Raw genomic sequence first — 72089 nt, forward strand, 5'->3', positions numbered from 1 at the left:
TTATAGTAGTTATATTCTTGTACATAGGGGGCAGTATTATAGTACTTATATTCTTGTACATAGGGGAAGTATTATAGTAGTTATATTCTTGTACATAGGGGCAGTATTATAGTAGTTCTATTCTTGTATATAAGGGGCAGTATTATAGTAGTTATCTTCTTGTACATAGGGGGCAGTATTATAGTAGTTATTTTCTTTTTCATAGGGGGCAGTATTATAGTAGTTATATTTTTGTACATAGGGGGCAGTATTATAGTAGTTATATTCCTGTACATAGGGGGCAGTATTATAGTAGTTATATTCCTGTACATAGGAGCAGTATTATAGTAGTTATGTTCTTGTACATAGGGGGCAGTATTATAGTAGTTATATTCTTGTACATAGGGGGCAGTATTATAGTAGTTATATTCTTGTACATAGGAGCAGTATTATAGTAGTTATATTCTTGTACATAGGAGCAGTATTATAGTAGTTATATTCTTGTACATAGGGGCAGTATTATAGTAGTTATATTCTTGTACACAGGGGGCAGTATTATAGTAGTTATATTCTTGTATATAGGAGCAGTATTATAGTAGTTATATTCTTGTACATAGGGGCAGTATTATAGTAGTCATATTCTTGTACATAGGAGCAGTATTATAGTAGTTATGTTCTTGTACATAGGGGGTAGTATTATAGTAGTTATATTCTTGTACATAGGGGCAGTATTATAGTAGTTATATTCTTGTACATAGGGGAAGTATTATCGTAGTTATATTCTTGTACATAGGAGCAGTATTATAGTAGTTATATTCTTGTACACAGGAGCAGTATTATAGTAGTTATATTCTTTTACATAGGAGGCAGTAATATAGTAGTTATATTCTTGTACATAGGAGACAGTATTATAGCAGTTATATTCTTGTACATAGGGGGCAGTATTATAGTAGATATATTCCTGTACATAGGGGCAGTATTATAGTAGTTATATTCTTGTTCATAGGGGCAGTATTATAGTATTATATTCTTGTACATAGGAGCAGTATTATAGTAGTTATATTCTTGTACATAGGGGCAGTATTATAGTAGTTATGTTCTTGTACATAGGAGCAGTATTATAGTAGTTATGTTCTTGTACATAGGGGGCAGTATTATAGTAGTTATATTCTTGTACATAGGGGGCAGTATTATAGTAGTCATATTCTTGTATATAGGGGGCAGTATTATAGTAGTTATATTCCTGTACATAGGGGGCAGTATTATAGTAGTTATATTCTTGTACATAGGGGCAGTATTATAGTAGTTATGTTTTTGCACATAGGGGGCAGTATTATAGTAGTTATATTCTTTTACATAGGAGTAGTATTATAGTAGTTATATTCTTGTACATAGGGGCAGTATTATAGTAGTTATATTCTTGTACATAGGGGGCAGTATTATAGTAGTTATATTCTTGTACATAGGGGCAGTATTATAGTAGTTATGTTCTTGTACATAGGGGCAGTATTATAGTAGTTATATTCTTGTACATAGGGGGCAGTATTATAGTACTTATATTCTTGTACATAGGGGAAGTATTATAGTAGTTATATTCTTGTACATAGGGGGCAGTATTATAGTAGTTATATTCCTGTACATAGGGGGCAGTATTATAGTAGTTATATTCTTGTACATAGGGGCAGTATTATAGTAGTTATGTTTTTGCACATAGGGGGCAGTATTATAGTAGTTATATTCTTGTACATAGGAGTAGTATTATAGTAGTTATATTCTTGTACATAGGGGCAGTATTATAGTAGTTATATTCTTGTACATAGGAGCAGTATTATAGTAGTTATATTCTTGTACATAGTGGGCAGTATTATAGTAGTTATGTTTTTGCACATAGGGGGCAGTATTATAGTACTTATATTCTTGTACATAGGAGTAGTATTATAGTAGTTATATTCTTGTACATAGGGGCAGTATTATAGTAGTTATATTCTTGTACATAGGAGCAGTATTATAGTAGTTATATTCTTGTACATAGGGGCAGTATTATAGTAGTTATGTTTTTGCACATAGGGGGCAGTATTATAGTAGTTATATTCTTGTACATAGGAGTAGTATTATAGTAGTTATATTCTTGTACATAGGAGTAGTATTATAGTAGTTATATTCTTGTACATAGGAGCAGTATTATAGTAGTTATATTCTTGTACATAGTGGGCAGTATTATATTAGTTATATTCTTGTACATAGGGGGCAGTATTATAGTAGTTATATTCTTGTACATAGGGGGCAGTATTATAGTAGTCATATTCTTGTACATAGGGGCAGTATTATATTAGTTATGTTTTTGCACATAGGGGGCAGTATTATAGTAGTTATATTCTTGTACATAGGAGTAGTATTATAGTAGTTATATTCTTGTACATAGGGGCAGTATTATAGTAGTTATATTCTTGTACACAGGGGGCAGTATTATAGTAGTTATATTCTTGTACATAGGGGGCAGTATTATAGTAGCTATATTCTTGTACGTAGGGGCAGTATTATATTAGTTATGTTCTTGTACATAGGGGCAGTATTATAGTAGTTATATTCTTGTACATAGGGGGCAGTATTATAGTACTTATATTCTTGTACATAGGGGAAGTATTATAGTAGTTATATTCTTGTACATAGGGGCAGTATTATAGTAGTTCTATTCTTGTATATAAGGGGCAGTATTATAGTAGTTATCTTCTTGTACATAGGGGGCAGTATTATAGTAGTTATTTTCTTTTTCATAGGGGGCAGTATTATAGTAGTTATATTTTTGTACATAGGGGGCAGTATTATAGTAGTTATATTCCTGTACATAGGGGGCAGTATTATAGTAGTTATATTCCTGTACATAGGAGCAGTATTATAGTAGTTATGTTCTTGTACATAGGGGGCAGTATTATAGTAGTTATATTCTTGTACATAGGGGGCAGTATTATAGTAGTTATATTCTTGTACATAGGAGCAGTATTATAGTAGTTATATTCTTGTACATAGGAGCAGTATTATAGTAGTTATATTCTTGTACATAGGGGCAGTATTATAGTAGTTATATTCTTGTACACAGGGGGCAGTATTATAGTAGTTATATTCTTGTATATAGGAGCAGTATTATAGTAGTTATATTCTTGTACATAGGGGCAGTATTATAGTAGTCATATTCTTGTACATAGGAGCAGTATTATAGTAGTTATGTTCTTGTACATAGGGGGTAGTATTATAGTAGTTATATTCTTGTACATAGGGGCAGTATTATAGTAGTTATATTCTTGTACATAGGGGAAGTATTATCGTAGTTATATTCTTGTACATAGGAGCAGTATTATAGTAGTTATATTCTTGTACACAGGAGCAGTATTATAGTAGTTATATTCTTTTACATAGGAGGCAGTATTATAGTAGTTATATTCTTGTACATAGGAGACAGTATTATAGCAGTTATATTCTTGTACATAGGGGGCAGTATTATAGTAGATATATTCCTGTACATAGGGGCAGTATTATAGTAGTTATATTCTTGTTCATAGGGGCAGTATTATAGTATTATATTCTTGTACATAGGAGCAGTATTATAGTAGTTATATTCTTGTACATAGGGGCAGTATTATAGTAGTTATGTTCTTGTACATAGGGGCAGTATTATAGTAGTTATGTTCTTGTACATAGGGGGCAGTATTATAGTAGTTATATTCTTGTACATAGGGGGCAGTATTATAGTAGTCATATTCTTGTATATAGGGGGCAGTATTATAGTAGTTATATTCCTGTACATAGGGGGCAGTATTATAGTAGTTATATTCTTGTACATAGGGGCAGTATTATAGTAGTTATGTTTTTGCACATAGGGGGCAGTATTATAGTAGTTATATTCTTTTACATAGGAGTAGTATTATAGTAGTTATATTCTTGTACATAGGGGCAGTATTATAGTAGTTATATTCTTGTACATAGGGGGCAGTATTATAGTAGTTATATTCTTGTACATAGGGGGCAGTATTATAGTAGTTATATTCTTGTACATAGGGGCAGTATTATAGTAGTTATGTTCTTGTACATAGGGTCAGTATTATAGTAGTTATATTCTTGTACATAGGGGGCAGTATTATAGTACTTATATTCTTGTACATAGGGGAAGTATTATAGTAGTTATATTCTTGTACATAGGGGGCAGTATTATAGTAGTTATATTCCTGTACATAGGGGGCAGTATTATAGTAGTTATATTCTTGTACATAGGGGCAGTATTATAGTAGTTATGTTTTTGCACATAGGGGGCAGTATTATAGTAGTTATATTCTTGTACATAGGAGTAGTATTATAGTAGTTATATTCTTGTACATAGGGGCAGTATTATAGTAGTTATATTCTTGCACATAGGAGCAGTATTATAGTAGTTATATTCTTGTACATAGTGGGCAGTATTATAGTAGTTATGTTTTTGCACATAGGGGGCAGTATTATAGTAGTTATATTCTTGTACATAGGAGTAGTATTATAGTAGTTATATTCTTGTACATAGGGGCAGTATTATAGTAGTTATATTCTTGTACATAGGAGCAGTATTATAGTAGTTATATTCTTGTACATAGGGGCAGTATTATAGTAGTTATGTTTTTGCACATAGGGGGCAGTATTATAGTAGTTATATTCTTGTACATAGGAGTAGTATTATAGTAGTTATATTCTTGTACATAGGAGTAGTATTATAGTAGTTATATTCTTGTACATAGGAGCAGTATTATAGTAGTTATATTCTTGTACATAGTGGGCAGTATTATAGTAGTTATATTCTTGTACATAGGGGGCAGTATTATAGTAGTTATATTCTTGTACATAGGGGGCAGTATTATAGTAGTTATATTCTTGTACATAGGGGCAGTATTATAGTAGTTATGTTTTTGCACATAGGGGGCAGTATTATAGTAGTTATATTCTTGTACATAGGAGTAGTATTATAGTAGTTATATTCTTGTATATAGGGGCAGTATTATAGTAGTTATATTCTTGTACATAGGGGGCAGTATTATAGTAGTTATATTCTTGTACATAGGGGGCAGTATTATAGTAGTTATATTCTTGTACGTAGGGGCAGTATTATAGTAGTTATGTTCTTGTACATAGGGGCAGTATTATAGTAGTTATATTCTTGTACATAGGGGGCAGTATTATAGTACTTATATTCTTGTACATAGGGGAAGTATTATAGTAGTTATATTCTTGTACATAGGGGGCAGTATTATAGTAGTTATATTCCTATACATAGGGGGCAGTATTATAGTAGTTATATTCTTGTACATAGGGGCAGTATTATAGTAGTTATGTTTTTGCACATAGGGGGCAGTATTATAGTAGTTATATTCTTGTACATAGGAGTAGTATTATAGTAGTTATATTCTTGTACATAGGGGCAGTATTATAGTAGTTATATTCTTGTACATAGTGGGCAGTATTATAGTAGTTATGTTTTTGCACATAGGGGGCAGTATTATAGTAGTTATATTCTTGTACATAGGAGTAGTATTATAGTAGTTATATTCTTGTACATAGGGGCAGTATTATAGTAGTTATATTCTTGTACATAGGAGCAGTATTATAGTAGTTATATTCTTGTACATAGGGGCAGTATTATAGTAGTTATGTTTTTGCACATAGGGGGCATTATTATAGTAGTTATATTCTTGTACATAGGAGTAGTATTATAGTAGTTATATTCTTGTACATAGGAGTAGTATTATAGTAGTTATATTCTTGTACATAGGAGCAGTATTATAGTAGTTATATTCTTGTACATAGTGGGCAGTATTATAGTAGTTATATTCTTGTACATAGGGGGCAGTATTATAGTAGTTATATTCTTGTACATAGGGGGCAGTATTATAGTAGTTATATTCTTGTACACAGGGGCAGTATTATAATAGTTATGTTCTTGTACATAGGGGCAGTATTATAGTAGTTATATTCTTGTACATAGGGGGCAGTATTATAGTACTTATATTCTTGTACATAGGGGAAGTATTATAGTAGTTATATTCTTGTACATAGGAGCAGTATTATAGTAGTTATATTCTTGTACACAGGAGCAGTATTATAGTAGTTATATTCTTGTACATAGGGGGCAGTATTATAGTAGTTATATTCTTGTACATAGGGGCAGTATTATAGTAGTTATGTTCTTGTACATAGGGGCAGTATTATAGTAGTTATATTCTTGTACATAGGGGGCAGTATTATAGTACTTATATTCTTGTATATAGGGGAAGTATTATAGTACTTATATTCTTGTACATAGGAGCAGTATTATAGTAGTTATATTCTTGTACATAGGGGCAGTATTATAGTAGTTATATTCTTGTACATAGGGGCAGTCTTATAGTAGTTATATTCTTGTACATAGGGGCAGTATTATAGTAGTTATATTCTTGTACATAGGAGCAGTATTATAGTAGTTATATTGTTGTACATAGGAGCAGTATTATAGTAGTTATATTCTTGTACATAGGAGCAATAGTATAGTAGTTATATTCTTGTACATAGGGGGCAGTATTATAGTAGTTATATTCTTGTACATAGGGGGCGGTATTATAGTAGTTATATTCTTGTACATAGGAGCAGTATTATAGTAGTTATATTCTTGTACATAGGGGGCAGTATTATAGTAGTTATATTCTTGTACATAGGGGGCAGTATTATAGTAGTTATATTCTTGTATATAGGAGCAGTAGTATAGTAGTTATATTCTTGTACATAGGAGCAGTATTATAGTAGTTATATTCTTGTACATAGGAACAGTATTATAGTAGGTATATTCTTGTACATAGGAGCAGTATTATAGTAGTTATATTCTTGTACATAGGAGCAGTATTATAGTAGTTATATTCTTGTACACAGGAGCAGTATTATAGTAGTTATATTCTTGTACATAGGGGCAGTATTATAGTAGTTATATTCTTGTACATAGGGGCAGTCTTATAGTAGTTATATTCTTGTACATAGGGACAGTATTATAGTAGTTATATTCTTGTACATAGGAGCAGTATTATAGTAGTTATATTCTTGTACATAGGAGCAATAGTATAGTAGTTATATTCTTGTACATAGGGGGCAGTATTATAGTAGTTATGTTCTTGTACATAGGGGGCGGTATTATAGTAGTTATATTCTTGTACATAGGAGCAGTATTATAGTAGTTATATTCTTGTACATAGGAGCAGTATTATAGTAGTTATATTCTTGTACATAGGAGCAGTATTATAGTAGTTATATTCTTGTACATAGGAGCAGTATTATAGTAGTTATATTCTTGTACATAGGAGCAGTATTATAGTAGTTATATTCTTGTACACAGGAGCAGTATTATAGTAGTTATATTCTTGTACATAGGGGCAGTATTATAGTAGTTATATTCCTGTACATAGGGGCATTATTATAGTGGTTATATTCTTGTACATAGAGGGCAGGATTATAGTAGTTATATTCTTGTACATAGGGGCAGTATTATAAGAGTTATATTCTTGTACATAGGGGGCAGTATTATAGTAGTTGTATTCCTGTACATAGGGGGCAGTATTATAGTAGTTATATTCTTGTACATAGGGGCAGTATTATATTAGTTATATGCTTGTACATAGGGGGAAGTATTATAGTAGTTATATTCCTGTACATAGGAGCAGTATTATAGTAGTTATATTCTTGTACATAGGGGGCAGTATTATAGTAGTTATATTCCTGTACATAGGGGGCAGTATTATAGTAGTTATATTCTTGTACATAGGGGGCAGTATTATAGTAGTTATATTCCTGTACATAGAGGGCAGGATTATAGTAGTTATATTCTTGTACATAGGGCAGTATTATAAGAGTTATATTCTTGTACATAGGAGCAGTATTATAGTAGTTATATTCTTGTACACAGGAGCAGTATTATAGTAGTTATATTCTTGTACATAGGGGCAGTATTATAGTAGTTATATTCTTGTACATAGGGGCAGTCTTATAGTAGTTATATTCTTGTACATAGGGGCAGTATTATAGTAGTTATATTCTTGTACATAGGAGCAGTATTATTGTAGTTATATTCTTGTACATAGGAGCAGTATTATAGTAGTTATATTCTTGTACATAGGAGCAATAGTATAGTAGTTATATTCTTGTACATAGGGAGCAGTGTTATAGTAGTTATATTCTTGTACATAGGGGGCGGTATTATAGTAGTTATATTCTTGTACATAGGAGCAGTATTATAGTAGTTATATTCTTGTACATAGGGGGCAGTATTATAGTAGTTATATTCTTGTACATAGGAGCAGTATTATAGTAGTTATATTCTTGTACATAGGAGCAGTATTATAGTAGTTATATTCTTGTACACAGGAGCAGTATTATAGTAGTTATATTCTTGTACATAGGGGCAGTATTATAGTAGTTATATTCCTGTACATAGGGGCATTATTATAGTGGTTATATTCTTGTACATAGAGGGCAGGATTATAGTAGTTATATTCTTGTACATAGGGGCAGTATTGTAAGAGTTATATTCTTGTACATAGGGGGCAGTATTATAGTAGTTGTATTCCTGTACATAGGGGGCAGTATTATAGTAGTTATATTCTTGTACATAGGGGCAGTATTATATTAGTTATATTCTTGTACATAGGGGGAAGTATTATAGTAGTTATATACCTGTACATAGGAGCAGTATTATAGTAGTTATATTCTTGTACATAGGGGGCAGTATTATAGTAGTTATATTCCTGTACATAGGGGGCAGTATTATAGTAGTTATATTCTTGTACACAGGGGGCAGTATTATAGTAGTTATATTCCTGTACATAGAGGGCAGTATTATAGTAGTTATATTCTTGTACATAGGGCAGTATTATAAGAGTTATATTCTTGTACATAGGGGGCAGTATTATAGTAGTTATATTCTTGTACATAGGGGCAGTATTATAGTAGTTATATTCTTGTACATAGGGAGCAGTATTATAGTAGTTATATTCTTGTACATAGGGAGCAGTGTTATAGTAGTTATATTCTTGTTCGTAGGGGGCAGTATTATAGTAGTTATATTCTTGTTCGTTGGGGGCAGTATTATAGTAGTTATATTCTTGTTCGTAGGGGGCAGTATTATAGTGGTTATATTCTTGTACATAGGGGGGCAGTATTATAGTAGTTATATTCTTGTACATAGGGAGCAGTGTTATAGTAGTTATATTCTTGTACATAGGGGGCAGTATTATAGTAGTTATATTCTTGTACATAGGGGGCAGTATTATAGTAGTTATATTCTTGTTCGTAGGGGGCAGTATTATAGTAGTTATATTCTTGTTCGTAGGGGGCAGTATTTTAGTCGTTATAGACTGATTGTATTCCTTTCTAGGGAGTGAATTACATCCTGTGGCTTTTTACAATGTATTTTAAGTGATAATTGCTTAGCATGACTTGATTTATATACTGATCAGATTAAATGTTACGGGGTGATTCTCACCAGTCCATGTAATGTGTATTTTTAAACCTTTTAATGCACCCTCTCTGTTGTGGATTGCTTGCAGTGTCCTCCTGGCCCTGAGCCCTCCATTATCATGACAGTCACACACATCTTGAGTCTCTAATTTGAAATTTGTCCGAGATTAAACATTTGCTGTAATGCGACAGTTCACATCCCTTACGAATATTTCCATGGGATCGATGGTCTTTGCCTCCTGGCTGGCAGCAGTGAGGGTTATCTCACCATGTATAAAAATTAAACTCAGTTACTGGGCTTGTACTGGAGACAAGTGGATTCCCTCCAAGGTGCGATAAGTATTTGGCCTCTACCCCCTGGGAGGAACATGAACCCTGGACTCTGCCTCCCTCCCAGATTACTTTCTTCAGCTACCAGACACAACATTTGCTCAGGCGGCTCGCTGCCTCTTAGAGTATGTAGTACATATAATAAACTGTTGAAAATAGTTAAGAAGACCTCTCGTGACCCTCAGGTGTAGGCCTATATATACTAGTGGCCCTCATGTTTAGGCCTATATATACTAGTGGACCTCATGTTTAGGCCTATATATACTAGTGGCCCTCAGGTGTTGGCCTATATATACTTGTGACCCTCAGGTGTAGGCCTATATATACTAGTGGCCCTCAGGTGTTGGCCTATATATACTTGTGACCCTCATGTGTAGGCCTATATATACTCATTACCATCATATGTAGGCTTATATATACTCGTGGCCTTCAGGACCTTAGGCATAGGCCTATATGTAAACGTGACTTTCAGTTCTAGGCCTATATATACCCATGACCCTCAGGTGTAGGCCTATATATACTTGTGGACCTCATGTTTAGGCCTATATATACGGTACTTGTGACCCTCAGGTGTAGTTCTATATATACTCGTTACCCTCAGGTGTAGGCCTATATATATACTCGTAGCCCTCAGGCCTGCTATGTACTCATGGACCTCAGGCATAGGCCTATATATAAAAGTGACTTTCAGTTCTAGGCCTATATATACACATGACCCTCAAGTGTAGGCCTATATATATTCGTGACCCTTGGGTGTACACCATTAAATACATATATATATATATATACAGTACAGACCAAAAGTTTGGACACACCTCATTTAAAGATTTTTCTGTATTTTCCTGACTTTGAAAATTGTACATTCACACTGAAGGCATCAAAACTATGAATTAACACATGTGGAATTATATACTTAACAAAAAAATGTGAAACAACTGAAAATATGTCTTATATTCTAGGTTCTTCACAGTAGCCACCTTTTGCTTTGATGACTGCTTTGCACACTCTTGGCATTCTCTTGATGAGCTTCAAGAGGTAGTCACCGGAAATGGTTTTCACTTCACAGGTGTGCCCTGTCAGGTTTAATAAGTGGGATTTCTTGCCTTATAAATGGGGTTGGGATGATCAGTTGTGTTGTGCAGAAGTCTGGTGGATACACAGCTTATAGTCCTACTGAATAGACTGTTAGAATTTGTATTATGGCAAGAAAAAAAGCAGCTAAGTAAAGAAAAACGAGTGGCCATCATTACTTTAAGAAATGAAGGTCAGTCAGTCCGAAAAATTGGGAAAACTTTGAAAGTGTCCCCAAGTGCATTTGCAAAAACCATCAAGCGCTACAAAGAAACTGGCTCACATGAGGACCGCCCCAGGAAAGGAAGACCAAGAGTCACCTCTGCTTCTCAGGATAAGTTTATCTGAGTCACCAGCCTCAGAAATCTCAGGTTAACAGCAGCTCAGATTAGAGACCAGGTCAATGCCACACAGAGTTCTAGCAGCAGACACATCTCTACAACAACTGTTAAGAGGAGACTTTGTGCAGCAGGCCTTCATGGTAAAATAGCTGCTAGGAAACCACTGCTAAGGACAGACAACAAGCAGAAGAGACTTGTTTGGGCTAAAGAACACAAGGAATGGACATTAGACCAGTGGAAATCTGTGATTTGGTCTGATGAGTCCAAATTTGAGATCTTTGGTTCCAACGACCATGTCTTTGTGCGACACAGAAAAGGTGAACGGATGGACTCTACATGCCTGGTTCCCACCGTGAAGCATGGAGGAGGAGGTGTGATGGTGTGGGAGTGCTTTGCTGGTGACACTGTTGGGGTTTTATTCAAAATTGAAGGCATACTGACCCAGCATGGCTACCACAGCATCTTGCAGCGGCATGCTATTCCATCCGGTTTGCGTTTAGTTGGACCATCATTTATTTTTCAACAGGACAATGACCACAAACACACCTCCAGGCTGTGTAAGGGCTATCTGACCAAGAAGGAGAGTGATGGGGGGCTACGCCAGATGACCTGGCCTCCACAGTCACCAGACCTGAACCCAATCGAGATGGTTTGGGGTGAGCTGGACCGCAGAGTGAAGGCAAAAGGGCCAACAAGTGCTAAGCATCTCTGGTAACTCCTTCAAGATTGTTGGAAGACCATTTCCGGTGACGACCTCTTGAAGCTCATCAAGAGAATGCCAAGAGTGTGCAAAGCAGTCATCAAAGCAAAAGGTGGCTACTGTGAAGAACCTAGAATATAAGACATATTTTCAGTTGTTTCACACTTTTTTGTTAACTATATAATTCCACATGTGTTAATTCATAGTTTTGATGCCTTCAGTGTGAATTTACAATTTTCATAGTCATGAAAATACAGAAAAATCTTTAAATGAGAAGGTGTGTCCAAACTTTTGGTCTGTACTGTATATACAGTCATGGCCAAAAGTATTGAGAATTAGACAAATAGTAATTTTTCAAAAGTTTACTGCTTCATTTTTTGTAATGGCAATTTGCATATACTCCTGAATGTCAAAGAGTGATCAGCTTAACAGCAATTACTGTACTTGCAAAGTCAATATTTGCCCAGAAAATGAACTTTAACCCCCAAAACACATTTCAACATCATTGCAGTCCTGCCTTAAAAGGAGCAGCTAACATCGTTTTAGTGATTGATCCATTAACACGGGTGTGGGTGTTGATGAGGACAGGGCTGGCGATCAATCAGTCATGATTAAGTAAGAATGACATCACTGGACACTTTAAAAGGAGGCTGGTTCTTGGTATCATTGTTTCTCTTCAGTTAACCATGGTTATCTCTAAAGAAACACGTGCAGCCATCATTGCACTGCACAAAAATGGCCTAACAGGGAAGAGTATCGCAGCTACAAAGATTGCACATCAGTCAACAATCTATCGCATCATCAAGAACTTCAAGGAGAGAGCTTCCATTGTTGTCAAAAAGGCTCCAGGGCGCCCAAGAAAGACCAGCAAGCGCCAGGACCGTATCTTAAACCTGTTTCAGCTGCGGGATGGGACTACCAGCAGTGCCGAGCTTGCTCAGGAATGGCAGCAGGCTGGTGTGAGTGCTTCTGCACGCGCTGTGAGGAGGAGACTCTTTGAGCAAGGGCTGGTTTCAAGGAGGGCAGCAAAGAAGCCACTTCTCTCCAGAAAAAACATCAGGGACCGACTGATATTCTGCAAAAGGTACAGGGAGTGGACTGCTGAGGACTGGGGCAAAGTCATTTTCTCTGATGAATCCCCTTTTCGATTGTTTGGGACATCTGGAAAACAGCTTATTCGGAGAAGAAGAGGTGAGCGCTACCACCAGTCTTGTCTCATGCCAACTGTAAAGCATCCTGAAACCATTCATGTGTGGGGTTGCGTCTCAGCCAAGGGAATCGGCTCACTCACAGTCATGCCTAAAAACACAGCCATGAATAAAGAATGGTACCAGAATGTCCTCCAAGAGCAACTTCTCCCAACCGTCCAAGAGCAGTTTGGCGCCCAACATTGCCTTTTCCAGCATGATGGAGCACCTTGCCATAAAGCAAAGGTGATAACTAAATGGCTCATGGAACAAAACATAGAGATTTTGGGTCCATGGCCTGGAAACTCCCCAGATCTTAATCCCATTGAGAACTTGTGGTCAATCATCAAGAGACGGGTGGACAAACAAAAACCCACAAATTCTGGCAAAATGCAAGCATTGATTATGCAAGAATGGACTGCTATCAGTCAGGATTTGGTCCAAAAGTTGATTGAGAGCATGCCGGGGAGAATTACAGAGGTCTTGAAGAAGAAGGGGCAACACTGCAAATATTGACTTGCTGCATTAACTCATTCTAACTGTCAATATAACCTATTGGTCCTCATAATATGATTGCAATTATATTTCTGTATGTGATATAAACATCAGACAAACACTAATAAAAACCAGAGGCCAGCAGATCATGGGAAAATATAATTTTGGTGTCATTCTCAAAACTTTTGGCCATGACTGTATATATATATATATATATATATATATATATATATACGCATCTGTGTTCCCGAACCTTCTATTCATGAATGTTCTATTATGATCTAGAGTCGGCGACTCTATACAAGTCAATGACGGTGACCTGCAGTACCAGGAACAGTCATATCTATGTGCACAGCAATGCATCTACACAATCAGGGAGGGTGTAAGGCTTGAACGCCCACCGATCGAACATTTAATGCCTATTATGAAGATAGATCATCAGAGATGAGGTCCAACAGCCATGTCAGAAGTCCTCGGCCACCAGAGAGGAGTTCTGAGTAATGGCTTCCTAAGTCTAGTTGCGATGAGTCATATAATGTTGGGTCAGGTCAGCTAAAAGAAGACCTGAGGTTGGCAGCAGGTAGGAGTTTGTTCACAGGACTTTCATCCTAGGGGTACGGATTACTGACATGGCTGCTGGGCCAGGATCCTGCAATTTAATTCACTCCTCTCTATCATCAATATATTATAGCAAGAGAAAAACCTTCAAATGAGGGATTCCTGAAGATGGCACAGTTATACTCATTAAGCCATCCTTGTTCAGGGGCTGAAGAACTCACTCTTCCCTGGAGGTCCCTCTGAGATGGTTTGTGTCAGAGTGACTATTAGCTTCAGTCCTATCATGGTGCGTATTCATCTCAGGAGGCGCCACTACACTACTATCCTTCACAGATCATGACTACCATCGTCTACAGAATGCAGAGTTACAGGAGGAGGCGATCGAGTCTACGTGTTACCATAGGTCGTTACAAAACCACCCCTTGTCCCCACCAGTGGAATTACTTTCTGCGTTGAGAATTGGGCCCTTTAATCTTCAAGTCAACCAATCTGTTACTACTCGCTTCTTTTGGATCCATTGCCAAGTGTGCTGTCCTTCCTCTATAGGTATGACAACCCAGCGCGCTCCTGTGACATTATTCACATGGGCCATTTAGCCGAGTTCAGGAGGCAAAGTGTCATCTGAGAATACAAGTAGTTGGTGACCTTCACAATTCTGACTCCACTGTTACAAATTGATAAACTGTACCTTCTAACATCTCAAGTTCTGCTGGGCTCTTCTACATACTGTAGTCATCCCATACCTCTGGACACATCCAGCTCTGGTATGAAGCTTCACTCTGCTACATAGTTACTCTGTGCCACTTAACATAACAGCTCTGCTACGGTGCTTGTGTAGCACCCTGAGGACTCGGCTGCTACAGGGGTATTACACCTCAAGCCAGAGGTGTGGTATTCCACTCCTGGGTAAGGATGGAGTGTGGGACTGAGCTCAGATAGCTGCATACACTACATACATCCCATTTCCGGGGGACAGACCGACGGTACTCCCACCAGTATATGTGCAGGTACGACAGTGTCTGTCCCTGGCTGGAGTGGGAGGGGGGTGGAACATCCCAGTAGTGTAGGGGCAGATAGGGGGAGCAGTCTGGGTAAGGCTAGGAGCTCATTGGGTGCTGGTCACCTGAGCTCACACATAGAGGGAGTATATAAGGTGGGCACCATCTTAGATCAGGGTCAGTCTTCTGTAGAGGGTCAGTCAGTCCTGGGAGAGGTCCAGGAGCACCTGCAGAGAGAAGAGAGAGAGGAGAAGAGAAGGACCCAGAGGGGGAGAAGAAGGAACCCCAAGAACCCAGTATACAACCAGAAGGGTGAAGGGTTGGCACGCAAGGGAACCGGATCCCAAATTAGTGGAGGAGAGAAACTGCCCTCAACTAAGAACCGGAGGCTGCGACATTACATGTGGAGCAGCCCCTCGCCAAGTCCACTAAGAAGGCACACCGAGCATAGGGTCAGGGAAGCCAAAGAAGGTTCACCCAACAGGAGACCCGAGGGAGCCGGACATAGGTGGACCCCTGGTGGGAACGGCCAGTAGAGAGGACAGTCAGAAGGGGAGCTCGGGACCACGCTCCAGAGTTGCTTGGGGGTTGGCCGAGTCCGGGGCCTGGTGGACGCAGCATGGCTCGGGCGGTCACTCAAGGCCAGAGTGACCAACAGAACAGCAGTAAGTAAAAACCCTGAACTGCACAGCCCGACTCTGAGTCTTCTTACCATCCACACTGCACCACCACTACCACCATCCTCTACACCTGACCCCCTGGGGCTATACCCCTCCCGTTGGGGGTTATACTACCACAGCTGCACATATACCACCAGCCTCAGCGGACCCTGCTGCAGCGGCGGCCTTTTGACCGCAAATCAACGGGTGGCGTAGTTGACACTAAGAACAACTAATAACATCTGTAAAGACTGCCACACACTGAGTTTGACACCCTGGGCACGGACCGGGTCGCCGCCACTCGGAGACTGCAACCCCCATCTGATCCGGCTCCGGGTAATCCCCAAACAGCACTGGCCCAGGGGGCGCGTCAACTTTGGCGTAGTCAGCAGGATTTCGTGCCCGCAACCACCGGGTACTGCGTGCCTGAAGAAAAGTTCAAATTTACCTCAAGAAGAAGTCTCCCGCCGGTTCCAGAGGGTCCCCGCCATGGGACGCCATCACGGATCGTTTCCCGCCGGTTGCCCGCCATCTGCAGCTTTTTCCCGCCATCCACGGAGTTTCCCGCCACTGGGAGACGATTCCCGCCATTTCCAGAAGATTTCCCGCCTTGGAAGAGCAGACGCCATTATGGGCGTGCCAGAGGGTGGCAAGAGGTCACCTCCCATCGTGGGCCAGGTCAAGGAATGGCGCCAAAAGCGGAAACCGCCACCACCAACGGAGACTGTGATGCTAGAGATGTCCGTCAGCGTGAGAGAACTGCCCCTGGAACTGACAATCACAAAGTTGCCCCGGAACCACCTTCAATGTGGGCGGAGACAGAACAAGGGAGCGAAGATGGGTGCAGCCTGGAGGAGTCTGGAGAGAGCGCACCCGGAGACAAGAAGTCTGGAGAGGACTCCGGAGAAGTCGTACCCGGAGATGGAAGGAGAGTCAGGCAGCACCGACCCTGTGGTCAGGAGCCTGCTGCAAGCAACAACCCCACTAGGCTTAGTGGAGATCCTGGCACAGCTCCCCCGAGACCGGGAGTGTGCGCAGACCGCGCTGGAGCGCCTCGCATGGAGGATGGCCCAGGTGCAGCGAGAGACGCTGACGGAGTGGAGCCGAGAGATGGCCCTGCAGCCAAGAACCCGCCAGCGAAGCACGCCACCCGAGACGAGGAGACAGACCGCCTCTGAGGATGGTGCAGGAGGAGTGAAGGCCGGAGACGGCGCCGAGAAGGGAGCTGGACAGGTGGAGGCAGGTAAAGGGGACGTCACAACCCCGAGCCGAGAAACCGCGTGCCTGCCCCAGCTCCCCGTCGCAGAGCCCGAAATTCCCCCTGCCGTGCCCGTCGCTGCATCGTCACCGCTCCAGACAAGGCCTCAAGCAGAAGCCGCGGCCGCGACCCCTGTGACGTCACGCGCCTCAACCCTGAGCGCGGCAAAGCAGGAAACACCACCGGCCTGGTCGCAAGGTCTAGTACCCCCGGGCGCCGCAGTACCAACAGCGCCCTCTACCTCCACTGAGCCACCGGCCTGGTCGCTGGGCCAAGTAACCCCGGGCGCCGCCGTCTTCACGGTGCCCTTTACGTTCAGGGTACCCCAGGCCTGGTCGCAAGGCCTGGCGAACCCGGGCGCCGCTACCACCACCGCGCCCTCAACATCCACAGCGCCACACCTGGGTGAAGACCTATTTGCCCAGCATACGTGCCCGGATGGGCAGCCCTTTAGATGGCCACCGGAGTACTACCAACTGGAACTCCAAAAAGCAAGGCCCCTGTGCGAGCCCCTGATTCCGGCTCCGAAGCCCGTTAAGAGGACCCCGCTCCCGTTGGAAGAAGCGCAGTTCGAGTGGGACCCCACCGGAGGAGACCTCATGGGGTTCACTCAGGAAACTCGGGCAGCCGCAGCGGAGCGTGTGGAGTGCTGCCGCCAGCAGTTGGCAGTCTTCGAGCAAGAATGGAGAGAGAGGCGGGTCCGTGAGCAGCGGCTGCAGGAACAGAGCGCAGGGCAGAAGAGCAGGACCAGGAGAGACCCCCGTGCAGCTCATGGTCCCCGTACCACCGGGACTGTGATTAAGTTTCAATTGCAGCACGGGTGGGGCTTCATCAGGGATCACCACACCCCCGGCGACGTCTTTGTGACCAGAAGAGACGTGGAGTCCCATCTGCCGGAGGGACACAGAGGTCGTGACCTTTACCTGGGTGATGAGGTCACCTTTACCCGGCACAAGTGTGCCAAAGGACCCTACGCCCTCCATGTACACCGGCTGACGGAGGAGGAGCTACGGTGTGAAGAGGAGCAAGAGGACCCGGACGGGTCTGAAGGAGGAGCAGGAGTACGCCGTCATTAAAGTACGGTAAAGAGACTGTACATAGTTACCCGTCAGGGTATAAGAACTGTTACTACTGCTAGTTAAAATATAGTCCCCGTTGGGACCAGCAAATTGAACTGAAACCCGTGTGTCCCTATTCCCACTGACCGAGGACTGAGAGCGGTCATTCCTTTCCTAATACCTGGCCGAGGACTGAGAGCGGCCATATTTCCCCTTGTATATAGTTGCGCTTTTTAAGGCGCCCCCTACTGGTTTTATAGGAAAGCTGTGTTATTCTACAAGAGACTGTCGCACTTTACCCGGTCACAAGTTGCACCGTGGCCGGAGGAACAAGAAAGTTTACAAGAATGTTTATTATGAAAAAGTTTTATGCTGCAGAAATATATATATAATGTTTTATATGTTTATGTTGTTATGAAAAAAAAAAAATTGTATGTTTATGGATGTTTTATTCTCTTACAGCCCGAGGACGTGCTGTGATTTACCAGGGGGGAATGTAGCACCCTGAGGCTGAGGACTCGGCTGCTACAGGGGTATTACACCTCAAGCCAGAGGTGTGGTATTCCACTCCCGGTTAAGGATGGAGTGTGGGACTGAGCTCAGATAGCTGCATACACTACATACATCCCATTTCCGGGGGACAGACCGACGGTACTCCCACCAGTATATGTGCAGGTACGACAGTGTCTGTCCCTGGCTGGAGTGGGAGGGGGGTGGAACATCCCAGTAGTGTAGGGGCAGATAGGGGGAGCAGTCTGGGTAAGGCTAGGAGCTCATTGGGTGCTGGTCACCTGAGCTCACACATAGAGGGAGTATATAAGGTGGGCACCATCTTAGATCAGGGTCAGTCTTCTGTAGAGGGTCAGTCAGTCCTGAGAGAGGTCCAGGAGCGCCTGCAGAGAGAAGAGAGAGAGGAGAAGAGAAGGACCCAGAGGGGGAGAAGAAGGAACCCCAAGAACCCAGTATACAACCAGAAGGGTGAAGGGTTGGCACGCAAGGGAACCGGATCCCAAATTAGTGGAGGAGAGAAACTGCCCTCAACTAAGAACCGGAGGCTGCGACATTACATGTGGAGCAGCCCCTCGCCAAGTACACTAAGAAGGCACACCGAGCATAGGGTCAGGGAAGCCAAAGAAGGTTCACCCAACAGGAGACCCGAGGGAGCCGGACATAGGTGGACCCCTGGTGGGAACGGCCAGTAGAGAGGACAGTCAGAAGGGGAGCTCGGGACCACGCTCCAGAGTTGCTTGGGGGTTGGCCGAGTCCGGGGCCTGGTGGACGCAGCACGGCTCGGGCGGTCACTCAAGGCCAGAGTGACCAACAGAACAGCAGTAAGTAAAAACCCTGAACTGCACAGCCCGACTCTGAGTCTTCTTACCATCCACCCTGCACCACCACTACCACCATCCTCTACACCTGACCCCCTGGGGCTATACCCCTCCCGTTGGGGGTTATACTACCACAGCTGCACATATACCACCAGCCTCAGCGGACCCTGCTGCAGCGGCGGCCTTTTGACCGCAAATCAACGGGTGGCGTAGTCGACACTAAGAACAACTAATAACATCTGTAAAGACTGCCACACACTGAGTTTGACACCCTGGGCACGGACCGGGTCGCCGCCACTCGGAGACTGCAACCCCCATCTGATCCGGCTCCGGGTAATCCCCAAACAGCACTGGCCCAGGGGGCGCGTCACTTGTCTCTGCTACTCTCACTTCATGCTTCCTGAGATATCTCTGGTATATAACCACCCCTACTGACATAACCAGTTCTGTTATGCCAATGTGCTCTGCTATATTGTTACTGAGTTTTTCCTGATTACCTAGCTCTGCACATCACAGTGCTCAGCTACCTTGCCATAGATGCCTACTGACACACTTGACCCTGCTACTTCACTGGACTCTGCTACATTAATACAGTGAAATTCTGGACCTATTCAACTCAGCTACATCACTGGACTCAACGTCATCAGTCCGTGCTGCACGCCATTTGCTTACTTCCGTAACAAGGACTTTAAGAAACCATCCTTTCAGGTGAGACATGACACAATTTTTTGGTTCATCTCGGCTCTAGGCACGTCCACTATGAGCCTGCGAGTAGCAGGAAACCATTTTTCCCAGGGGCTTAACACATTTCATGGCGGTCAATACAGATAAGAGGTAACAAAACATCACATCATGATTCATTTAGAAAAACAGTGAATTATACAAAAAAATTGACGAAAAGTCACTGTAGGTTCTTGTTTGTTCATTGACCCTGTATCACCATAGTCGGCCACCATTTTTGTCCATTCCCACGGCACAATCTTCTAATTCTCTTGTCTTTAGACCAGAGCTGCATTCTCCATACTAGCATTGCCCTTTAAGGAACGATCAATAAAACATTGAAGAAGGAGGGAGACAAACTGCTCAGAATTCAGGAAAAGTCAAATAAGCAACACTTAATCGATCACAACAAAGCCAATTACTTTTCATTTACAAGATGTCACCCCAGGCCTAGAGCAATTTCTTTTAGAGATAAAGTGTCTTGTTTTATTTGTCCATTAGCGGAGAATGGTGTCAGCTCCCCCTTCCCCCTCCATTTGCAGGATATAGTGCCCTAATAGGTTGATGAGCGTGGCGTATCCACCTTCCCAAGGATGCTACTTCTGGGACTTTCTTGTATAGCGTCCACATCCTCTTAAAAAGGCCACAGGGACATAGAGGTTGCTCGTCATGACATCAATATCACGTTGGTGGTGGTCCAACACTTGGGAAAGGACACAAAGTGAGCATTGTATAGAGCCTTTTCTTACGATAGTCATCAATATCAATTCATTGGGTGTCTGACTAGAAAAGAACAAACTGGTTCGAGGTTAAGCCAATTTGCCTTGAAATTCACAAAAAAATTAGAATTTGCCAATAGTGTCTGGGTAGCTGTCATTTTGCTGAATTATAAAGAGCCTGGAAGAGGTTAAAAAAATGTAAAAATTTTCTTAAACGGCCCTCACCAGTTGCAAAGTGCTGCCATGCTCAAGTCCGGTGATCTTCTTAGGTCCATAGTGGCCTCTTCTTCTGCCAGGTACGCTGTTGACCCTGGCTTTTGGCATCTTTGCCAAGCCCCGAGTCATTGTGACATTTCCTGTAAGTTTCACACGACAATGTGATGGCAATTGGCATCTTCACGCTGCTGCCTTGGCCAAAGATTGTCTTCTAGTCATGATATGGTTTTTAGTTATCAAAATGTGCCTAGTAGGCCTCACATGAGTCCAGGACGACATGATGTGATATAGTAATAGGTATATGGCACTCCTGTAGTGAGGATTGGATATTCAAGAAGGGTTCCACTCCATTAGACTAGAAATCCAAAAAGAATTGGCACTCCAGACTCTAGATAGATGAGATTTTTAGTTTGACAATTCAACATGTCTGATGAAGGTCCATACTCTGTGACCGAAACGTAATACGACTATTTTTTGTTGGATTGCCAAAATGAAAAATTGAATCTATCTTTTGTTTGAAGTGCCAAGTATTTTTATATTTCAGACAAGATGTGATAGTCAGCAGCTAGAGTAAGACACCGCACCAAACAGAAGAAGAGGCGGCAAAGACAACAAAGAAGACACTGGGCTCTGCCGCGGGACAGATGGGGATCGAGTGAGTATATTTTTTTAATGTTATTTTTTTTCATGTTTATTATGTTCTGTGGTCTGGATGGATCTCAGGACATAATAACGCACATTCAATTCTAAATAAATTTTATGCAAATCAAATTTCCTGACCTAATTCGAACAAATTTGCTTAAGTCCAATTTGGTAGAGGTCAGATTCACTCACTCTTATTTCTGACAGCCCAATCGTTCAACTGATGCCAGGAGCTGTGACTTCTGGAATATCAACTCCGTACTCTGTGTAATGACCGTTCTCAGGTTCCACAGCGCAGAGCACATTGACTTCAATAAGAGACGTGCTACAGAACCCAAGAAAGACCACTATAAACTGTAAGGAATTTTGGTCTTTCTTCTCCGCACAATAGGAATTTCCGGTGGTCGCTACTCCAAGTATCAGCTGATCAAGAACAGTGCCAGAAGTTGAACCCCCACATTTCCTTATGGATGACCCATCTGAGGAAAAGGTAATCGATATTTAGCTGTGGCGCCCCTGAGGGTTCAGTCGCCACAGAGATAATGTACCTCACCCAGAGGTGTGGTGTCTCCTTCTCTCAGGTAAGGAGGGAGTGCTGCCCGGAACCCCAACACCCGCATTCAACACTACACTACTCCAGGCCGGCTGGAAAGGCAAGATGCACTGTGTTTCTGCTGAGCCCTGTCCCTGGATGGAGTGGGCGGAACCAAAGAGAGGAGGAGCCAGTAGTGGGTGTGGGTGGAGGAAGTAGAGTAGGGGAGCACCATTGTAGGAGGTATAAAAAGGGAAGCCATCTTAGTTAGTGAGTTCAGTGCTGTACTGTGCAGTGAAGTGAGGAGTGGAGGGGAGCAGAGTCTCTTCCGGAGCTCTGCTCCATGTGTGGGGCCTAGTAATAGAGGTCCAGGAGGGGAGCAGAGGAGAAAGGCTCCGTTTTACACAAGGGATCCCAGGGGGTACGGTGAGTGCAGGACGGCACCCGTACGCCCCGAATCTGCCAGGTGTCAGAGGGATCAGGCCGCAGGAAGGGAACCGGTCCCTAGACAAGCCGTGTTACTCCAGGTCTTGGCTGGAAAAAACGGAGGCTTCTGCACTTCCATGTTGCAGTTGCCACAGTCTCATCCAGCCATGTACCCAGCCATGTACACCCCATACCCAGCCATGTACCCAGCCATGTACAGCTATGCTAAGCCCGGAACTTCCACCCCCAGGCGCTGACTCCGAGGACCTCCTGCTCAGCCCTCTACCCGAACCTCCACCCCCGGGCGATGACTCCGCGGACCTCTTGCTCGGTTCCCTTCCGGAACCGCCACCTCCGGCACCCGAGTGGGTGTACGGAGTGCCCTCCTTCGACTGGTCCGCCAGGTTTGAGGACCAGCAACAGTACCCTCTACTCCCGACACCAGCGCCCCCGTTGCCTGCCCCGGAGGAGAAGAGTTTAGTTGGGACAACCAGGGGGGGGGACTGATGGGGTTCCCGCAGGAGACCCAAGCCCAGGCGCTGGCAAGAAAGGAGTTCTGCAAATAGGAGCTCCTACAACTAGAGAAGGAGCGGCGCACCCAGTGGGCACGCTGCGAGCGGTTGGAGGACCGGAACAAGGCCGCAAAAGCCCAGGTCCGGCAAGCGGAATCTGCCCATCCTAGTCCCCGGTAGCTCCTAAACAAGGCAAAAGGCCTGGGTACCGAGTCCCCTATATTCCCCCTGGGTGTCACATAGCCATCTGTCCATATTGTGCCTAAATATTACTGTCGGCTTCGTCTTAAAATTTAGAAACTAATTAAGGCTTGGTCCCTCATTGACCCAATGTTCCATGTGTAGACGTTTCGCACCATTCTGAGATTAAAGATGGAATCTAAGTCTGACAGTTTTTGAAGGACATCAGTCCTCAGGGAAATTGAACTCACATGGTTCCCATAAAAGTCATTTTTCTTTATCAACTTGACTGTAGTGTTTATAAATCAGCGCTCATCCTCTTCTCGCTGGTGGCTTCTGCCATAACATTTCATCCTTTTATCTCCGACACGACAGGGCTTACTTTTTTTTCTTTTTACTCTTCAAAGTTCTCCTGCTGTTAAACCTCGGGTGAACCTTCGCTTCTACCTTCCATGCAATTATTCATTGATACCTTCTTCTTCTTTGGGCTATTTTTCTATCACAGAATCCAAAACTTTATTTTAACTCAGAACTTAAAAAAAAAGGTCACATTAGGGCGTTAAGATAAAAACATTGAGGAAAACCAGAATGAATAAGGAAGTGTCTAAAAATACATGAGTAACAGAAACCAGAAAAATTTAGTCAAAGACAATTTGAAAAACATTAAAAAATGTCACCAATCTATAACAAATACTAAGAAGGGTCAGCTCTAAGGCTATGTTCACACTGAGTTTTTTCAAAAGTATTTTTAATAAGAAACTGCTTCAGGAAATGAAACTTTCCTTTTTGAGGAGTTTTTTGGAGGAGTTTTTCTCTTTGTGACATGGTTCTGAAGAGTTTTTTTCCTTGGAGGGTTCTTTGCAGTGTTTTCATTGGAGAGTGCCTAGTTTGGAGAAGTTTCCTTCACGATCTGTGTCAAAGAAGTGACATGCACTTTCTTTTTTCCACCATGCATTTTTCAAAGCTTTTTCGAAAAAAAAATAATTCAGAAACTCCTCATATGAACAGCAAAGTGTATTTACCTAAGAAATGAAATGGAAAACTTTTAGGGCTAAAATTATGACAGACCAGAAGCATAAATTAACATCTCTCACCAGATCCTACAATTGTCCCCTTTTATGCCCATAGCAGCTAGAGATGCAGATATGTTATGTGCAGCATGAGATGGGGCATTATCATGCATGAAATGATCTCGATGGTCCAGATGGATGGAGTGGAGGATGGCTGGTTGATGGACACCTGATGCAAACACGGCTACGGCGCTAACAAGGAGGAGGTGGAGTAATGTTTTGGGCTGGAATCATGGGGAGAGAGATTGTCGGCCCTTTTAGGATCCCTGAAGGGGTAAAGATGAACTCCATAATGTATGTTGAGTTTATCAAACAGCACTTCCTGCCATGGTTCACGAAGAAGAACCGTGTATTCCGCAGCAAGATCATTTTCATGCATGATAATGCCCCGTCTCATGCTGCACATAACACATCTGCATCTCTGGCTGCTATGGGCATAAAAGAGGACAAACTTATGGTGTGGCACCCATGCTCCCCTGACCTCAACCCCATTGAGAACCTCTGGAGCATCATCAAAAGGACTGTCTATGATGGCGGGAGGCAGTTCACATCTAAGCAACAGCTCTGGGAGGGTATTCTGTCCTCATGCAAAACAATTGAAGCAGAAACCATCCAAAACCTGACAAATTCAATGGACGAGAGAGTTCAGAAGCTCCTTTCGAACAAGGGGTCCTATGTGCAAATGTAACATCACCTAGAATAAAGTTTTGAGTTGAAAACTGTTTGATTTCAGTTTGTAATAACCTGCTAATGCTTATAATTTCACAAATGACCATTTTTTTGTTCTTTATTAAAATGAAAAGGTTGAAAACTCTGCTGTGCATAATAATTTGGAACATGCATTTTGAGTGCAGTTTGAGTTTTTTATTTTTTTAAATATCCTGTTATCATAGGCAGTTTGTACAAAAACCTTTCAATTGTACTCTAATAGTTATTTGACTGGAAAATTACAATGACTGCAATTCATATAGGTAATTTGGGAAAATCTGAGAAAATATTATTTGCATAATAATTTGGAACACAGTGTATGTACTGTTGGTAGTTCAGGTGATGTATTTGTAATGCACGCGCCCGGACTGACTGGCGTGTGCGTGTATATGTAGTGATTGCACTGGACCGTACCGGAGAGTGAATGTCTGGAGGGGCGTAACTAAGTATCCACCCGATCCGACCAAGGTCGCATGACGGCATACGACGCCAGTGCACCAAGGAGGAACCGAGCAGAGGGACCAGCTTCTACTCCAGGTCAGACCCCGGACACGGCTGTTGACCCACACTGGGGAATACAGGAACAGGCAGGTTAGGCTGGCACACAGACTGGTGGGTATAGGCAGACACGGCTGGTATGCAGACGGGTGGATGCTGGCGAGCACGACTGGTATGCAGGCAGGGAGATACTGGCTGGTACGACAGGTTGGAGCACAGAGTGGATAGGACCCAGTACAGACTGGGACTCAGGAACAGAACCGCAGATGCGGTGGACAAACACAGCAGAATGAGGCCACCCGGAGCGGCGAGCAAGAGCAGAGTAAGACGAGACCGCCAAGAGCGGTGAGCGAGAGTAGAGCAGGACGAGACTGCCAGAGCAGTGAGCAAAGGGTCAGAGCAGAGCGAGACTGCCGGAGCAGTGAGCAAAGGGTCAGAGCAGAGCAAGACTGCCGGAGAAGTGAGCAAAGGGTCAGAGCAGAGCGAGACTGCTGGAGCAGTGAGAAAAGGGTCAGAGCAGAGTGAGACTGCCGGAGCAGTGAGCAAAGGGTCAGAGCAGAGCGAGACTGCTGGAGCAGTGAGCAAAGGAGCAGAGCGAGACTGCTGGAGCAGTGAGCAAGGCAGAGCAGGCAAGAACCGCCGGAGCGGAGAGCAAGGCAGAGCAGGCAAGAACCGCCGGAGCGGAGAGCAAGGCAGAGCAGGCAAGAACCGCCGGAGCGGTGAGCAAGGCAGAGCAGGCAAGAACCGCCGGAGCGGCGAACAAGCAGAAACCGCCGGAGCGGCGAACAAGGCAGAGCAGGCAGAAACCGCCGGAGCAGAGCAGAGGGGACAGGGCTCTGTTCACACGGAACAGACTGGAAGGGAAAGGCAGAACCAGATACACACAAGATACTTGCAATGAAGTAGCGAGTGGACTCTAAACTCACAAACGGAAGTACAGTGACAATGAGTAGGAGTTAGGTGCAGGTTCATACTCTGCAGAAAAAGGGAAGGTACGGACATAGAGAAAAACAGGAGACAGGTTAGGAGACAGTTCAGACAGGAACTGTTACTGCAACAAATACAGGAACGAGCCAAGGTAAAGCCAACTGCTGGTTCAGACAATGCAGGAGAAAGGGAAGGTACGGACATAGAGAAAAACAGGAAGCAGGTTAGGAGACAGTTCAGACAGGAACTGTTACTGTAGTGAGATACAGGAGCGAGTCTGGGTATGCGGCCCCCAGAGGGCGGGACGAACAGGCAAAGAGCGTGTTCACACGGGCCTGGAATTCCAGCCTCCAGGAAAGGCAGAAAGACAGCTGGCTAGAGTGCACAGACAGGACACAGTTCAGACATGGGAACTGATACCGCAAGGCAGGAAACATAGACAGGACCTGGCACATCAGTGACTAGAAGCCAACTGACAGAACAAGATGCTCAGGCCAGGATTCCAAGGAGGAGCTGGTTTAAATACCAGGTGACAGACAGCAATAGGCTGAGGACGCATTAGGGGTGTGTCTGCAGCAGCTACAAGAAACAGGAAGTTCGGCGGGCGTCGCCCTAAGCAGCCAGAGCAGAGCAAAGCAGACAGTATGGAAAAAAGCCAGAGTGGCAGTCTGGACTGGAAATCAAGTGCACGCTCTTGCACAGTGGGAGATGAACCACTCTGCAAGGACGCCGCCAGGTATGTTACAGTATTCATGTATTGATGATGAATCTGGTGATGTATTCATGTAATGTTTATGGTTCTGGTGCTATATTCGAGTATTAATGGTGGTTTTGGTGATGTATTCCATTACTGATTATGGTTTTGGTGTCCTATTTATGTACTGATGATGGTTCTAGTGCTGTATTCATGTACTGATAGTGCTTCTAGTGATGTATTCCGGTACTGCTGGTGGCTCTAGCGATACATTGACTTACTGATGGGGATTCTGATGATTTAATTACATTCAGGTTTATGGAAAGCAGGCTTAACTAGAGTGTTTCCACAGATATTATCACATGGTAAGCTTAGGCAAGATTCACACATGTGCTTGAGGAACTTTTTCACAAGTTTTAGTTGTCCCATTACAGATGTGAACACTGTCAGATTATCCCTTAAACTATAATTGGGTCCATTTGGCTTCCATTAATGTATCTGTCTAATTCTTGACACTTTAATTGAAACCAAACATCATCCATTATAATTAAGCTATATTAGTTTTCATGTCTATCCTTGGTTTAGACATTAAAAATTAAAGGATGTCAGGGAGGAAGCTATTTGTTCCTGGCATTGTGTGAACAGTCTCCAAACAATGAGTGGTTCCCTACTGTATATCTAACCTTGAAGTTGGACTCCTTTTTAAGTCTCACCCCTAAAGTACACCACTTTTGTACTTTTGCTGGTAAATTTTAACAATATTATGGGAATTGGTTATCAGATCTTGTTACCTGGCCCATTTGGGGGGGGGGATTCATGAGGGGTTTTGTTACCTTACTCTCTGACTCATTCCTTTGCTGGTGTAGAGGAAGTGCCATTGGCCTCATCTGCCTAATGCATCAAAATACCTTGTCCCAACCCTGTCTAGATTCATACCCTGACCAAGATAAACTAGCACCTCAATGGCACCCGATACCTGAGGCACAGGCTACGCCTCTGATAGCAACCGCTTCCCAACATTTGAAGTCCGCAGGAATGGTACGTGCAATGGAGATATTTTTTTTATATTCTCACTTCTACAGTAGTTCCTTCTTAATTACATTTCCATATATTTTTGGACTGACTATTTTTTTTCCACTTTTTATAAAATCATCTGTATTGTGGGGCAAAGACATGAATAGTTAAACATGTAATAGCCAGATAATTGTACATTCAGATATTCTTAGTAATGCTGGATATGAAAAAAAAGAATTGCAGATATGAAAGAGATCTGATCTGGAATAAAATATTATACAAAGTGAAGAAGGAGCTGTGCTCAAAAGTTTTAACCATTGTTTTGAGAACTTTCTGGAAGTTTGACTTTATTCCCTGGAGAAATCTAGATGTGTATCCTGCATTTTGCTTGAGATCAGATGGAAGTGTACAGTGAAAAGATGTCTTCGTATCTCCTCAATCATTCCTTATCTTTAAGTCCCGCCAAGGCGGCTTTCCGTGAAGCTTTGTTCTGTACATTAAAGGATTACTGCGAGCCATAGCAGGGATTTCCTACAGTTTGCTTTTCTAGCTGTGTATCTTAAAGGGGGTTGCCCAATACAAAAAAAACATGGCTGCTTTCTTTCAAAATCAAATCCATGAGTTGTGTGCACTATGAAAGGATCATTCCCATCTTTAGACCTTTAGTTTACGAAAGGTGATAACTTGATTAGTGAGAGTCTGACCACTGGGAACCTCAATCAATCCCCTAGAATGGAATTCCTCAGCGCCCTGTCTGCATGGACGCTAGAATGGTCAGTTCTTCTGGAAGTTTTCTCATTCTTTGGGCAAGTTTGCAAGCCTTGGAGACCCACCTCTAGGATACAGATTTTGTCTCACACCCTATTGGAGCCATATTGTATAGGCGGTCATTTATGATTATTACCTGTTCCACTGACCTCTACGTAAGTTATAAAAAAAAAATACGAGATGATGTTTCCCTTAAACTTTAGTGACCTGATGACCTACTCTATAAGGTCATCAGATGGTCAACGGGGAGGAAATGTGGTGGAGGCTTTCTAGTTCCCCAGTGCAGGTGCTCTATGTGACCTTTTGGTCAAAAACTAAATAGGCACTTTCTTAGAGATTTCTGCCCTTACACAATTGAAGCTTCCCTGTATGGAAACATGGAAATTAGATTGCATGATACCATAGAGGAGAATAAAATCAAGTGATCAATTTTCTGTATATCAGAATCATATTGGAATAGAAAATTCTAGTAATTCGAGACCTTTCGAACAAGACCTGGTCATCAGTGCTAGACTAGTTGGGGCCAGGATTTTGTAAAACTGCCAACAACTTCGATGGATTTTCTCAGGCAGCAGTATTGATAGTGTGCTGAGAATTGCGTGAAAGAGGAAAATCATTCATTGAAAGAGGATCATCCATCGAAAGTGGACGTAAGCAACACGTCAATGAAACAAATCTCAGGATGTGAAGAAACGTTCTCATGAACCGGTGGTGCACTGTCAAGAAAACCATTGTCGAATACAAAATTGATGTTCAACAGATATGTCTGACCAGACAGCCCACCATTACTCAGCATGCATGGGCTATAACAGCAGACGATGACTCCTGGTGGTGCCAATGTTGTCTAAGGGAAACAGAGAAGCGACTCCAGGAAGAAAAAGATGTTAAAAAGGTATGACTGAGCAGCAAAAAAAAATGTATAGGCTGATAGAGGTTAAGTAATGGAGGTGGGGGAATCTTTATTGGTGCATTCTGGCTCCTTTGATATCTGTGGTGCAGTAATGGTGAGGGAAGGTTTTCTAGGTGCACCCTGGCTCCTGTGATACCTCTCGATGGACGACCCCATTCCTATCAGGCTGGTGGACATGGAAAATTGATATGGGAAATTTTTTCTTGGCTTGCCCTCATTCTTCTGATACTTGTAGATAGATGTCACCTTTCTTTCAGTAAGGTGGAGTATTGGTGAGAGAAAGTTTTCTCAGGACATGCTTCCTCTTTTGATACCTGTGAATGGAAGTTTGGACAGTGGGGCTTAGTCAGGCATTGTGGCTCATTCATTGCTTCATGGCAGCTGTTATACCTATGGCAGAAGAACCACGCTCAATGCCATAAGTGTTGGCAAGTCATGTATGGCTTCCAAGAACATGACCACGAGTTTTCTTACTTTCGCTTCAAAGTCCTCAGATCTTTGGCTACATTCCTGCTCACATCCTATTGCTGTCCATTTTTTTTTTTTGGACAGCACACTGACCCATAGAGTTTAATTGATCCATGTACGCATCAATTTTAAAATGAGTCCGTGTCTTCTTCGGTGGAGACTCAGAGCAGGTCCTATTCTCATCAGTTTTGTGGATCAAACGTGTGGTCAATAAAGTCCATGTAAAATGGTTGCTCCACTGACGACAGACTTTGTACCTTCGGTGTCTATCCAAGTTTATGCATTAACTGATCCATTGGTGAGTCCATAGATTAAAAAAGTCCCAAGAGTTTATACCTGCATCAGTGAGAAATGAGGGATGAGAAAAAAAACTGTTGAAATTAGGAGGACACCTGAGAAAAGAATGTGTAAGTTTCTCTTGGATGGATCGAGATAGAAAGGGAAGTATGAGCATGTCCATACCTCCATCTACTGTACTTATTCTGTCCTTAAAGGCCATCAATCCCACAGATCTATCTCATCACCATGTGGAACTGAAGACCAATGGAGGTCCCACGCTCTTCTAGATGAGTGTCTAGCAGATCATATTTGCAGGAGTGGATTAAGAGTAGCCAGGGCCCCGGGCAGTATAGAAGGCGTGGGCCCCCACCAGTACCTGATGAATCACGTGACATGTCACACGATCCCCTTTGATAAATCATGTGATAGGTCATGTGAGCAATACATATCTATGGACAGAAAAAGACAGAAAGCCCCCATAGCTTGGGGGTCATTTGGATGTTTTGGTTGTCATTAAGTTTTAAAAAGAGAAAACACAGTAGTTTGACATTAAATGGCTTCACCCAACCAATAACCATGAGTAGAGAAAACGTTTTTTTGTTATCATTCATATTCTCTGAAACAAGGCCAAGAAAGGAAAAATTCTGCCGGGGTATGTAAACTTTTGAGCACAACTGTACAGTATAAGCCCCACATAGCTCCCTAGATGCAGTACGGGGCGGCACGTAGCTCCCTGGGTGCAGTAAGGGGCCGCACGTAGCTACCTGGGTACAGTACAGGGCCGCATGTAGCTCCCTGGGTGCAGTAAAGGGCCGTATTTAGCTAACTGCGTGCAGTAAGGGGCCACACGTAGCTCCCTGGGTGCATTAAGGGGCCGCACATGGCTCCCTGGGTGCAGTACAGGGCCATATTTAGCTAACTGCGTGCAGTAAGGGGCCACACGTAGCTCCCTGGGTGCAGTACAGGGCCGCACGTAGCTCCCTGGGTGCAGTACAGGGCCGCACGTGGCTCCCTGGGTGCAGTAAGGGGCCGCACGTAGCTCCCTGGGTGCAGTACAGGGCCGCACGTGGCTCCCTGGGTGCAGTAAGGGGCCGCACGTAGCTCCCTGGGTGCAGTACAGGGCCGCACGTAGCTCCCTGGGTGCAGTACAGGGCCGCACGTGGCTCCCTGGGTGCAGTACAGGGCCGTATTTAGCCAAAATTTTTCAAACATTTAATGGAACAGAATTTTGGTGAAGATTTTCTGAATAGCTGTGGGTCACAGATTTCCTATGTCCACCACAAGAAACATGAGCATCAGACATTGACTTAAGACATCATTTACTTCCACCTGCAGAAAACATAATTAAGATCTTTAGTGGCACTTCAGTTTATATTTGCCGTCGTAACCTGTGACAGGTAATCACCCAAGCTGTGAATCAAAAGGGATAATCTGACATGGAAAAGCTCGCCGACACAAAGCTCCGTACATTACTCTTACCGATGTCTGAAATTAAATTGGAAGAAAGAAGCTGATTTATGTTCACCTGAGCGCGGCAGAAGCCCAGAGCAATTTTGATTCCTTGTCTTCTATTAATCATTTGTGTTTCACGGCTCGGTCGGGACGGCGCACAACCGGAGCAGCGACTTTCATCCGATAAATCACAGCCGGCAATAATTTATCTATTGCTTTTTTAATCATCTGTTTTTATGCAGAGAGCAAACAAGAAGGTGAAAAAACGGAGATGGAGATTCTAGGAGTTTCTCGTTTGACACTTGAACACCTTCTTTACTCACAGTAATCGATGGCGTCATCTTCTTGTAAATTGTTATTTTTACCATCGCTACCGGTGACATCTAATCGCCAAAGCTGTGAATCAAATGTTCTTGTAGAACATGATGGCATCAGGTTCTTCTGTAACTCAGTCCAGTACTGAACCCAATGTCCTCCAAAATCTGACCCGTACTGTCCATTAGGTGAGACTACGAGGGTCCCAGTTACTACAGTTACTCTTCCGGTGATTTATCTTCCTCCTCTGGGTTCTCTTCATCTTCAGGCACTCGAAATAAATTCTAATCTTGGCTCTAGATTCATTTCATTTTGTCTGGGGGATTGAATTTACTTTGTTGCCTGCTGTCTAAATGTTTCCAGGGTTTTGCTCTGTAGTCTGAATTTAGTTGCAAATTGCCTAAAGTTCTGTTTAGAGCAGGGATGTCAAACTCAAATACACAAAGGGCCAAAATTAAAAGCTTGGAGAAAGTCCTGGGCCAACCTTGATATTTATTAAAAAAAAAATTTATAATTGAGAAAGTTTTTCCTTATCAAATATAATGCTGAAACTTTCCATATGGAAACAAATTTAGAGGGCTTGTCCCATGAATAAAGTACATTTTATTAACAGATCATAGAATAAAATTAGCAATTAATCACAAAAGGGGCATACTGGAATAATATAATATGTTATGTAAGAGCAGTACAAAGCAAATGGCCCAATAGTTTAATTTATATATGTAATAACAAAGGATAAAAAATCTTGAAATGATAAATACAGATAATGGAGTATGATGCCAACAAAAGCGCCCCACAAACACAGTATGATACCCCCACAGTGAATTCCTCCACACCCACTGTATGATGACCCAACTGTACCCCCCTAGCAAAGTATGGTGGCCCATCACAGTATGATGCCCCAACTATGAACCCACATAGCACTCCACACAGTATAATGGGCCCAACATAGTCCTCCTTACAGTATAATGGGCCCACATAGTCCTCCATACAGTATAATGGCCGCACATAGTCCTCCATACAGTATAATGGGCCCCACATAGTCCTCCATACAGTATAATGGCCCCACATAGTCCTCCATACAGTATAATGGCCGCACATAGTCTTCCATACAGTATAATGGGCCCCACATAGTCCTCCATACAGTATAATGGGCCCCACATAGTCCTCCATACAGAATAATGGACCCCACATAGTCCTCCATACAGTATAATGGCCCCACATAGTCTTCCATACAGTATAATGGCCCCACATAGTCCTCCTTACAGTATAATGGGCCCACATAGTCTTCCATACAGTATAATGGCCGCACATAGTCCTCCATACAGTATAATGGGCTCCACATAGTCCTCCATACAGTATAATGAACCCCACATAGTCCTCCATACAGTATGATGGCCCCACATAGTCCTCCATACAGTGTAATGACCCCACATAGTCCTCCATACAGTATAATGGGCCCCACATAGTCCTCCATACAGTATAATGGCCCCACATAGTCCTCCATACGGTGTAATGGCCCCACATAGTCCTCCATACAGAATAATGGGCCCCACATAGTCCTCCATACATAATAATGGACCCCACATAGCCATCCATACAGTATAATGGGCCCCACATAGTCTTCCATACAGTATAATGGGCCCCACGTAGTCCTCCATACAGTATAATGGCCCCACATAGTCCTCCATACAGTATAATGGCTCCACATAGTCCTCCATACAGTATAATGGCCCCACATAGTCCTCCATACAGTATAATGGCCCCACATAGTCCTCCATACAGTATAATGGCCCCACATAGTCCTCCATACAGTATAATGGCCCCACATAGTCCTCCATACAGTATAATGGGCCCCACATAGTCCTCCATACAGTATAATGGCCCCACATAGTCCTCCATAGAGAATAATAGGCCCCACATAGTCCTCCATACAGAATAATGGACCCCACATAGCCCTCCATACAGTATAATGACCCTCACATAGTCTTCCATATAGTATAATGTCCCCCACTGTTAGAACCCTCCTGATTGTTTTTTCCATCTTGTGCTTTATGGTCACGTGACCATCTGCCTTTTTTATTCCAGCTCCGCCCTTCTGGCTGTGCTGGACGTCAGTGTATGACTGTTTCTCCAGCCTGGTGCTTCTGTGCCTTTCTCTGTTAAGTTCGCTTTGTTCTTCTGGGACCTCTAGTAGCTTTTGTCAGTTTGTCTTTTTGTGTTCTGCAACAACTTCTCTGTTTAGGAGGTGTCCCATTTTTGTCCCAGTCCTGAGTTCTTTTAGGGATCCCTCCCTTAATGCTATAGGTCTTCGTTCAGACTAGCCGAGGACTAAGGCGGGTCTGTTCACTTGGAACAGGCAGCCCGCTACATCGTAGGGATTCAGCTTAGTCTTACTGTAGGGACAGCTTTCCCCTATCTTTCCTTAGCTAATGTTGCAGATCATAACAGTAAGTCCAGCCCAAAAGACTAAAAGGAAAGAAATTCGCGGATCAGTATGGTTTCCATCCAGGTTTTGGCTCAACTTCTGCAGGGATTGTCTCTGTAGGTGGCCGAGCTTCAGCAATAGGTGAGTAGCTGTTCTGGAGCGCATTTTGTGGAACCCAAGGTAGGACTGCCTGATGTTTTTTATGGTAAACAGCAAGATTTTTTTTCCTTTAAAATGCTTTTTTGTTATATTTTCGTTTGAGACCAAGGTCCTCTGGGAATGAATCACAGCGCATTGGTTTTATTATGTCACTTTTTCACAATGAACCACAGGGGTGGGCCTTTTCTCTTCAACCTAATGATCCGTGTTTAAGGTCTGTTGAAGAATTTTTTTCTGCTATGGGGCTATTATATGACGATCCTGATCGAATCTCATCTGCTGAAGCAGAACTCAGGCGTTTGAATCAGGGGTCAGGTGATGTTGAAAATTATTGCACACTCTTCAGGAGATGGGCCTCAGAAGTTAAATGGAATGATCCTGCGCTGAAATGTTTATTTCTTGCTGGTCTGAGTGAAAGGGTTAAGGATCTGCTAATTGCATTCCCTGCACCTGAGACTCTGCAGGATGCCATGCGATTAGCTGTTCATGTGGACAGGAGGCTGAGGTGCAGGCAGAATGAGGTAAAGACTCCTGTAATGTCAGGTCCTAATCCCCAGAAAATCTGCTTAGACGGCGGAGAATCGATGGAGGTTGGGGAGCTGTCACTCCGCTCTCAGGAAAGAGACCGGATGTTCACCAAGGGATTGTGTGTTTATTGTGGTAAAGCTGACCATTTGATTAAGTATTGTGAGCGTCGTTTAAGTAAAGAAAGCAAAAAGGTCAGTTACGCCCGTATAGCTTGTTTACGCTCTACAGGAGTATTTCTTTCAGGGAGTACTACTCTGCAGGGAGATTTGATTGAATTTCAGGTGTTTGCAGATTGTGATTCAACACTTAATGTGATTGATAAAGGGTTTTTGGAAAACCTTAAATTGAAATCCAAACCTTTGTCAACACCTATTTCTGTGATTGCAATTGATAACACTCCTTTGAAATGTATTACTCACAAGACTGCTGCATTTCCCCTCACTATCAATTGTCTTCACCAAGAAATTTGGACTTGGTTGTAGTGGATGATTTACCCTCTCCGGTTGTTCTAGGATTGCCTTGGTTAAAACTGCACAATCCTTTGTTGGACTGGTCTACTAATGAGATTAAGTCTTGGAGTCCTAAGTGCTATGATAAATGTTGTAATGGTCGCATTGCGGCTGTGGAAAAAGGAGAATTACCGGTACCTATTCAGGATTTTTGGAGGGCTTTTTCGGAGGAGGAGTCGCAAGTTTTACCTCCTCATAGGGATTATGATTGCACCATTGAGTTTGTTCCGGGAGCTACTCTTCCCAAGAGTCGCTTGTTTAATCTGACTATCCCTGAAAGAAAGGCCTTGGAGGAGTACATACAGACGAGCCTGGCTGCTGGTCACATTAGACCTTCTAAGTCGCCTGTGGCAGTTGGATTTTTCTTTGTTAAAAAAAAGGACGGGGGTTTACGTCCATGTCTGGACTTTCGTGAAATTAATAAGATTACCGTACGCAATTCCTACCCATTGCCGTTAATTCCTGACTTGTTTAACCAGTTAGTGGGGGCCAAGTGGTTCTCTAAAATTGATCTCCGGGGGGCATACAATTTGTTACGAGTGAAGGAGGGTGATGAATGGAAAACTGCTGTTAACACTCCGGTAGGTCATTTTGAGAATCTGGTTATGCCTTTTGGTCTTACCAATGCACCTGCATTTTTTCAGAACCTTATTAATGACATCCTGAGACCTTTGATTGGTAAGAATGTGGTTGTGTATTAGGATGACACTTTGATTTATTCATCAGATCTAGAGTCCCATTGGCAGAGCGTACGTGAAGTTTTGCAGTTATTGAGTGATAATTCACTTTTTGCTAAGCTGGAGAAATGTGAGTTCGCTGTGCAGAGAATTAGTTTTTTGGGCTACATTGTCTCCAGCGAGGGCTTTGAGATGGACCCGGTGAAGGTTCAGGCTGTGCAGGAATGGCCTAGGCCTATTGGTTTGAAATCTATACAGAGATTTTTGGGTTTTGCCAATTATTACAGGAAATTCATTAAGAATTTTTCTGTAATTGTTAAACCTCTAACCGATCTCACCAGGAAAGGTGCAAATACGGTCCAGTGGACTACTGAGGCCATTGAAGCGTTTGAGTATCTCAAAGAGAGGTTCAGTTCTGCCCCTATCCTTATGCAGCCTGATGAGACTAAGCCTTTTTTGGTCGAGGTCAATGCTTCATCGGTGGGGGTCAGAGCAGTTTTGTCTCAGGAGAACAAGGGTGGAGTTGGAAACCGAATTGAATTATGATGTTGGAAATTGGGAGTTGCTGGCTATTAAACTCGCGTTTGAACATTGGCGTCATTTTTTGGAAGGCGCTAGATTTCCTATTCAGGTTTTCACAGATCATAAGAATTTGATCTATCTGGGTGCTGCCAAGCGCTTGAATGCCCGTCAAGCTAGGTGGGCAGTTTTTTTTCTCGGTTTCATTTTTCTGTTACCTATGCTATCTCGCAGCTTCTCTCCTACGGTCGGTGCCGAGGAGGAGGAGAGCATTTTACAGAAAGGAGTTGTGGTGGCGGCATTGGACTCCGTTTTGGAGAATGGGATTCTGAAAGCTCAAGATGATGCTCCATCTAACACTCCCCATGGGAGGTTGTTCGTGCCTAGAGCCTTTAGGAGAGATTTGTTTGTGGAGTGTCATTAGTCTCGGTTGGCAGGTCATCCAGGAATTTCGGAGACTAAGAGACTTATCAGTCACAGTTTTTGGTGGCCTGGATGGCAGAAGATAGTCATCAAGTGGATGTGACTCGGAGGGCACTCGGATCCGGGCAATAGAGAAATGGTGGGAGTAGTAGTGGCAACCCAGTTCCGTAGCTCAGGGTGGTCAGGCCAGTGGTAGTCCGTTATGTGCTGATGATTATGTCCGACTACGCCACCCGTGGATTTGCGGTCATTAGGAACCGCCGCTGCAAGGCAGACCGCTGGGGCTGATGATGTGTGCAGCTGGGATGGTGTGACTCCCCACGGGAAGAGTGCGGCCCCAGGGCAGTATAATGGATGGTGGGAGTGATGGTGGTGAGAGTCCCAGTGCCGTTAGTGCTGGAGGAGCAAGGAGCACACAGACAACAGGTTGCAGTCCAGGGTCTTTACTAGAACAGGTAAACTGACCCACAAACAGTCCTGGCTAGGAGGGGACCTGGATGTCTGAGAGCAATGGGGAAATTGGCCCTGATCAGGGTGAGGGTGTAGGCCTACCGTGCTTTCTGCGCTCCTTCTGGCTATCCCCTCCTTATAGAGTAACAGCCCACGTTTCCGAGCTCTCCGTGTATTCTCGCATGTATGGCCTGCGACGTGGGTTCCTTTCTGCTACTAGCCTTGTACGGCTTTACTGGTCCCTTCGGTTGTGGCAGGGCCTCCAGGCTTCTTAGGCCAAGGAATATACAGTCCCCTGCGGACTGGTTATCTGCTGGAGGATGTGGAATCCTCCCAGCCTCAGGCACCAAAGTCTGGTAAATTGTGTTCTCTGTCTGCCAAGACAGGCGTACTTTGCCTCTTGTCTCTGGCTTGTGGCTCTCCTTCTGCCACACTTCCTCTTAGGTGCAATACAGCTGTCCCTCTCTGCTCTGGGACCTCTCAGTGCTGAGACAGGTCGTCCAGATCTCCCCAACCCTGCCCCCAGCACCAGCTTTTATAGGGGCAGCCTGCTCCCCCTACTGGCCTGAGACAGGAGGTATTGCATGCAAATGTTCCCCTGACTAGAGAACCTCCCCCTTGCTCTCAGACACAGCTTTAATTACACTTGTGGCATCCAGGCCAGGGTGACACAGATGCGTCAGTGTACTGTGTGTGCTAGGTCAAAGGCTTCACATACTCCTGCTGCGGGGTTGCTTTGCCCTCTGGAGGTTCCTAGTGCGCCTTGGACGCATCTCACAATGGATTTTATTACTGATCTTCCTGTGTCCGAGGGTTTTACTGTCATCTGGGTGGTCGTGGACCCTTTTAGTAAGATGTGTCATTTGGTTCCATTCATTAAGTTGCCCTGCGCCAAGACACTCGCTAAGGCGTTTGTTAAGGAGATTGTCAAGCTCCATGGCGTTCCCACGGATATTGTTTCTGATAGAGGACCTCAGTTCGTGGCTCGTTTTTGGCGTGCTTTTTGTGACAGGTTGGGAGTCCATTTGTCATTTTCGTCTGGTTATCATCCTGAGTCTAATGGACAGACTGAAAGAAAGAACCAGGATGTTGAGCAGTTCTTGCGTTATTTTGTGGCGGACAATCAAGAGGTGTGGTCTGAGTTTCTGCCTCTCGCTGAATTTTCTCTTAACAATCATACATCCTCCTCTGCTGGGTGTTCTCCTTTTTTTTGTTGTACTGGGAGACATCTGTCTTTTGGTTCGTTCTCCAAGTTGGGGTCGGTGGTGCCAGAGGAGGAGAATTTTTCCGGTGATTTGGAGAGAGTTTGGACTGATGTACGTTGTAACCTGCAAGAGGCTAACAAGAAGTCCAAGAAGTATTTTGACAGGAAACGTAAGGAGGTTTTATTTACTGTGGGTGACATGGTTTGGTTGTCCTCGAAGAACCTGCGGTTGAGGATTCCCTCTTAAAAACTAGGTCCTAAGTTTGTGGGTCCATTTAAGGTGCTTCAGGTTGTTAACCCGTCTGCTGTTAGGTTGGATGTCCCTACTTCCTTGAAGATTAATCCTGTGTTTCATGTTTCCTTGTTGAAAAAGGCTGACGTATTTAATAGGGACGCCACTGTCACAGTTCCTCCTGTGGTGGAAGATGGCGAATATGAAATTTCTCGTATCTTGAATTCTAGATGGCATAGATGGAAATTACAGTATCTCGTCTCCTGGAAGGGTTTCGGTCCCGAAGATAACTCCTGGGTAAGGACGGATGATGTCTCTGCTCCTAGGCTTGTTAAAGCTTTCCACAAGAGGTTTCCAGATAGGCCTGGGCCTGGAGGATCCGGAGGATCCTCATAGAAGAGGGGGTACTGTTAGAACCCTCCTGTTTGTTTTTTCCATCTTGTGTTTTGCGGTCATGTGACCATCTGCCTTTATATTCCAGCTCCGCCCTTTTGGCTTTGGTGGACTTCAGTGTTTGACTGTTTCTCTAGCCTGGTGCTTTGGTGCCTTTCTCTGTCAGTTCGCTTGGTCCTTCTGGGACCTCTAGTACCTTTTGTCAGTTTGTCTTTTTGTGTTCTGCAACAACTTCTCTGTTTAGGAGGTGTCCCATTTTTGTCCCAGTCCTTAGTTCTTTTAGGGACCCCTCCCTTAATTCTATAGGTCTTTGTTCAGACTAGCCGAGGACTAAGGCGGGTCTGTTCACAAGGAACAGGCAGCCCTCTACATTGTAGGGATTCAGCTTAGTCTTACTGTAGGGACAGCTTTCCCCTATCTTTCCTTAGCACATGTTGCAGATCATAACACCCACATAGTCTTCCATGCAGTATAATGGGCCCCACATAGTCCTCTATGCAGTATAATGGCCCCATATAATCCCCCATACAGTATAATGGCCCCACATAGTCCTCCATACAGTATAATGGGCCCCACATAGTCCTCCATACAGTATAATGGCCCCACATAGCCCTCCATACAGTATAATGGGCCCACATAGTCCTCCGTACAGTATAATGGCCCCACATAGCCCTCCATACAGTATAATGGGCCCACATAGTCCTCCATGCAGTATAATGGCCCCACATAATCCCCCATACAGTATAATGGCTCCACATAGTTCTCCATATGGTGTAATGGTCCCACATAGTCCTCCATACAGTATAATGGGCCCACATAGTCCTCCATGCAGTATAATGGCCCCACATAATCCCCCATACAGTATAATGGCTCCACATAGTTCTCCATATGGTGTAATGGTCCCACGTAGTCCTCCATACAGTATAATGGGCCCCACATAGTCTTCCATACAGTATAATGGGCCCCACATAGTCTTCCATACAGTATAATGGGCCCCACATAGTCCTCCATACAGTATAATGGGCCCCACATAGTCCTCAATACAGTATAATGGCCCCACATAGTCCTTTATACAGTATAATGGCCCCACATAGTCCTCCATAGAGAATAATGGGCCCCACATAGTCCTCCGTACAGTATAATGGGCCCCACATAGTCCTCCATACAGTATAATAGGCCCACATAGTCCTCAATACAGTATAATGGCCCCACATAGTCCTCCATACAGTGTAATGGGCCCCACATAGTCATTCATACAGTTTAATGAGTCCTACATAGTCCTCCATACAGAATAGTGGCCCCACATAGAGGTGTTATCAGTCATTGTACAGGAGGAGGAGGAGGAGGTGAGCTGTGACATCACCTATTGCTAATTTTTAGATTCTGTGTGATCTACTGAACAAAAATGTTTTATTAGTTATGGATTGAGCCAACATAATTTTAGGGTCTAGTCCATGGTTAGAATTAGTTTGGGCTTGCGTGAGATCTGAATTTATTTGGAATCAGGAGTATTTTCATGGGCTAAATACAAACTTTTTCCAAAGGAGACTTTGCCGATAAGATTTCTTACATCAGCTGGATCTGGATGCAAAGAATTGTTGTTTTGTCATAAAGCAGAGAAGGGTCTTTTTTCCTTGTTTTTTCCCCATTATAGGCAGAAAAAGAACGAATACAGAAGTAACACTTGGTCTTAGATTTATTTTGGCTTACCGGCGGTCTTTGTTAGGCAGATTCACCATTTTCCATCTTGGTCTGTTTTTAGGGACTTTATGTGACAATATTATTTAGATGTGTTGAAGAACAGCAATCTCTGTCATCCCCCCGTGTCCACTTCCATGATCGGCTTGTGTTCTCAATGAGGGGAAGGGAATCCTTCGCGGCCAGACAGCCCTGTCCCTTTCATCCAGTTCTGTTGGTGGCTTATCCACTATAGAAACAAAGGATCGGGAATAATGAAATCCAACATGTCTGATCTTTCTTTCCTTTGATATCTGCAGATGAGAAGATTGAGGCCACTTCCATACATATCAGAGAGGTGGCCGGTCTCATTGAGATCGGGGGGCTTTTGCTGACATTCTTCTGATGAGTTTTGCCGGTATTGCTCTTGACGCACTTTACAACGCGACTCCATGATAATCTCACCTCCTTCCTACAACAGAACAGACTGGATTTAAGTTGCGGTTAATGGAATCCAATACCATTTGGTCCGTTGATCGGTTGAGTAAGTAAAGGGCAGTTACTTCTTCATCTATATTCTGTGAATGTCTGTCGTTGTGTTGACGTGTCCATCAACGGCAATGACGGAATAATGGAGGTGTCACCGACGGTGATGGGTTAATTCTTAATTGTGCAGACAGTCATGAGAGCAAGGTCATCAAGTCTTCTCCCAACAGCAAAACTCTTTTCTTCTTTCCAGGCTGTCGCTTACTAAAAAATCAATGCAGGTCTCCCCTCCGGTGTAATTACGGCAGTAGATACAGTACTTTCCACTTTTTTAGTTAACGTAACTCATTACATAAAATCATCACCAATGAGGCCATGAAGTTATCAATGACTATTCTATATCCAGAATCTGTCATTTTGACAGTGTTTTCTTTAAAAAATATATTTAAAAAAAAAAAATATTCTAAAGCCAAGAACATGAGAGCTGGTTCCAGTGGATCCAGGCTATGACACAGCAATGGAAACATCGACACCAAGCTAACACTTCAGTCTCTCTACTGGATGTCTCCTCCAATGTCACAGATATAACAAGAGCAAGATGACGTCCATAGCTGAGATGAGGGAATCTTCTAACATTCAAATTCAGCAAATTCCTTAAAAATTTCTCAGGGAAATTCGATTTCCGTCAAATTTTTTCCAATTGCTGTTAAAAAAAAAAAAAAAAAGCAATTTATTATGTTGTGAGGTCTCCCGATCCTGAAACATAACATACATATGGCTCAAGACGGAGTTAAAAGTAAAATATTCAATTCATCTCCCCCACTTGCACCCTGAGATCTGGTCTTCTCACTTTCCACCGCTGCTTACTTTTATGGTTCGGTCACCCCTTCACTCTCCACCAGTGTGTACTGTACCGACTAAGCCTTGAAGTATGTCATGGCATTATACATGTGCGCCAAGTTGGTGTAGGAAGTGCCAGCAAAGAGCTAGGAAAATACAAGGTTTTTGGGTTGGACAGAGGAGTCTGGAAGAGACAGAAGAATCTTTAGGGGACAGAGGAATCTGGAGGAAAAGGTCAAATGAGTGAAGAGGAGGCAGAAGAATCTGGAAGGGACAGAGGAGTTTTGAAGGGGTATAAGGGTCTGGAGGAGGACAAAGGAGTCTGGATGAGGATAAGGAGTCAGGAGACAAAGGACAAAGGGGTATGGAGTGGACAGAAGAGTCTGGAGTACAAAAGAGTCTGGAAGAGAACAAAAGGAGTCAGCAGGAGTAAGGAGGAGTTTAAAGAAGTACAGAGGAGTTTGGAGAAGAATAAAGGGGTCTAGAAGGGAACAGAGGAGTCTGGAGGAGGAGAGAAGGGTAAAAAGAAGTCTGGAGGGGGACAGAAGGGATCTGGAGGGGGATAGGGGAGTCTGGAGGAGTACAGCATAATCTGGAGGAGAATATAGTAGTCTAGAGGGGAATAGTGTAGTCTGGAGGAGGAAAGAAGAGTACTGAGAAGTCTGGAGGAGGATAGAAGGGTCTTCGGAGAACAAACGTATCTGTAAGGAACAGAGGGGTCTGGAGGAGACAGAGAGGCCCAAGACTACAGCTAAGTCATTCCCATTGGTTCTATCCCCATCGCATAAGAGGAGAAGTTAGCTACTTTCTCTTTCAATGAGCAAAGAGTGATGTGTCAGACATTGACAAGTTTCTCCGTCTGTCACAAGTGCCAGGGAGCCGGGCTGCCAGGAGATCGCCAGTGCTTTAGTCGCTGATCGGCGATCCTTTCACCACCACGTCCACATCACTCAGCCGCATAGAGACATTTGTCTCCTAGTGAACTCCCCCTCAGAGGCGTCCTGATCGCCTAACTATCAGCATCCACGTTCTCTCCCATAGCATGCCTGTATTGCTCAAATATCCACTGTCAATCAAGTTTTTTATTTAATTTACATCAATTAATTAAACATCTTTTTAATTATTTAGATACTTGCATTAGCGATTTTTCCCTTTGGGTGTAAAGTGTTATTATTAACCCTCCGTTTACATGTCTTTCTTCTTCTTTTTAAATAAGCGTTACAGTGTATTTCTCTGTCAGGGACGAACCTCAATGTTTGAATCCGCTTCTTTTTAGACTTCCTCCAATTGTCACTGTTTCACTGATTCTGGAACAGTTTTTCTTTTTCTTCTATGCTCCTGCGTTCCAAAGTTATACCCCCTAGAAATAATTTAGCATATTTTCCCGTCAACTAACTGGGCGTGTGCCAAAGAACTTCTCAGTAGGTGTGGCCTTGTTTTGATTGGCCACTATCGAAGGAAAAGTTCTGTTGTACACGCCCAGTTAGTAGAAGGGAAAATTTGGATTTTTATTTCAGGGGACATAACTTTGGAATAGAGGGACATAAAAAAAAAAAAAAAAACTAGTCCAGAACTAGTGAAACAGTGGCAACTAGAGGCGGGACTCAGTGTGAATTAAAATATACAGTGAAAGTTCTCCTTTAACTTAAATAGAGTTTTGACTTTCTAATATATAACAGGGGACAAAGATGCAATTTTGAACATTTCCGATAGACAAGTGAACTTTTGGATTCTCACTCACTAAGATATCATAAATCCATGAGAATCAATATGGCTGACAGGAAGTACTTATCAAACGACTTCCGGTCCTGGAAATGAAAGTGAAGAATCTTGAGCATAAATTATGGAAGAGAGCACATTATTGTGCCTAAGGGGTCAGGAGTAGTTACTCGACATTTACGAGCATGCTATGGTGTTTTCCGAGTATCTTCAGCGGTGCTCGGTGTTATGTTTTAGTCACTCAGTGCTCATGATTTGCGACTGTTTGACAGCTTTAATACATGTAAGGAATGCCTGTTTCTTAGGCATTCCTCATATGCCATCAGTTCCTTCTCTAACATAGATGTTAATATATCAAATGATTTCCAGGAAAATCTGAGACTTCACATCTGGAAAGATCAATAATCCGAGAAGTGATCTCTGTGTGCTGGTGTATTATATGGAGGGAGACGCAAAGGATTGATGTACAGACCATAATGGAGAGCTTCTGCTGCTTATCTGGGGTTATGGAGGACACTTGTGCGCTTACAGATTAAAGATAAAGCTTTAACCCCTGATCTGATTATTTCTTCCTTCCCATGGTCTGAAGCCGAGAGTGTTGGCCACCAATAGTACATTTTCTTAATGACCATTCCTTTAAAGATTAATGAAATGTGTGAAAATTTGACATAAACCTAAGTAAAAAATATAGGATGAGGTTCACTGGAAGCAATAAAATGAGTTTAGATCCCAAACCAGAACCTTAAATTAACAGACTTGATTAAAATATTGCTTCAAAACCGCTGACCAGACCCATAAAGTCATAGAGACCCCAGACCGGACCTCCAAATGAATAGAGACCTTCAAACTATACTGTAATGTTGCTTAAAACCCCAGATAAAACCCCTAAGTTTTTAGAGACCCCAGACTAAACTTTAATATTGTTTCAGACCCATAAATTAATAGACACCAGAATTAGACTCCACCCAAAGAAGACCCCAGTATTGATAGAGACCTGAGACTATAAACGCTAATATTGTTTTAGACCCTAAAATTAATATAGACACCCTGACTAGACCTAAGGATGGTTTTAGACAAAGTGGGGCCCTGGGCAAAAGTTTGAAGTGGGGCCCCCAATGCTGATGACTCGCCCCCTGGGCGTGGGGCACTCAGGACCGGGCTTCAAGGCAATGCTGGGAGTAGTAGTGGCGACCCGGTCCCGTGGCTCAGGGTGGTCAGACCAGTGGTAGTCAATGATGTGTTTTAGGTAATGTCTGACTACGCCACCCGTGGATTGCAGTCAGGGAGGACCGCCGCTGCAAGGCAGACCGCTGAGGCTGGTGTTGGGGATGCAGCAGGGAATAGTACAATAGGATGTTGGAGGTGATGGTGCAGGCGCCGCAGTAATCACACAGAGTCCAATAATGCAGTCCAGGGTCTTTTACTGCAGAATTTATCACAGACCCACCAGGAGTACAGGGTAGGAATGGACCTGGGTGTCTGAGGGCATTCGGGCGAGCTCCGCTGGTCAGGGTGAGTGGGTAGGCCTACCGTTCCCTCTCTGCCCTTGCTGACTATCCCCCTTTTCGTGGTGTAATAGCCCACGTCCCTGAGCTTGCCGTGTAATACGCCTGTATGGCTTGCGACTCGGGCCTTAGGTACCTGTAGCTTCTCCGTGCTGTACCGGTCCCTCTGTGTGGCGGAGCCTCCAGGCTTCTTAGGCCAAGGGACCTGAAATCCCTTGCGGGTTGGTTATCTGCTGCAGGACCTGCAACCCTGACAGCCTCGGACCCCAGTGTCCGGTTGTGTAGTCTCTCTCTGCCAGGACCGGCTCTCGTCACCTCTGTCCCTGGCTTTATGTTCCTCCTTTGCCTCCTGGACTCCTCAGCTGCGGCTGACCTGTCCCTCTCTTCTGGGAACCCTTCTGGATGCTTCAGAAGTGGGTCCTGGTCTCTCTAACCCTGCCCTCAGTACCAGTTTTTATAAGGGCAGCCTGCTCCCCCTACTGGCCTGGGACAGGAGGTGCTGCATGCAAATGGTCCATGACCAGAGAACCTCCCTCCTGCTCTCAGACACAGCCTTACAAGTTTGTGGCATCCAGGCCTGGGGTGACACATTCCCCCCTAGGAAAGCTTAGTACTCCGGGACTAAACAAGAAACACGATACAGGGTATAAATTATAACATAAACATAACAAAGAAGAAAACAATAAACAACACCACATATTGAGTTCTTTAGGTCACAGTATGGCCTGTGACTGGGTGTCCATTTCACCCAATAAGGCGAAGTCTCAACCGGTGAGGGGACCTGTCCAAAGCAAACCCCAAACGTTGGCCCTAGGCGTGGCTGCAAGGCGAAGGAAACTACTTTGGACCACTCGGGACCACGCCAGACAGGTTTTTCTTCCGTGGCCGTCTTCGCAAGAGGCACCAAGTGCAACTATTTACAAGGTAGTTCCGGTTATCCAAAGTTCATAACCTGTCAGTCCATATATCTAGACAAACTGGAGAAAACACTATTAGTTACAGGTAACAAACATATTAAATATATACATGGTACATTTAGATCTTGTAACTATATCCTCCAGCGAGCTGGTGTTTGACCCCTAGTGGTCCTGGTTGACCTCCTTAACCACTGTCTGGTGGTGGACCAACCTGGCTTTCCCCACTATCATTGAGGGTACAGCTACTAGCTGGGTGTACAGGCAGGGCAGGCAGCTGTCTGCGGGTCCTTTGGCTTACCGCAGGCATGGCAGGCTCACTGTCAGCAGAGGGCTGACTCTCCTGGGCTGCTGGCGTGGGTTCTTCCACCTCTGGGGCCGCTTGCTCTTCTTGTTTCTCCTGTCCTCCTGTAGGCTCCTGCTGGGTAGGCTGAAGGAAGTGTAGGATGGGTACCACTATTGCGCCATTTATCTGAGTCACTTGGACTCTGTAGTTGCTCGGGGCACCGTTTTAGGTGGTCTCTGGAGACGGTGCTAGTGGTTTCTCCTCCATCCTTGGTAATCACACATACCTTCGGGTTGTCGTGGTCAGACTGCAGTACTATGTACGGGTCTCTCTCCCACTGGTCATCCAGCTTGTGTAACCTTCTCTTCCGCTTCAGGACCTGCTCACCAGGTTCCAGGGGACCAGCAGGGGCGTGTTGGTTGAAGAGCCTCTCTTGCTTTTCTCTCACTTGAGCCAGACTCCTCTCCACACTCCCCTGTACCTTCTTGTACTGTAGCCGCCGTTCCGTATCCCAGTCCGCGTCTGGGGAGGTGTCCTCAGGTGTCAGGACTCCCATTTCCAGGTCGATCGGCAGCTTACCTGGTCTTGCTCGCATCAGGTAAGCCGGGGTGCAATTTGTAGCATTCACCGGGATATGGTTGTACAAGTCAATCAGGTCTGGCAGCTTCGCCGGCCACAGGCTGCGTTCTTCCAGGGGTAACGTCTTGAGGAGATCAATGACGATATTGTTCATCTTCTCACACAGCCCGTTGGTTTGCGGGTGGTAAGGCGTTGTCCAAATCTTCCTACAGCCGTAGAGGTTGCAGAACTCCTGGAATACTTCAGCCTCAAACGCTGGACCTTGATCTGTCAAGTCCTGTTCTGGATACCCATGTGGACGGCAGAAGTGTTGCTGGAAGGCTCTGGCCGCTGTTTGGGCTGTCAGGTCTTTAACAGGAACAACTACCAGGAACCGGGAGTAATGGTCCACAATTGTCAGGGCATAGACGTAGCCCGACCGGCTTGGAGCCAATTTCACATGGTCCAGAGCTACCAGCTCAAGAGGCTGCCTGGTGACGATGGGCCTCAAGGGTGTCTGCTGGCTCGTACGGTCCTTCCTTCTGAGGTGACATGGGCCGCAGTCCCTACTCCACTTCTCGAGCCGACCCAGTAGAACCGCTCTCTCAGTAGGAACTCCAGTTTCTTCCACCCGAAGTGTCCCGCTCTGTCAGGGTAGGCCTCCAGGACCATTGCTGCATCTCACCTTGGGACCACTATCTGCCAGGTCAGCTCGTGCGTCCGGTGGTTGACAAGCCTTCTGCACAGCTTACCCTCATAGAGGAATAGCCTGCTTTTCTCCTTCCATATCTGCTTGGCTTCCTCTGGAGCGTCCGGGCCAGGGCTAGCGTCTTCCTGGGTTAACATGTCTTTCACCAGGCGTATTGCAGGGTCGCTATCTTGCGTTTCAGCCCAGCCGTGGTGGGGTAAGGGATTGAACATGACGGTGGTTAAGTCTTTGTCTCTTACCCGGTGAGAATGCTGAGTGGCCCCATACCGGTGGAACGCAGGGAGCTCTATTTCCTTCAGCTCTTCCGAGTCGTCTTCTCCTTCAGGTAGGTGGGGCATTCTTGATAGGGCGTCTGCGTTGGCGTTGGTTCTGCCCGCCCGGTATTTGATTGTGAAGTCATAATTGGATAGCCGTGCCATCCACCGCTGTTCTAGGGCACCTAGTCTTGCATTGTCCAGATGTGTCAACGGGTTGTTGTCCGTGTACATGGTGAACTTTGCGGAGGCCAGGTAATGCTTAAACCATTCTGTGACGGCCCATACCACTGCCAAGAATTCTAGTTTGAAGGAGCTGTAGTTTTCCGGGTTTCTTTCAGGGGGCCTCAGCTTCTGGCTGGCATACGTGATCACCCTTTCTCTGCCCTGTTGGTTCTGTGACAGTACGGCTCCCAGCCCCACATTACTGGCATCTGTGTGGAGGATAAAAGGCTGGCCATGATCGGGGTAGGCCAGGATCTCATCCCCCGTGAGGGCCATCTTCAACTGGCGGAAGGACTCCTCTTCCGGCTTGTCCCACTGGAAGGGTGGCTTGTTACTTCTGGATTTAGATTGCCCTATCAGGAGGTCCTACATAGGGGCTGCCATCTTAGTGAACCCGGAGATGAACCTTCGGTAGTAGCCTACCAACCCGAGGAATTGCCTCATTTCCTTGATGTTAGAGGGGCTTGGCCAGCTCTTGATGGCTGTAACTTTGTCGGGGTCGGGGCTACTCCCTCTGCACTCACCACGTGTCCTAGGTATTGGACCTTCAGTTTTAACAGGTGGCACTTTGAAGGCTTCACTTTTAGGCCGTAGCCTGCCAGGGCTTCGAACACCTCGGCCAGGTGCTTTAGATGGTCCTCGTAAGTCTTCGAATAGATGATCACATCGTCCAGGTAAAGGAGGACCGTCTCGAAGTTTTGGTGCCCTAGACAGCATTCCATCTGCCTCTGGAAGGTCCCTGGTGCGTTGCAGAGCCCGAAGGGCATACAGTTGAACTCGCTCAGTCCCATCGGGGTGGTGAAGGCGGTCTTCTCCTTGTCAGCCTCTGCCACAGGGACCTGCCAGTACCCGCTAGTAAGGTCCAAAGTAGAGAAGAAATTAGCTGATTTTAGAGCTGCTAAAGACTCCTCTATCCTAGGTAACGGGTACGCATCTTTATGGGTGATACGATTGATTTGTCTATAGTCCACGCACATTCTCATGGTACCGTCTTTCTTTTTTACCAAAACCAAGGGAGCTGCCCAGGGGCTACAACTATCTCTAATGACCCCGGCTTCTTTAATTTCTCTCAGCATACCTTTGGCTGTAATGCACACGCCCGGGCTGAGTGGCGTGTGCGTGTATATGTAGTGATTCCACTGAACCGTGCCGGAGAGTGAATGCCTGGAGGGGCGTAACTAAGTATCCACCCGATCCGACCAGGGTCGCACGACGGCATACGACGCCAGTGCACCAAGGAGGAACCGAGCAGAGGGACCAGGTGCTACTCCAGGACAGACCCCGGACACGGCTGTTGACCCACACAGGGGAATACAGGAACAGGCAGGTTAGGCTGGCACACAGACTGCTGGGTATAGGCAGACACGGCAGGTATGCAGACTGGCGGATGCTGGTAAGCACGACTGGTATGCAGGCAGGGAGGTACTGGCAGGTGCGACAGGTTGGAGCACCGATTGGATAGGACCCAGAACAGAATCGCAGATGCGGTGGACAAACAGCAGAGTGAGGCCGCCCAGAGCGGCGAGCAAGAGAAGGGCAAGACGAGGCCGCCTGGAGCGGTGAGCGAGAGAGGAGCAGGACGAGACTGCCGAAGCAGCGAGCAAAGGATCAGAGCAGGACGAGACTGCCGAAGCAGCGAGCAAAGGGTCAGAGCAGAGCGAGACTGCCGGAGCAGCGAGCAAAGGGTCAGAGCAGAGCGAGACTGCCGGAGCAGCGAGCAAAGGGTCAGAGCAGAGCGAGACTGCCGGAGCAGCGAGCAAAGGGTCAGAGCAGAGCGAGACTGCCGGAGCAGCGAGCAAAGGGTCAGAGCAGAGAGAGACTACCGGAGCAGCGAGCAAAGGGTCAGAGCAGAGCGAGACTGCCGAAGCAGCGAGCAAAGGGTCAGAGCAGAGCGAGACTGCCGGAGCAGCGAGCAAAGGGTCAGAGCAGAGAGAGACTGCCGGAGCAGCGAGCAAAGGGTCAGAGCAGAGCGAGACTGCCGAAGCAGCGAGCAAAGGGTCAGAGCAGAGCGAAACTGCCGGAGCAGCGAGCAAAGGGTCAGAGCAGAGCGAGACTGCCGGAGCAGCGAGCAAAGGGTCAGAGCAGAGCGAGACTGCCGGAGCAGCGAGCAAAGGGTCAGAGCAGAGCGAGACTGCCAGAGCAGCGAGCAAAGGGTCAGAGCAGAGCGAGACTGCCGAATCAGCGAGCAAAGGGTCAGAGCAGAGCGAGACTGCCGGAGCAGCGAGCAAAGGGTCAGAGCAGAGCGAGACTGCCGGAGCAGCGAGCAAAGGGTCAGAGCAGAGCGAGACTGCCGTAGCAGCGATCAAAGGGTCAGAGCAGAGCGAGACTGCCGGAGCAGTGAGCAAAGGGTCAGAGCAGAGCGAGACTGCCGGAGCAGCGAGCAAGGCAGAGCAGAGGGGACAGGGCTCTGTTCACACGGAACAGACATGAAGGGAAAGGCAGAACCAGGTACACACAGGATACTTGCAATGAAGTAGCGAGTGGACTCTAAACTCACAAACGGGAGTACAGGGACAACGAGTAGGAGTAGGTATGGGATCAGATTCTGCAGGAAAAGGGAAGGTACGGACATAGAGAAAAACAGGTAACAGGCTAGGAGAGTATTCAGACAAGAACAGACACAGCAGCAAGATACAGGAGCTGGTCTAGGTATGCGGCCCCTAGAAGGCGGAACGAAAAGGCTAGGAGTGTGTTCAGACAGGAACAGGCAAGATACAGGAACGGGTCTAGGTATGCGGCCCCTAGAAGGCGGAAAGAACAGGCTAGGAGCGTGTTCACACTGGCCTGGAAATGCAGCCTCCAGGATAGGCAGAAGACAACAGGCTAGAAGATAGTTCAGACAGGACACAGTTCAGCCACGGGAACTGATACCGCAAGGCAGAAAGCATAGACAGGACCTGGCACATCAGTGACAAGAAGCCAACTGACAGAACACAATGCTCAGGCATGGATTCCAGGGAGGAGCTGGGTTAAATACCACGTGACAGACAGCAATAGGCTGAGGACGCACAAGGAGTGTGCCTGCAGCAGCTACAAGAAACAGGAAGTGATCGGGCGCCGCCCTTAAGCAGCAGAAACAGAGGCAAGCAGACAGCATGGAAGGAAGCCAGGCTAGCAGACTGGACTGGAGATCAAGTGCGCGCTCTTGCACAGTGGGAGATGGACCACTATGCAAGGACGCCGCCAGGTATGTTACATTGGCGTTCTGATAATGTGCAGGGGGTACAGGCCTGTGTCTCTCTTTTATTGGTGGGTGGCTCCCCGTGGGGATATGGTGTTCTATCCCTTTTACTCTGCCGAAGTCTAGCGGGTGCTTACTAAAATTTCTCTCGTACTCCTGAACCACCCGGTAGACTCCTTGTTTTTGGTGCAGGGGAGTGGAGTCAGCACCCACATGGAGTTTCTGGCACCAGTCCTCCTTTTGTTTCTGGGAGCCATTACCCTCCGCCTGTGGGGATGGAGGCAACGGTTCCACGGCCCTGATAGCTTTGTGCTCAACAGCAAACAGTTTGGCAAGTGTAGCGTACCTGGGTAGATGTACCTCCCTCTCCCCAATGTTGAGAATGCGAATGGGCACCCTCCCATGACGGACATCAACCACCCCCCGGGCTGTCAAAATGGTGGGCCTGCTGTCTGAGTACACGGGTTCTACCACGGCTTGGTAGTCTCTGCCTCTCAACCCGATTGCAGTCCGACACCAGATCATCATTTCACTTTTGGGAGGCATGGAAATGGGGAATGGGTCACTCATTCTTACGCTACCGATCTCACCACCAGACAGTTCTACCTGTTGCCATCTCATCAGGGCTCTTATCTCTTTCTGGAGGACCCTCTGTTGGCTGGAGCTCGCATTGATCGCCACCTGCTGTAAAATCACAATTACTTCTGAAAGACAGTTTTCAATTACATTAGTACCCACAGTTATTTTAGGGTGCCTTTCACGACGGTCAATGTCCACAATGATCACTCCCTGTGCCGGCAGTTCCACCTTACCAATCTTGATGGTCATCTCTCTGAACCCCACCTGCGGCACGGGTTGGCCATTGCTGGCAATGATGCTTAAGTCATCGTCTGGGTAGCGGGTTATGTCAGCGTCACTCCAGTACCGCTTGAAAAGTACGTAGGGGATGGTAGTCACTTGAGACCCGGTGTGCAGCAGTGCACTGATGGGGATACCGTCCAGCACTACGGGTAAGGCCGGGCGTCCCCCCACGTACTTATCACGCCAATTAGACGGGCCTGATGACCTTATGCCTGGGGGTTGGCCCTCTGCCCCAGGTCGGACCCATTTAAAGTACAGTACCTTGCTATGTGTCCTGGCTGACTGCAACGGCGGCAAATCGGCTGTCCATCCTCAGTGTAGCGGTCGGCGGGCCTCCCTCTGAACGGCGGGATCCTCCTCTGTCGACGCTACGGGACATCCTCTGGACTGGAAGCCAGCTCGATTGGTCTTGATGGTTCCACCTGCAACGACTGTACGGTCCTGGTTAATGCAGCCACACTCTTTGTTAGCTCCTGGACCTGATGGTGCAGGTCTGCAGGCTGGGATGGATTTAGGGCCTGTGCATCAGCCCCCACAAGGTCTGCGGGGTAGGGCGCTGCCCCCTGGTGGTAAGTGATGGCAGGGCGCCGGGAAGCTACAGCGCCACCTGCTGCGGGTTCTCTGAGCTCCCGGATGGCCCTATCCTTGAACTGCGCAAAAGTCAAATCGGGGTTCTGTAGGGCCATGAGGCGCAGCTGGGTTCTGTGGGCGCTGGACAGCAGACCTTCTATGAACTGGTCAGTCAACAGTTTATCAGAGTCCTGCACGCTACCAGGGTCAGCTTTTCTGATAGCTCTCAGGGCTTCTTGCAGGTTCAAGGCATAGTCTCTGATACTATCCTGGGCCCGCTGCATAAAGCCATAGAACCGCATTTTGATTTCCGCTGAGGTACGGGTATCAAAGGTACTCCGCAGCCGGGTCAGAATGTCCTTTACTGTCCTTTTCTCCTCATCTGACCATGATTTCACTTCCCGCTGGGTTGCACAGGTGAGCTGCCCCGTCAGAATGCTCACTTTCTGTTCTTCTGTCAGGGGATAAACTTTGAATAAACTGTGCAGTCTTTCCCTAAAGTCAGTTAAGGTATGGGGGTCCCCTGAGTATTGGGGTAGCCAGGCTGCTCCGGGGATGTAGGGCATAGAGAACGGCATCACCGCCGCTGCAGCCCCGCCGGTTGTAGAGGGCCCCTCCGCGTCCGTCATCTTCCTCCCCCCTAGTTAAGCGTGGCCCTCCTTCCGACAATCCTCTTCTGTAGGCCGCGGCTCCGCTGGTGCTGCTCCGTGTGAGGACCTTGCGTCGCGTCCTGGTGACGTCAGCGTCGCTCTCTCTCCCTTCCAGGACCTTGCGCAGCGTCGGTGCGTAGGGCGGGGCTTCAAGTCTCACGCGCTTTGGACGTCCACGCCCCTCTTCTTCCCGCGCGGCGTCCTGAAGATGGCATCCGATGGCGGGAAAACGGCTGAAGATGGCGGGAAACTGCTGAAGATGGCGGGAGACGGCTGAAAACGGCGGGAAACGGCTCCGGATGGCGGGAAACTTCTTTTTAAGGTACGTGTACAGTCTTTTTCAGGCACGCGATACCCGTTAGTGGAGGGTTGGTCACAATCCTGCCGACTACGCCAAAGCTGACTCGCCCCCTGGGCGTGGGGCACTCGGGACCGGGCTTCAGGGCAATGCTGGGAGTAGTAGTGGCGACCCGGTCCCGTGGCTCAGGGTGGTCAGACCAGTGGCAGCCTTTTATATGTTTTAGGTAATGTCCGACTGCGCCACCCGTGGATTGCGGTCAGGGAGGACCGCCGCTGCCAGGCAGACCGCTGAGGCTGGTGTTGGGGATGCAGCAGGGAATAGTACAACTCCCCACGGGAGGAGTGTAGCCTCAGGGCAGTGTAATAGGATGTTGGAGGTGATGGTGCAGGCGCCACAGTAATCACACAGAGTCCAATAATGCAGTCCAGGGTCTTTTACTGCAGAACTTATCACAGACCCACCAGGAGTACAGGGTAGGAATGGACCTGGGTGTCTGAGAGCATTCGGGCGAGCTCCACTCTGCCCTTGCTATCTCCCCCTTTAGTGGTATGATAGCCCACGTCCCTGAGCTTGCCGTGTAATACGCCTGTATGGCTTGCGACTCGGGCCTTAGGTACCTGTAGCTTCTCCGTGCTGTACCGGTCCCTCTGTGTGGCGGAGCCTCCAGGCTTCTTAGGCCAAGGGACCTGAAATCCCTTGCGGGTTGGTTATCTGCTGCAGGACCTGCAACCCTGACAGCCTCGGACCCCAGTGTCCGGTTGTGTAGTCTCTCTCTGCCAGGACCGGCTCTCGTCGCCTCTGTCCCTGGTTTTCTGTTCCTCCTTTGCCTCCTGGACTCCTCAGCGGCGGCTGACCTGTCCCTCTCTTCTGGGAACCCTTCTGGATGCTTCAGAAGTGGGTCCTGGTCTCCCTAACCCTGCCCTCAGTACCAGTTTTTATAGGGGCAGCCTGCTCCCCCTACTGGCCTGGGACAGGAGGTGCTGCATGCAAATGGTCCATGACCAGAGAACCTCCCTCCTGCTCTCAGACACAGCCTTACAAGTTTGTGGCATCCAGGCCTGGGGTGACACACTGACATATTGCCCCATCACACAGAAACATTTTGGTTGTATTTTCATGCGCTGAGGTCAGGCCGTTAAACGAGCGCGATTGACAATATTGATGTGGTTCGGGGCTTGTTTCCTGGCCTCTTTACACCGATGACGAAGAATGATGGGCACAGAACGATCACTAATAGATCCTTCTGTCCCCGTACACATCATGTTATCAACAGAATATCTGCAGTTTACACCGGGCGATGTGCTGCTGAGAACACCGGGCGATGTGCTGCTGAGAACAATAATTATTTTGTTCTGCCATAAAAAATCCAATCACCTAATGAATGAGGTGATTCATCAGGTGATTGCCAATGTTTACACCTATGAATTCTCATCTGTGTCACCGGTATTTGTAAATGTGGATGCTACATACACACACCATATGTGACACAAATACAGAGCACATACACACACCATATGTGACACAAATACAGAGCACATACACACACCATATGTGACACAAATAAAAAGCACATACATACACCATATGTGACACAAATACAGAGCTCATACATACCCCTTATGTGACACAAATACAGAGCACATACATACACCATATGTGACACAAATACAGAGCACATACACACACCATATGTGACACAAATAAAAAGCACATACATACACCATATGTGACACAAATAAAAAGCACATACATACACCATATGTGACACAAATACAGAGCTCATACATACCCCTTATGTGACACAAATACAGAGCACATACATACACCATATGTAACACAAATACAGAGCACATACATACACCATATGTGACACAAATACAGAGCACATACATACACCATATGTAACACAAATACAGAGCACATACATAAAACATATGTCTTTGTATATATATATATATATATATATATATATATATATATATATATATATACCACCCAATAGCAGGCTCAGGCTGTTCCACAGGAGAACAGGAGAATCCTATACAAGAGTAAGCCACTTACCCCCAACATGAGCAATAGTTGGCCAAGACATTAATTCACAATATGTACAGACAAAAGCAAGATCTCATCATTCATTCAGCAAACTACCTAGTTTATTTTTATATAGAAGCAGAAGGAAATTTGTGAACGTGGGTAATATAATATTTGCATGAAGCGGAGCAGTGGACCCCAAGTCAAGGTTACTGGTGGGCTCTTGCCACCCCAGTCTTACACTGCATTCTAGGCTCAACCACACACATCCATTCACATCATTGAGCTGTCTGTGTCATACAGGACGGGTCCTCCAGAGAGAGACTCTCTTTGTAACCACTTACTTATACTCTGACCAAGAGATGAGGACTCTGAACACAGGACTCCTTATATTAATTAAGAATTACCAAAAAATGTTTCATAAAATAGGTTTTACAAACTGGAGAGGCAGTAAGAAGAATGTTTTCATAGGATCATCTAGGTCAATCTATTTTTAACAAAGAGCTCCTATACATTTGAATTATTAAGCATCATCCTGGTGTTCCAAAATCCCTATGACAATACTTCCTGTCTTGTGTTGTTATGGGCGTCACTAGGGTGGTTTCTAGTTGAAATGTTGAACTTAATGCCTTGTACGTTCTGTCTGATAACTGTCTACACAATTAGGAATTGAGAAGGTACCCTGACCCTTTTTAGGTCTTAGAAATATGATTATTTTTTTAGTTTGTCAGTAAACCCATCATAAATATCCAAAGAATGAAGCCTGCCGGGGGATGTTCGTTCTGCTATCATATGTCCAGTACAAGGATTTTTACCCCTTCACTCCCGACTTGATTTTCCGTTTTTTCGTTTTTGCTTTTTTCCTCCTTCTGACGATACAGCAAATATTCTTTATTATGCCCGATTTATTTTTCAGTAGTTTAAGAGACATAAGTCATTGTTCATATGAGCCTGAATGTTGACTCTTCAATTAATGTTTGTTAATTTGTTGAATTGTTTGTTCACTACCTATTGAATCAGCCCCTACAGCTTATTGTTCTGATATCCTTGAGGGTCAAAAGGTGCAGGTTAATTGAAGTTTGTTAATTTGGTTAATGCCTGCTGACTACCTATTGTATAAGTCCATGCAGCTTGTTGTTCTGCAAACATTGAAGGACAAAATATGCAGGTTAATTGAACACTCGAACAATGAGAGATGACCTCCTCACACCTACCCCAAACCTGTGAATAATGACCTGAATAAAAGCTGCAGATTATAAAAGAGAGATCTACCTCTGTTTCCCCTTCTTCCAAGAGCCATAACTTTATTTTTCCATGAATATGGCCGTATGAAATCTTGTTTTTTTGTGGAACAAGTTGTACTCTTCAATGCCACCATTCATCCTACCACATAATGTACTGGAAAATGGGAAAAAAAATGAAATTTAAAAAAATAATTCAATAATACAATTATTCTTGTTTTTTTATTTATTTACCATGCTCACTATATAGTAAAACTGACCTGGTAATATGATTCTCCAGGTCAGTACGAGTGCACAGATACCAAGCATATATCGTTTTTTCTTTATTTAAGTGGGGAAAAAAATTCAGATTTTTTTTTTTACATTTTTGCTTGTGTCGCCATTTTCCTGTAACGTTTTCAGTTTTCGGGATCTGTGGCTGTGTGAGAGATTATTTTTGCACTTCGAGCTGACTTTTTTTTACTGATACCATTTTGGGGTAGATATAATGTCTTCTTCGCCTTTTATTGCATTTTATTTCAATGTTGCAGTGGCCATAAAAACGTAATTCTGCCGTTTAGATTTGTTTTCTCTTTAAATCGGATTAATTTACTTTATATTTTGATAGATCGGTATTTTATGCAGCGATTCCATATATGGGTATTCTTTATTTATTTATTTATTTTTTTAATGGGGCAAAAGGGAGGTGATTTGAAGTTTGTGTTTTCTCTTTTCTCTATTTTTTTCATATAATTAATAACTTTTTTTTTAACTTTTTACTGTATTTGTTAGTCTCCTTAGGCTATGTTCCCACGTTCTGGATTTGCTGTGGTTTTGACACTGCGTATTTATGCAGCGTCAAGGACGCAGAGGACAGATGGTACAGCATAGTGGATGAGATTTCTATAAATCCCATGTCCACTATGCGTCATCAGCTCTACTATGTATAGCGAAGATTACAATCTCCTATGAACACCGAAGAATAGTAATGACCCGCTGATCGGCGGGTCCAATGATGTGCTCCCTGCCGGCGTTTGTTAAATGCCACTGTCAGACAGTGGGATTTAACAGGTTGACAGCCACGATCAGTGCTCCGCTCCACCAGCAGCTGTTAAAGGCAGATGGGTTATGTGCTACGCAGAGAGACCCAGCAAGACTGGCACAAAACCAGCAAAAGTGCAGCCACAGGTGCACTTGGCGCACGCTGCCCAGCTAGGCAAGTCCTTAAGGGCCGGAAATACTCTTCATCCAGCTCCCAGTAAATGAAAGGGGGACTTTGGCAGAGCCCTTCCCAGGCCCACTATCGGAAGACAGCTGGTTTCTGGTGACGCGGTTGGTGCCTAGTCAAGGACCAGGTGAGTACCTCTGCAAGAACCCCAGGAAGTGTAACCAGAAGAGAAAACCCTTGAAAAGATAGCAAGACTAATGCTAGCACAACTCACCACCAAGCACATAGGAACTGCAATAAACAGTGTAACGGGTCTGGGAGGCGGAACCTCTGAGCAACTTATACAAGGGGCAGTCCTTGTAAGGAAGCGGGTGGCGACCAGGGAAGACAGGCAGGTGGTCACAGCAGGTGACTGGGACAGTCTCTGGGCAAACGGGCAGGAGGTCACGGCAAGTGACCGGGACAGTCTCTGGGTAAACGGGCAGGAGGTCACAGCAAGTGACCGGGACAGTCTCTGGGTAAACGGGCAGGTACGACCTGTGATGGCTGAGCCTCCAGGTAGGCTAGCAGGCAGATGGCAGGTGAGCGCTCCCAGGTGAGCGGGCAAGCTGGTCCATAGACAGACTGACAGGAGTCGGAAGGCAGACCGTCGGACCTCAGGCTAGCAAGCAGGAAAGCGGATGACAGGCAGGAATCAGGCAGCAAACTGGCAGGAGACTGGCAGGTAACTGGCAGGTAACTGGCAGGTAACTGGCAACGGGACCTGAGGGCTGAAGCAGAGCAGTGAACAGTGCAACAACATTGCTCGGGCACCTCCATTTTGGAGGAGGTGCCTTATATATAGAGGGATCCTCTGGCCATTGGCCGGGGACTCCTTAGGGCGACGCGCGCGGCCCCTTTAAGAGAGGGGGAGCGCGCGCGCGCCCTAAGCACAGTGACCGGGGGAGAGCGGGCACTGCAAGCAGAGCGGGAGGAAGCCGCCGGGCACGGAGCAGAGAGGTGAGGGGAACAGCGTCCCTGCCTAGCAGGAGGCAGGGATGCCGACGCTACAGTACCCCCCCCTTTAGGCCCCCCCTTTTTTAGGCCAGACAAAAATTTAGTAAGGATGAGAGGGGCATGGATGTTCTCCCGGGGCTCCCATGTTCTCTCCTCAGGACCAAACCCCTTCCAATCCACTAGAAAAAATGTTTTTCCTCTTACCCTTTTGGTAGCCAGAATGTTCTCTACCTCAAACTCGTCTTCAGCAGAAACCGGAGCAGGAGGCGTACCTGTAGACTTGGAAAAGGAGTTAAGTACCACGGGTTTGAGAAGAGATACATGGAAGGAGTTAGGGATCCGTAAGTTGGCCGGGAGTTTCAATTTATAGGCCACCGGGTTGATCTGTTTGATAACCTCCAGTGGGCCGATGAACCGAGGCCCTAACTTATAGGAAGGAATCTTGAGCCGGACATATTTGGATGAGAGCCAGACTTTATCTCCGGGACGAAATTGTGGGGAATCCAGGCGTTTTTTGTCGGCGTGTCTCTTCATCCGCTCGGACGACTGAAGGAGTGCGGATCGGGTACTCTCCCAAATGGAGGAAAATTTGCTAACGAGAGATTCCGCAGCCGGGTTGTCCACAGAGGTGGAGACAGGAAAAGGGATCCGAGGATGCTGACCGAAGACTACAAAAAACGGGGATTTAGAAGAAGATTCGCTCTCGTGATTGTTGTAAGAGAACTCGGCCCATGGTAGGAGATCCACCCAGTCTGAATGGTGGGCATTAACGAAGTGCCGGAGGTAACTGGTCAAATTCTGATTGATCCGCTCCACTTGACCATTGGACTGTGGGTGGTAAGCGGAGGAGAAGTCCAGGGTGACGTCGAGCAGTTTACATGTGGCTCTCCAGAAGCGTGAGGTGAACTGAACCCCACGATCCGACACGATGTGGAGAGGCAGGCCATGAAGACGAAAGATGTGGCGGATAAAGTCTTTAGCTAGCTCGGGAGCAGACGGGAGGCCTGGCAGGGGAATAAAATGAGCCATTTTAGAAAAGCGGTCAGCGACCACCCAAATGACCGTACAACCGGCAGAGACGGGGAGATCTGTTATGAAGTCCATAGCTATATGTTGCCACGGGGCAGCAGGCACAGGCAGAGGAAGAAGGCGGCCGGTAGGCAGGTGTCTCGGAACTTTGTTGCGGGCGCAGGACACACAGGCAGAAACAAAGTCAATTACATCCTTGTGCAGGGTAGGCCACCAGTAGTGTCGGGTAATAAGCTGGAGGGTCTTTTTCTGACCGGCGTGCCCAGCTAGCTTAGACGAGTGACCCCAGTGTAGAATCTTCTCCCGATCGGACTCCATTACGAACGTCTTACCGGGAGGGAGACGATTTAGGCCTACGGGGGCTACCTGCATTACTCTGGCGGGATCGATGATGTGTTTAGGCTCCTCCTCAAGATCAGACACCAGAAAGGATCGGGACAGGGCGTCAGCTTTGATGTTCTTGTCAGCCGGACGAAAATGAAGAATGAAAAAATCAAAGCGGGCAAAAAACAAAGACCACCGGGCTTGGCGCGGGTTAAGTCTCTGGGCGCTCTGGAGATATGCCAAGTTCTTGTGGTCAGTGTAAATTATTACCGGGTGGAGAGCCCCCTCGAGCAGGTAACGCCACTCCTCCAGTGCCATCTTAATGGCCAACAATTCTCGGTCTCCTATAGAATAATTGCGCTCAGAAGAGGAGAAAAGTTTGGAGAAAAAGCCGCAGGTTACCTTTCTTCCGGAAGAAGATTTTTGGGTAAGTACCGCCCCAGCTCCGGAGGAGGAAGCGTCAACTTCTAGGAAGAATTGTTTGTTGCCGTCCGGACGATGAAGCACCGAGGCGGAGAGGAAGGCCTGTTTTAAGGAAAGAAATGCCTCCTCTGCTTCGGGCGGCCATTCTCTGGGGTTCGTACCTTTACGGGTGAGAGCAGAGATAGGGGCGGTCCGGGAAGAGAAGTGCGGTATGAACAGGCGGTAATAGTTGGCGAAGCCCAGGAACCGCTGAATAGCCTTCAACCCCTCTGGTCGGGGCCACTTCTGGATGGCAGACAGTTTCTCAGGATCCATTTGTAGACCTGTCTGAGAGATTATGTAGCCCAGAAATGGAAGAGAGGTCTGCTCAAAGATGCACTTCCCATATTTAGCGTAGAGGTGGTTCTGCCTGAGCCTGAGCAGGACCTGACGAACGTCCCTCCGGTGAGTAGGAAGATCCGGAGAGAAGACCAAGATATCGTCCAGGTACACCACCACGCAGGAGTAGAGAAGATCACGGAAAATGTCATTGACCAACTCTTGAAAGACGGCAGGAGCGTTACAGAGACCGAAGGGCATCACAAGGTACTCATAGTGGCCGTCCCGGGTATTGAATGCCGTCTTCCACTCATCCCCCGACGGATACGGACCAGGTTATACGCCCCACGGAGATCCAGTTTGGTGAAGATTCTAGCCCCCCTCAGACGGTCAAATAATTCAGGAATAAGCGGAAGGGGGTATTTATTCTTCACAGTAATCTGGTTTAGGCCTCTATAGTCTATACATGGACGGAGTGAGCCGTCCTTCTTTTTGACAAAGAAGAAGCCTGCTCCCGCCGGGGAGATAGATTTCCGGATAAATCCCCGGGCCAGGTTCTCCTCAATATATTCAGACATGGACCGGGTTTCAGCAGCGGACAAAGGGTAGATTCGCCCACGGGGAGGAGTAGAGCCGGGCATCAGGTTGATTGGGCAGTCGTATGGTCTATGAGGAGGTAAAGTCTCTGCCTCTTTTTTATTGAAGACATCCGCATAAGACCAATAGGGAACCGGAAGACCGGGCAGATTGGCTGGGGTAGGAGAAGGACGGGCAGGACGAACGGGAACTAGACAAGTCTTATGGCAGTCCTGTCCCCAGCGAAGGACCTCTCCGGTCTGCCAATCAAGCACGGGTGCATGTTTCTGGAGCCAAGGCAGGCCAAGCAATAGTGCGTGAGAGAGTGCAGGCAGAACATGAAAGGAGATGCTCTCAGAATGCAGCATTCCCACCTGTAGAGTCAGAGATTCGGTGATGAGTTGGATGGGATGTGGTAAGAGGCCCCCATCCACGGCGGCGACAGATAAAGGTACGGCCAGAGGTTTGGTGGGAATGTGGTATTTTTCTACCAGGGATTGAGAGATGAGATTTCCAGCAGCTCCAGAGTCAAGTTGAGCCAGTTCAAAATAGCGGTTCTCTCCGCAGAAGATAGAAACAGACAGCATCAGGGATGGAGAGGGTTTACTTTTGTCTAGGGCGACCTCTCCGAGCGATCCTAGACACAGGCGTTTCCCGACCTCTCAGGACAGGAACGGATCCGGTGCTCCTTACTGCCACAGTAGAAACAGCTCCCCTCGGCACGACGTAAGCCTTGACGGGTCTTGACCATCTTGGTCTGGTCGACCTGTATAGGCTCAGGTGAGTGTGCCTGGAGAGTGACGGGTCTCTGAGAGGTAGGGACTAGACGTGGAATCCTCCTCTCACGGGTGACCTCCCTAGCGCGCTCCTGGAACCGGATGTCAATCCGGGTGGCAAGTGTGATCAAGTCGTCGAGAGTGGTAGGAATGTCCCGACCAGCGAGTTCATCTTTAATACGGCCGGACAGACCCTCCCAGAAGACGGACACCAGGGCGTCGTTATCCCAGGCCAGCTCCGAAGCAAGGGTACGGAACCGTATGGCATATTGGCCCACGGTGAGACTCCCTTGACGGAGGCGTAGCAGAGATGAGGTGGATGAGGTCCTCCGTCCGGGTTCGTCGAAGACCTTCCGGAAAGCCGTGAGAAAGGCTGGCAGGTCGGACACCAGAGGGTCTCCTCTCTCCCATAGAGGATTTAGCCAAGCCAGTGCCTCTCCCGTGAGATGGGACATGATGAAGGCTACTTTGGCCCGGTCGGAGTTAAACTGGTGGGACTGGTGTTCAAAGTGCAGGGTGCACTGGTTAATGAAGCCCCGAGCTTGAGCGGAGTCGCCTCCGAAGCGAGGAGGTGCAGAAAGCCGAATTCCAGAGCAGGATACTATGGTATTGGTGGTTGCTGGTGGGGCAGTCAAAGTGTCCAGGCGAGTATTGACTTTCCGCAGGTGACCCAGGATGGACTCCTGTTGGGACCTCTGTCGGGACAGTTCATGACAAAGGTCCGAGAGCGAGGGAGCTTGGGTGCCACCGGGTTCCATGGCCCGAGCAAACTGTAACGGGTCTGGGAGGCGGAACCTCTGAGCAACTTATACAAGGGGCAGTCCTTGTAAGGAAGTGGGTGGCGACCAGGGAAGACAGGCAGGCGGTCACAGCAGGTGACCGGGACAGTCTCTGGGCAAACGGGCAGGAGGTCACAGCAAGTGACCGGGACAGTCTCTGGGTAAACGGGCAGGTACGACCTGTGACGGCTGAGCCTCCAGGTAGGCTAGCAGGCAGATGGCAGGTGAGCGCTCCCAGGTGAGCGGGCAAGCTGGTCCATAGACAGACTGACAGGTGTCGGAAGGCAGACCGTCGGACCTCAGGCTAGCAAGCAGGAAAGCGGATGACAGGCAGGAATCAGGCAGCAAACTGGCAGGAGACTGGCAGGTAACTGGCAGGTAACTGGCAGGTAACTGGCAACGGGACCTGAGGGCTGAAGCAGAGCAGTGAACAGTGCAACAACATTGCTCGGGCACCTCCATTTTGGAGGAGGTGCCTTATATATAGAGGGATCCTCCGGCCATTGGCCGGGGACTCCTTAGGGCGACGCGCGCGGCCCCTTTAAGAGAGGGGGAGCGCGCGCGCGCCCTAAGCACAGTGACCGGGGGAGAGCGGGCGCTGCAAGCAGAGCGGGAGGAAGCCGCCGGGCACGGAGCAGAGAGGTGAGGGGAACAGCGTTCCTGCCTAGCAGGAGACAGGGACGCCGACGCTACAAACAGCAAAGGACTGAGCAGGGAGCAGGGTTAAATAGCCCACCTAATGATCAAGTGTTGAGTACCTTTCAATCATCCCAGACAACCACTCCCTGCTAGTTTGCACAGCAGAATGGACAACATCCCACTTTTGCCTAGTGCCAGACACAGAAGCGTCCTGTGCTGCCTGGCAATTGGAGAAATCAATGAGAGACTCCGCGTCTGACCTCCTCACACATCCTACAACACCAGAACGTGAAGCTCCATAAGATTGGGACGGTTTCCCAGTACATGTAGTAGCTCTGCCTCCAGGGTCAGGACAATGGCGGCACCTGTTGCTGGAGTAGTGTAGCACCGGACCTGCTCCATTCCCAGATGGGAGCACAGAACCACAATTCCCATGTTTAAATCAGCCATCATTTGCTGGGAAAGATGCAGGGTCGGCGTGCAAACCCGCATCAAAGGCGGGTACATGACTTTTGACGGACATGTACATCAACGGTCGTGAAGGGGTTAAGTTAAGTAACTGAAGAACATCCATCCTTAGGTATCCTTCTGTATGGGCTGCAGAGAGGACCGACCAGGAGCCCAAACAGTGTAGGCTCAACCACACACCCAGACATAGACATAGAGACACACACAGAGACACAGAGAGAGACACAGACACATAGAGACACACAAACACACACATACAGACTTATCACCACCAATCATTCTGATACTCCCAAAGTACGGGGCCTATCTCAGATACATGCTTGTAATGTCACCAAAAGTCATGAAGTCCTGCAGAGTACAAGACCTGTGGTGACATCACGATCATATGACCGGCCATATAATTGTGATGTCACCAAAGGTCCTGAAGCATTCTCCATGTTGGAAACTTCACTGATAAAGCTATTATCAGTGAAGCTCCTGCTGTAGACAGTGGGGTCCCCCCAAGGGAGTGGGGGCCCTGGGAAATTGCCCAGTTTATCTCCCTTTAACACTGGCCCTGTATAGACCCCAAAATTACTTTAGACTAGATCTCACAATTAAATTAAGACCCAAAAATGAATTTAGACCTCAGACTAGACCTTAAAATAAATCAGACCCAGAACGCAGGTTAAGTCAGAAAAATGTATTCGGACCCTACACCATACACCCCTTTATCAAATGAGACTGATAAATCCTCGGCCGAGGAACCGCTGGATGGATTCACTTTGCAAGATTATTTCCTTTTGCTAAAAAAAATTAAGTGTCATCATAGGAGGTTTGTTGCCACTTATCACCATGTTTCATGAAGTTTTCCTGCACATTCGGCCAGGCGTTGTCAGTGACGCTCTGTTACGGTTCAAGCAGCAGCATAGACCCCTGTTGTGAGGGATTAGGATAAATCAGAACATGAAAGACGATTTTTGTAGGTAATGACTCTTTAAAGATTTTGCATGGAGGGATGAAGTTCTGGCTCAGAGTCTCTTCAAAGAGCCTCCAGATGGGTGAACGTGAATATTCAAAGGTAATTAGTCCTTCAGTTTACAAGTCATCTGTTTTTTTAGATGGTTTTGATCTATAGATCCCATTATGGAATCACCTCGTTCCCTCAGGTGACGCCCACGCTCGGAAAATCATCAAATATTAATACAAGTCCCAATAACAAGAGCACATGAGACCGGATCCGCAGAATGCAAATCGTGCTCATGGCAGGGAAACCGAGGACAAGTCTAGTCTGACTCATGGATTGTTATTTCTGGATAATTCTACTTTTTTTTTGTAAATTCCTGTTTCAGTTCAAATTTTTGTTCCTACTTTAATTGTTATTATTTTTTTTAGTTTTGCTATAATATTCCTTTTTTAAATTTACAGTAATTTTTTTTTATATTTTTATACTTTTTTTTTTACTCCATATGGTGCCATCGACAAACTTATGGAGTAAAAAATCATAAAATCACTGCATAAAAAAAAAAGACACATTGTCACTCTACCACAATTACAGTAAAAAAGATGCAACATGTGAATGCAGACTTGAGCCATCCTTGTATTACATGGATGGACATTGTTCTGAAGGGAAGAGGTTGTTGTCTGCTCACCCTGTGTAGAGGACATGTACGGCAGGTTGCAGCAGAGATCAGATCAGCAGAAAGCTGGCATCCAAAGTAGTAACATTTCCAAAAACTTTATTGTGCTTCTTTTAAAAACTTCAGCCAACATACAATTAGGGACAATGTTCCATAAGTCAATGTTATGACTAAGGACCAAACTGGCCTGAAACGTGTAAACCATATGGAACGTTGTCTCTAGTTGTGTGTTGGTTGAAGGTTTGTAAAAAAGCAGAAGAAAGTATCTAGGAACGTGACCACTTTGGATGCTGACTTTCTACTGGTTTGTTCATCTGATGGACCAACATGGAAGAGAAGATTTCCTCTGTCTCAATATCTGTCATGAAGAGGATGATCCTTCCATGGTGAAAGCTGATGCAAAAATGTACAAGACCTATAAGAAGTATTCACATTTTTTGTATGTAATAACAGCTTTGTTAACACCACCGTATACCCCAAAATTAACAATTTCATTTTTAATCCCATTGAAGTCGAAAAATTGTGGAGTAAATAAGGTCTGTGTGGTCCATAATAAAGAAGAAAAATATGGCACTCGCTAATCTGTTAAAAGGATCCCTTTATTGAATAAAGTGAATATCCAAGGGAGAGGATAAATGTGTGTCAAGAGATAAAAACAGGGCAACAGCCATTTTGCATTAAAACACGCTTCCTCTGGAGGGCCAGAAGTGTGTCTGAATGCAAAACGGCCATTTCCCAGGCAGAAGAGGGTGACGCTGGAGGCCAGACCATTGTAAGCCATTGGAGGGACATTAGAAGGCCAGAACAAGCGTGTCTGAACATGAAAGAGCCATTGCCCAGCCAGAAGAAAGTAATGCTGGAGGCCAGAATGTTAAAGGCCATAAGAGAGCCAGAAGAAGCATGTCTAAATGTGAACAGCAGTCGCCGAGCCAGAAGAGGGTGGCGCTGGAGGCCAGACCAATGTTAGCCATTGGAGGGACATTAGAAGGCCAGAACAAGCATGTCTGAACACGAAACAGCCATTGCCCAGCCAGAAGAAGGTAACGCTGGAGGCCATGCCAATGTAAGCCATTGTAGGGACGTTAGAAGACCAGAACAAGAGTGTCTGAACGCGAAACAGCCATTGTCCAGCCAGAAGAAAGTAACGCTGGAGGCTATGCCAATGTAACCCATTGTAGGGACGTTAGAAGACCAGAACAAGAGTGTCTGACACGAAACAGCCATTGCCCAGCCAGAAGAAAGTAACGCTGGAGGCCATGCCAATGTTAGCCATTGTAGGGACATTAGAAGACCAGAACAAGAGTGTCTGAACGCGAAACAGCCATTGCCCAGCCAGAAGAAAGTAACGCTGGAGGCCATGCCAATGTAAGCCTTTGGAGGGACATTAGAAGGCCAGAACAAGCATGTCTGAACACGAAACAGCCATTGCCCAGCCAGAAGAAAGTAACGCTGGAGGCCATGCCAATGTTAGCCATTGTAGGGACATTAGAAGACCAGAACAAGAGTGTCTGAACGCGAAACAGCCATTGCCCAGCCAGAAGAAAGTAACGCTGGAGGCCAGACCAATGTAAGCCTTTGGAGGGACATTAGAAGGCCAGAACAAGCATGTCTGAACACGAAACAGCCATTGCCCAGCCAGAAGAAAGTAACGCTGGAGGCCATGCCAATGTAAGCCATTGTAGGGACGTTAGAAGACCAGAACAAGAGTGTCTGAACGCGAAACAGCCATTGCCCAGCCACAAGAAGGTAACGCTGGAGGCCAGATTGTTAAAGGCCATAAGAGGGCCAGAAGAAGCATGTCTAAATGCGAAACAGCCGTCGCCCAGTTTTATCTCTTGATTCACATCTACTTTCTCTCTTGGATATGTACTTTTTTTCAATAAAAGAATACTATGAACAAATTGGTGAGAGACACATTTTTTTTCTTCTTTACTATGGACTTTTGTCTTCCTTGCATTTAATTACTGAGCACCAACATTACTGTTATCTCATGAACCCTGGCTGTCACACTTCAGCCATATATGTATTGTGGCAGTTTCCCAAAAGTTAAGGTCCCAAATACATGTGACTTTTTTTAATTTTCCTCTATTTTTACAGTTTTTTGGCCTTTTTAAATCATTTCTATTGTATTGTTTCTATTTTATTGTATTTTAATTTTTAAAGCATTGTATCTTTTTAAATATTTTATACCTTTTGTTTATTTTTGCAAACTTTATATCTTCTCTCATCTCATTTATTTTTCTTTCTTTTTTTACTTTCTTTCAGAAAACTTTTTTTTTTCCATCTCATTTATTATTATATTTGCTTCTTTTTAAACATATTAATGCCTGTTTTTTAGCATTTTTTATACATCTCTCCCCCCACTTTACCTTTTCCTGATTGAATCTGAGCGGCGTTACTGTTATACCTCATTTACAATAAATAATTAAATCAATAAAATTGCTTTCCTTTGTGTGTTCGAGTCGATGTCCCGGCCTCACCTGCTAACGACGCCTCTGCTGAATTATGCATTACAGCAATTTATTCCTAAACGGCAGGATGAGTTGGAGGCGAAATCATTTGTTTTGCAAATGGGATGCAGAAAACATGAAGGTTTAATCCGCGCATCGTCCTTGAGAGTTCCACCCGTGCTAAAGATTAAATACGTTCCACCGGAAAAAAAAACAAAAAAAACCTCGCTTATCGTTCAGTCGATTTTCTCGTCTTCAAGTGTCAGATTTTCTAAGGTTGTGAACAGAAAAGAAATGTATTAAAGAGGAAACCACAGAATAGAAGAATTACTTTCAATGTCTGCAGACAGAAAGCGACAGCAAAATCTACAGGGTCTCGAAAAAGTTTCCACAATTCTGGAGTTTTCCACTTCTTCTTCTGTATTTACATTGATTGTAACAAATGTGATCGGACGTATTGTCACTATCTGTTATCTATCTATCTATCTATCTATCTATTTACTGTATGTCTTCCATTTAGTTCTGACTTTTGGCTTCACAGCAGAGTTGTCAGAAGTTTATAGTACATGGAGGGAGGGAGCGCTGATGATGAATATTTATGTACCGACCCCCGAGGGGTGATTGACGCATCTATTCTGGATTTCTCTTTGTCTTCTTTATCTTTGCTCTGAGTTGTGCCGATAGCTCCCTGCGAGTAGTTATGGTTCGCTAGTTCACATTGATGACAGTTTCCAGAACATGGAAGATTAGTGTGCTATATAGCGGAGCAGACTTGTCTGATGTCGGGACTTCCATGTCACAGTGTGCAGTCTCGTCGCAGTTTGGGGGTCGTATATTTGATGGAGTAGTGGCGTGGTCTGGAGCGGAGTTGAGGGTCATCATCATCAGAAGACCAACCAGAATGTGAAAGGCCCCTACTTATCAACAGCTGAATGCTACAAAATTAGCAGACTTAAGTCCCGCCCCTGAGGAACACCCACAAACAAACAAGAAGATCACACAAAAATGATATGTCTCATTGGATTGCTCACACTCTTGGGATAGCACAGCTGCCAACCCTTATGGTTTTCCTGGTATTTCTGGACTTCAAGGAGGAGAGGTTTTCATAAAATTGATACCAAACTGAGAGGAAAACAATGGCCTGGGAGGAATATATTATATATGTATTTGCCAAGTGGGGAGAACCCCATAGAACTCCCTCTCTAACAAGCCATAAAACCTAGCTTTTATTTATTTATTATATGCAGTACATTAAAAATGCATAATAGTATAAAATCTTGTCCCTAATGTGTTTAAAGTATTTTTTTTAGCCATAACTACTTGTATATATTCATTTGATGATCCCCCCCCTGGGGTGCAATCATTTATATGGCAGAAAAGTCCCCCCAACATGTTTCACCGCATGTGCGGCGTCATCAGGGGATGCGACACTGGCAAAGATCTTTTCCATATAAACCACCAAAAAGTGGGAATCCAGGGGGTGGACTGGGGGCAATCCCAGGAGGAGTGCGACATTCACAAGACGGGTGGGGTTGTGGGAAGAGCTTAAGTGTCTCCAGAAATGTTGGTAACTATGGGATAGTGAGAGCCAAATATAATCGACAGTCTTGAATTTGAAGAGATTGCCATGAAATTTTAGATTCGGTCTCAGCTAATTTGGGGGCTATTTTGGGTTGGAAATGGGGCAGAGATAATGGAAACCCTGCCCAAAAATTGGCGGCCCCAAATTAATCTGAAGCTTTCTCCATTGGGTCAGGGGCAAAGCTGGATGGAAACATTCCCATACTGACAACTCTAGTGTTCGGAGAATGATAAGCGCTGGCCATCGGTTCCATTTTCGATCTTTTGGACATATGTTGGGTGTGCACCCGTGACAGACTAATAGGGAATTTCGGGGCAGTACTAACAGCATAGATGACAGCGGTACGTCATATGGTTTCCAGCCACCAAAAGACCCTGGGGGCACAGTAGAGCCGTGGTCTAGTGGTAGGAGAGGGTGGATCTCCAATAAATGAGCTGAGACCCTTTATGTGTGGAGCGGAGGCCATGGAGGGTATGTTAATGCTGTGGCAAACCTGGAGTTTATGCGCGTCATGTGCGTCTTTCCCCTTTGTTAGATAAGCTGAGTGATTGTCGGAGGGTTGTGAGTGAGGGGCTGCAGTGGGACGACAGATAGATAACAGAGAGGTAGCCCTTGTGGCCGATACTGGACTATGTATAGTTGTTGGACTGTTATTGTAGCAACCTTCAAGTTGAGCGACTTCATATTGACTGTAACCATAATACTTTGCCCCCTGTTAAACACATTTATTGGACTGTCATATTTCTCTGTAACAGAGACTGAAAAAAGTTTTTGCGCTTTTTAGAATTTTTTTTTTTTGTATTTTTAACTCCAAATCGTCTATGGATAATTCACCGCCATTTCCTCACCATTAACCGTCAGGACTGACACATTGATTCCCACAATTTGTGCACATTTTTAATGATTTGAACAATTTATAAAATGACATA

This window comes from Phyllobates terribilis, unplaced genomic scaffold, assembly GCF_046119375.1.
Source record: "Phyllobates terribilis strain yellow unplaced genomic scaffold, ASM4611937v1 Scaffold_2__4_contigs__length_985480577, whole genome shotgun sequence".
Classification (NCBI taxonomy): domain Eukaryota; kingdom Metazoa; phylum Chordata; class Amphibia; order Anura; family Dendrobatidae; genus Phyllobates; species Phyllobates terribilis.